The sequence below is a fragment of the Rhinopithecus roxellana genome, chromosome 14 (genome assembly GCF_007565055.1).
Source record: "Rhinopithecus roxellana isolate Shanxi Qingling chromosome 14, ASM756505v1, whole genome shotgun sequence".
NCBI lineage: Eukaryota > Metazoa > Chordata > Mammalia > Primates > Cercopithecidae > Rhinopithecus > Rhinopithecus roxellana.
In genome coordinates this window covers 65,414,057-65,477,133 of record NC_044562.1, presented here as the reverse complement: position 1 = coordinate 65,477,133, position 63,077 = coordinate 65,414,057, and the positions used below count along the sequence as shown (strand labels likewise).

General features: G+C 44.7%; 1 protein-coding gene and 2 non-coding genes across 6 annotated transcripts; all 3 read left to right on the top strand.

The window, feature by feature from the left end:
- Nucleotides 1-7,798: 7,798 nt before the first annotated feature.
- Nucleotides 7,799-52,616, top strand: ATG16L1 (autophagy related 16 like 1). Of its 4 annotated transcripts, XM_010353139.2 has the most exons (19): nucleotides 7,799-8,179; nucleotides 12,311-12,404; nucleotides 19,612-19,717; nucleotides 20,471-20,544; nucleotides 21,368-21,619; nucleotides 26,404-26,469; nucleotides 29,363-29,449; nucleotides 30,281-30,337; nucleotides 30,552-30,602; nucleotides 31,231-31,333; nucleotides 34,095-34,200; nucleotides 38,298-38,368; nucleotides 39,874-39,945; nucleotides 46,806-46,926; nucleotides 47,200-47,305; nucleotides 49,077-49,226; nucleotides 49,335-49,382; nucleotides 50,229-50,330; nucleotides 51,224-52,616. In XM_010353139.2, the coding sequence occupies exons 1-19, from the start codon at nucleotides 8,065-8,067 to the stop codon at nucleotides 51,315-51,317; spliced, it is 1,875 nt and encodes a 624-aa protein (XP_010351441.1). In that variant the 5' UTR covers nucleotides 7,799-8,064; the 3' UTR covers nucleotides 51,318-52,616. The 4 variants fall into 4 exon arrangements, with proteins under 4 accessions (XP_010351441.1, XP_010351442.1, XP_010351443.1 ...); XM_010353140.1 differs by lacking the exon at nucleotides 30,552-30,602; XM_030916409.1 differs by lacking the exon at nucleotides 30,552-30,602 and having other exon boundaries at nucleotides 7,925-7,950.
- LOC115893372 lies at nucleotides 32,276-32,551 on the top strand. Its single transcript, XR_004053384.1, has one exon.
- LOC115893371 lies at nucleotides 45,620-45,884 on the top strand. The gene has a single exon (XR_004053383.1).
- Nucleotides 52,617-63,077: the final 10,461 nt, after the last annotated feature.

Genomic DNA, 63,077 nt, shown 5'->3' with positions numbered 1-63,077 from the left:
CCCTGGGCAATGGAACATCTCAGCGTAAAACTCAATTGTATGTTCTGTTTACTGAGAAAGGAGAAAACCCCCTTAGGGCGATAGGTGGGACTTGCTAGTGTAATGCTGCTCTTTATGCACTAAAAAGGTTTATGGAGATGTTTACATAGGCTTATCAAGGCACAGCACTTTTCCTTAAACTTATGTCACAGAGATCTTTATTCATATGTCTTACTGCTGACCTTCTCCCTACAATGATCCTATTATTCTGCCACTTCCCTTTTTCTAAGATGGTAAAGATAATGACCAATAAATACTGAGGGAACTCAGAGACTGGTGTCGGCATGGGTCCTCTGTATGCTGAGCGCCGGTCCCATGGGCCCACTTTTTCTTTCTCTATACTTTGTCTCTGTGTCTCATTTCTTTTCTCAAGTCTCTCGTTCCATCTAATGAGAAACGCCCACAGGTGTGGAGGGGCAAGCCACCCCTTCACAACCTAAAACAGACAGTCTCAGCCCTCATAGCCTGACACACAGCCAGTAGCATGGTGAAGCAGGTGAGTTCTGGCACCAGGCTTCCTTGCCTGTTTCTCAGTTCTGCTTCTTCTTAGCTTGTGACACCTGACAAGTTACTTCTTTTTTTTTTTTTTTTTTTTAGATGGAGTTTCACTCTTGTCTCCTAAGCTGGAGTGCAATAACACAATCTTGACTCACTGCAAACTTTGCCTCCCAGGTTCAAGCGATTCTCCTGCCTCAGCCTCCCGGGTAGCTGGAATTACAGGCGTCTGCTATCACGCCTAGCTAATTTTTTTGTATTATTAGTAGAGATGGGGTTTCACCATGTTAGTCAGGCTGGTCTTGAACTCCTGACCTCAGGTGATCTGCCCAACTCACCCTCCCAAAATGCTGGCATTACAGGCATGAGCCACCGTACCTGGCCAAGTTACTTAACTTCTGTATGTCTGTTTCTTCATCTCCAAAAAGGAAATATTAATAGTACCTACATTATTGTGTTGTGAGAATTAAATAAGTTGATCCACGTAACACGGTGCCTGACATGTAAAAATCACTCCATAACGTTAACTGTTATTTGTAGCGGGAGAAGGCAGTAGTGTCTAGGAGAAATTTTATCATCTCTTTAAAGATCAAAGAAACAAACCAAGGAAGATAGCCTCCCTACCTCCACCATAGATCACATTCCCATCTTGTTGGAGGTATCATGTTGAATCCTCTGGCCAGCATTCCAGACACTGGCTGCCAATATGCAGAGGAGATAAAGATCTCCAAGAAAGTTGAAATGTTACTAAAATGCTTGTACTGTAGTATAAGGATAATAACACTTCCTTAGACATCATTTTAAAAGTATGAAATCTTGCCAGGCATGGTGGCTCACATCTGTAATCCCAGCACTTTGGGAGGCTGAGGCGGGTGGATCACTTGAGGACAGGAGTTCTAGACCAGCCTGGCCAATGTGGTAAAATCCTGTGGCTACTAAAAATACAAAAATTAGCCAGGCCTGGTGGCGGGCATCTGTAGTCCCAGCTACTCAGGAGGCTGAGGCAGGAGAATCGCTTGAACCTGGGAGGCAGAGGGTTGCAGTGAGCTGAGATCGAGTCACTGTACTCCAGTCTGGGCAACAGACTAAGATTCCATCTCAAAAAAAATAATAATAATAATAAATAAATAAATAAATAATATGAAATCTGCCAGGCAAGGTTACTCCTGCCTGTAATCCTAGCACTTTGGCAAGCTGAGGCAGGAGGATTACTTGAGCCCAGGAGTTTGAGGTCAGCCTGAGCAACTTAGTGAGACCCAGTCTCTACAAAAAACAAACAAACAAAAGTTAGTCCCAGTTATTTGAGAGCCTGAGGTGGGAGGATCGCTTGAGCCTGAGAGTTTGAGGCTGCAGTGAGCTGTGATCGTGCCACTGCACTCCAATCTGGGTGATAGATCAAGACCCTGTCCCAAAAAATGAAATAAAATAATATGAAATCTGAGCATCAACATATATATGGAGTGAAGGACATGATCTGCATGTGGTTTAATCTATGTACACAGAGTTTCTTTATAATGAAAATTTCCTGCCATGTGCATGTATATATATACACAAAAGCAATGACCCCCCCCCCCAAAAAAAAAGAAAAATAAGGGGCAAAAGAGCCAAGTAACATATGCCTACAAGGGAGCATTGCTATTATCATATTAAGAAATGAGGTTTGGCCGGGCGTGGTGGCTCAAGCCTGTAATCCCAGCACTTTGGGAGGCCGAGACAGGTGGATCACGAGGTCAGGAGATCGAGACCATCCTGGCTAACACCGTGAAACCCCGTCTCTACTAAAAAATACAAAAAACTAACCGGGCGAGGTGGCGGGCGCCTATAGTCCCAGCTACTCGGGAGGCTGAGGCAGGAGAATGGCGTAAACCCGGGAGGCGGAGCTTGCAGTGAGCTGAGATCCGGCCACTGCACTCCAGCCTGGGCGATAGAGCGAGACTCCGTCTCAAAAAAAAAAAAAAAAAAAAAGAAATGAGGTTTGGACCCGGCACAGTGGTTCACACCTGTAATCCCAGCAGATGGAGGCCAAGATGGGCAGGTCACTTGAGGTCAGGAGTTCGAGACCAGCTTGGCCAACATAGTGAAACCCTGTCTCTACTGAAAATACAAAAAATTAGCTGGGAGTAGTGGCAGGTGCCCGTAATCCCAGCTACTCGGGAGGCTGAGGCACAAGAATTGCTTGAACCCAGGAAACGAAGGTTGCAGTGAGCCGAGATGATACCACTGCACTCCAGCCTGGGTGACAGAGTGAGACCCTGTCTCAAAAAATAAAAATAAAAATAAATAAATAAATAAGGTTTGGAAGGATCAGCGGTGTGTCTGGAAACCTGTGTAAGTTGGTTTCTTGACTATCCTTTGGTTTACTTTAGCAGCTATTGGGTTTATACAGCAGACAGTTAACACAGTAACACAGTTAACTTCGTTTATTTTCACTTTAAGTAATATAATTTTGGGAAGAGCTGAAAAGGAGTGGAAATAAAGACTAAGATAATTTTTTAAAAGAATAATAGCAAATGAGATTTTAAGAATAGAAGCCAGAGAAAAACCAACAGAAGAGAACTGAACCCCTTTGGTACTGCCATCAGGCTGGTTCTTTGTACTCTATATTCCTTGTATCCATAAATGATACGTGTTCCAATCTCCCTTCCTAGAGTGAGCTCTTTGAAGTTAGGATGCCCATCCCTGTGCCCAACCCACACTGGAATTGCACTGTTTTTTTAACCTGCTGAGTGGAAGGTAAAGGAAATCAGGAAGACCCAAAGGGCAGAGAAAAGAGTAAATAGGACAATAGTTTGCAGGTTGGCCCTTGAATTCCTCTGAATTGGAGCATAACTAGAGGATCTCACAGATGAGGTGTGTAGGCATCAATGATGGAGGTGAGAATCTCTTGGAAGTTTTTAGCAGTGGAAATGCTGCCACAGAAGTGATGTTATGTTAAAGCTGGTGGTACTTTGTTTCAGTGAAACTAGACTTTCCACAAAAAAAGTCCTTTGATAAGTGATGCCTTTTCTACTTCCTGTGAGCAAATTCGTGAGGGTTAACATATTGCTACAAGAATCTTGGGATATTTTACATTTATCTTACATCCGTTATAGGCAGTCAGACTCCATTTCACAGATGCTGCTTCCCGGCAAAGCATGCTGAATCCTTTAGACAATCACTATTTACCAGAACAAATAAAAACTCTCAAGATCTGTTATTTGTCACCAGAGTATTCAGACAACCTATTTCCTCCTCCTTCCTATTACTCATCCCCTGTATTACTCACCCTCCATCCAGTCATTCCCCTCAGGGCCTGTGAACACACCTGAAGCCTCCCCATCACTGACTTTGCTCTACACCAGGTTGCCCCCCCATTGGCTAATTTAGGAGTGAGTTACATATTACTTAAAAATTATTCTGTTTCATGTATTCTAGTCTAGCCAGACTGCAGTGACAGCCAGAACAGAGACTGGATGATGGCGTGCAGTGGTTAAAGGCACAGATGTTAGAATGAAACTGCCTGTATTTGAACCCAGGTCTTGCCACTTTACTAGCCAGGTGTCCTCAGGCAAGTTACTTAACCTCCCTGTGCCTCAGATTCCTCGTCTGTAAATTAGGATGAAGACGCTACTGAGCAGAATTATTGTGAGGAGGAAATGAGTTATAATATGTGGAATACTACTCAGAAGAATGCACAGCCCATAGCACTGTAGAAGTGTTCCTGCTGATTCATGATCTCCCATGCTGTCAAAATAAATGGTTTTATCAATAAATATGTATTCATTTCTAGAAGTTTTTTTTTTTTTTTTTTTTGAGACAGAGTGTCGCTCTGTCACCCAGTCTGGAGTGGAATGGCACAATCTCGGCTCACTGCGACCTCCACCTCCCGGGTTCAAGCCATTCTCCTGCCTCAGCTTCCCAAGCACCTGAGATTACAGGTGCCTGACACCACGTCTAGCTAATTTTTTGTATTTTTAGTAGAGATGGGGTTTTGCCATGTTGAGCAAGCCGGTCTTGAACTCCTGACCTCAGGTGATCCACCTGCCTCAGCCTCCCAAAGTGCTGGGATTACAGGTGTGAGCCACCGCGCCTGGCCCAACTTTTTCATGAATACATAGTATACATATATAATGTCTACCTATTAGAAAATGCATGTAAAATACACATATAAGAAAAAAACACCAGCAATACCACTGCCTACAGATAATGCTACTATTAGTATTTTCACATATTCCATTCATTAATTAAATAACATTTACTGAGCACCTAACACATAAAGGCCTTCGTGCTCTTGCTGGAGATATAATGATGTGCAAAACCAGACACAGCTCTTGTCTCATGGAGTTTACAGTCTACTGGGGGAGACAGACTTTAATTAAGTAATGATACAAATATATGTGAAGCTGTAACTGGGATCAATGCTATAAAGGAGAGGTACACGTGTAACAGGGAGATAAGATTTGGTTATGAAGGTCTCTTATCTGACTGTTGTGAGGAAGTGACTACTGAAATGAGAATGAACACACAGAAATTAATTCGGAGAAATCAGAAGGGAAGATGTGCCCAACACAGTAAATCCAAAGGCCCTGCAATGGGAGGGAGCACGGTAAGCAGAAGGAAGTAAGAGGCTTCAGTGTGGTTGCGGTTGTGTGCTAGATAAAACTGGTGAGTTAGGAGGAGGGCAGGCCTAGGAGAGCTTCACATCCTTTCTTTAGAAATTATTCTTCATGTGATCAACAAATATTTGTGTTTGAGGAGCTAGGGACACACTAATTTTATATAAATTGATTTATGACATATACTGCTGTTACTATCAACAATTTCCAGCAATAAATATACAGTAATTTAACCAATCTCTTATTGTTGGAAATGTAGATTTTTTTCCCCAACTTCTCACCATTATTATAAACCGCAATTACTTTTACACCAACCCAAAAACAATGCTGTGACAAAGATTTTTGTATGTGGACATGTGTCCAAATATTTCTTGGCATAAATTCCTGTAAGTGGAATTGCTGGTTAGGCAACTGCAAATTTGTAAACATATTTTTATATACAGAAAGAGAGAGTCAGGGTCTCACTCTGTTGACCAGGCTGCTGGAACGCAGTGGTGCGATCTCAGCTCACCGCAGTCTTGACCTCCTAGGCTCAAGTGATCCTCCCACCTCAGCCCCATTCCAGTAGCTAGGATTACAGGCACATGCCAACACACTCAACTAATTTTTTGTATTTTTGTAGAGACAGAGTTGCATCACGTTGCCCAGGGTGGTCAGTCTCAAATTCCTGAGCTCAAGTGATCCTCTCACCTTGGCCTCCCAAAGTGTTGGGATTACAGGTGTGAGCCACCATGCCCAGCCTTGGAAACATATTTTAATCATAAATGTGGAAAATTAACGTGCTCAACTGTCAAGATGTAGTGTAATGATCTTTTAAGGGTGGTGCCACTGCTGCATTTGAAGGCATTCTCGGTCACTTTCAGAACTTTTTCATTTTGTTCAGTGCGTGAGGAAGTCACTTCTATTTCTGATCCCCATGGATCCTTCCAAAGACTTCAGGTCCACTCAATACTGATTACCAGTGAAATATCTTTAACTACAGTGCTAGAAGCCTGACTGTCCTCCTCTCCTCGGCCTAAGTTCTTCTTTTTTTAAATTTTTTCTGAGACGGAGTTTTGCTCTGTCGCCCAGGCTGGAGCGCAGTGGCGCGATCTTGGCTCACTGCAAACTCCACTTCCCAAGTTCACCATTCTCCTGCCTCAGCCTCCCGAGTGGCTGGGACTACAGGCGCCCACCACCATGCCCGGCTAATTTTGTTTGTTTGTTTGTTTGTATTTTTAGTAGAGACGGGGTTTCACCGTGTTAGCTAGGATGGTCTCGATCTCCTGACCTCGTGATCTGCCCACTTCGGCCTCCCAAAGTGCTGGGATTACAGGCGTGAGCCATCGCACCCGGCCACCTAAGTTCTTCTTATCTGTCTCTTAAGGACCTTCCTCTGGACTTGAGACACACTGAAAGAGAAGGTAGTTTCTGATATTCCTTTCCCCTCTTTTGGCCACCTACTTTGTCTGGTTCCATTTTTATGCCAGTAAATAGTTAAAGGCAGATAGAGCTCCACCAACTCTATTACAGAACTGGGTTTTCCATTCTACTGAGCTTGTTCACAGACACAACTTTCTCAGGAGGATCTTCATCTCCCCCTTTCAACTTCTACAGCCTTAGATCACCTTCCAAGGCTCCATTTATTGTCAGGCCACAATTTCTAGGATTCTAACAATGAAGACAAACTCTGATACACGATTCACATCTTTCTTAGCTCCTATTTCCAGTCCTCTTCTCCATTGCAAACAAACAAACAAAAAAACCCAAACAAACCACAAAAACTATTTCCAAGTTCATTGGGACACTCTTGCCAAAGCACCCTGACTTCAGGTATGTAAGAGTTAAGAAAGAAACACGAAAAGGACCTTAACAGTCAAAGTCTGGTTTATTTTGGAGAATAAACCTGAGAGGGACTTCTTGTTGATTTTGGTCAGGAGCATTTTCTCTTACACACTAAGGGTGTTTAAGGGTTTACGAAGCGGTGAGCTTATTGCAGGTTCATAATGTTTCTATATGAGGGAAAGTTTATTGCAGGGTTGGAAAGTCTCTGATCAGAGGGGAGGCTATCTCCTGGTTGGCATGTTTCTGGTTGGAAGGGGGTTTATCTTAGGGTTGGAATGTTTCTGGTTATGCGGACATTCGCCATTAGGCTCATGTTTTTGGGTTGGATTTAGGTAGCTTTTTAATCAAGGGGAACTTAAAATGGTGACAGTTATCCAAGATGGCAACGCTTCTGCTGTCAGGGTAGGCCTTGGGAAGACACCGAGTGTCTTTGTAAACTTAGGTTTCCCCTGTGTCAAGCACAGTGCTGACTGCATTACATGGGTTTTTCTTTTTACTATTCGTGACAACCTTCTGAGGTAGGTATCACTACTGTTCCCAGTTTACAGATTACCTGACAACTGAGGCTTAGGGAGGCTGCCATCATCCACAGTCACAGAGCTACTATGAAGGGAGGGAACCCCATTTGTTCCTAAACTGCGATAAAAAAAAAAAAAAAAAAGTTGCGGGAAACAGGCCAAGAAAGAAAACACGAAAAGGGTTGAAAAGTAGCAAAAGAAAGCAGTCAGGAGGAAGTGGCCCCTTTCCTGCCTCCTTCCCGCCCGGAGCTGTGCCTTGCGCGGTGCCCGGACGCCCCCAAGCGGCCACCTCTCTGCCTCTGACGCTTCCGGCGACAGGCTGGCGTCACTAGCTAGCGCCTTGCTAGGCACCGGCCCCTGAGCCTGTGCGGCGTGATACGCCGGGTGAGGGGGAGGGTCTTCCGGCCCTCTGGAAAATCATTTCCGGCAGGAGCCGGAAGACAGTCCCGGATGGCCTCGGGGACGGTCGGTGTGTGGAGGTGAGCTCCGGGATTGCTGGCTTTCCCGCGTCCGCTGGTTGCCTCATGCTGCAAGCCACGGCCGCCAGCCCCCGCTCGCATCGGTGGCGCTGAGGTGCCGGGACAGGAAGCGACATGTCGTCGGGCCTCCGCTCCGCTGACTTCCCCCGTTGGAAGCGGCACATCTCGGAGGAACTGAGGCGCCGGGACCGGCTGCAGAGACAGGCGTTCGAGGAGATCATCCTGCAGTGTGAGCGGCGCCGCTGCGGGCTGGGAGCGGGGCGGGCGAGTCCCGCGGAAGCATGCGGGGCGCCCGCGGAAACCTGAGGCCGAGTCCTCGGCGCCGCCCGCACGCTTGGCGGCCGCCCCGGGTACCCCGCGCTTGGGACGCCCCAAGCCTTTTAAATGTTTTTTCTAACTTGTGTTTTCTCTTTAGAGGATTTTCTCTTCTAAACTGTGCGATCTTTGTGGGGAGGCACAGTTCGTGTTTGTATTTGTAAATCCCAGCAGCTCACACAACGCTTATGCACTTAAATAGGTCCCAGAAACATCCCATTTATGGGGTCAGGTTAATGAAACGGTCGTTGACTTTAAGTCGCTGAATTAACATTGCCTTCTGAATGCACTGGAACGGGTGGCCTTTGATTCCTCAAACTTACTTCCCTTACTCTACCTTGGTGGGTTTTTTGCGGGGAAAGAGGGGTAGGGGATCAGGGTCTTGCTCTGTCGCCGAGACTGGAGTGCAGTGGCGGAGATCACGGCTCACTGCAGCCTGAAACTCCCAGGCTCAAGTGATCCTCGCCATCTAAGCCTCCCGAGTAACTGGGATTACGGACGCGCACCACCACGCTCGGCTAATTTAAAAAAAAAAATTTTTTTTTGGAACGAGGGTTCACTGTGTTTCCCAGGCTGGTCTCCAACTCCAGGGCTCAAGCCATCTTCCCACCTCGGCCTACCAAAGTGTTATCCCCCCACCTTGGTGTTATACATTTTGATTCTTAATCTCTTTTAGGTGGGACAGAACCTTTACTGTTACTGAAATCTTAAGTATGAAAGAGGTGGTTTTCTTTCCCCTTACTGCTTGCAGCTTAAGGGTACAAAAATGTTTGTACCTTTACCTAAATTGTAATGGTCCTAAGGTGGTTCCATCTGTCTCTGAAAGTAAACCTGGCAACTTTCCCAAGTTATGTTGATCATGGGATTCAAAATAATAATTGCTGCCTTTTTTGCATTCTGATTGTGCAAAATCAGTAGTTCTCAAACTTAGCTGCACATTAGCATTACCTGTAGATCTTTAAAAAATTACAAATCCCAAGCCACACCCAGACCAACTAAATCACAATATATGAAGTTAGGACACAGGTATCGTGTGTGTGTGAGATTCAGCCTAGAACTGCATGCCAAGTTATCAGTGTTTTTTGATGCTTCCCATGACTCTACTGTGCAGAGAAATTTGAGTACTGTGGTAATTATTTGCATGTGTTATTTCACTTTATCTTTCCCAAAATTCTATATATGAAGCAGGACCGGTTATTGCCATTTTCACACATGGAACTGAGGCCAAGAGAGAATAGGTAACTTCTGAGGTTGCACTGCAGGTTAATGGTGGGACTGAGTTTTTTTTTTTTTTTTTTTTTTTTTTTTTTGAGACAGAGTCTTGCTCTGTCACCCAGGCTGGAGTGCAGTGGCGCGATGTCAGCTCACTGCAACCTCCACCTCCCAGGTTCAAGAGATCCTCCTGCCTCAGCCTCCCTAGTAGCTGGAACTATAGGCGAGCACCACCACGCCCGACTGATCTTTGTATTTTTAGTAGAGACAGGGTTTCACCATGTTGGTCAGGTTGATCTTGAACCCCTGACCTCAGGTGATGTACCTGCCTCAGCCTCCCAAAGTGCTGGGATTACAGGCATGAGCCACCGTGCCCAGCCGGGACTGGGATATGAACTCAGGCTTGATGACTAACTTTTGCATTTGCTTCTGTCACTGGCTCCCCCAGCAAATGGTTCTTTGCTTTCACTGCACCCATTGTTTTAACAAAACTGAGAAGAAAGGGGATGCTTTGCTGTTCTAGGAGGCCCTGAAGAACAGTGCTGTTTCAGAAGGCCGCAAGCACAAGTCCCTGTTACTCAAAACATGATTCCCTGACAGATGACATAAATCAGTTCATTAGGTGCTTATTGGGTGCTTATGCTTTAAAAGCTAATATCCTTTGAAAGTCAAATTGGATTGGAGGCTTGACTCACCCCTCACTGAACCTTTTCACTTACTTTCTGAGCCTGTTTTGCCTCATCTATAAAATGGGGATGAAGCTTGCCCTGCCTACTTCATAAAAACAGTGCTGTGCATATAAGTGCTTTCAAAGCCATCTGTATAATAGCCTGTAATTGTAAAGCATTATCTCTTGACACAAATGGAATGTTTTCCTGCACTTTGAAAATGGCATCTTGATGGGACAGGAACATGTAGAACAGTCAAAATAAGAGGTCAGTTGTGGAAAGAAGATAGCTTTAAAGGGTACTAGAGTAGCCAGTAATGCTTGCCTGAGGGACCGGGAGAGGAGACTGGGATGAGAAGCTAACAATGAACAGGAGAGTGAGACAGCCTTTGCTTGTTAAGATCTTCTGTTTAGGCGGAGGGATTGGCGTTTAGGGAGATCGTTTCTATCAGTTTGCGAAACACCTTCATTCCGCTCATTCCAGCCTCCCCAGGCCAGTCAAGTTCTGACCCTCCATCAACCTGGAGTCCGTTCCCTGTTCAGTCCGTGCCTTTGAGTCTGAAGAGAACGGTGGAAAGAAGCTGTAGGGGGAGGGGAAAGGCTTCCCTCTGTCTCCAGCCTTCTCTTCAGGGAGCAACCTTTGAGAAGGACTTCTTTTGAATGCCTCTGTTTTTTGAAAGAACCTAAAATTATCACAGGGCACCAAGCTTTGGTTTAACATCTGAAGATCTTACTAGAGCCCTTTGACACTGGTGGATTTTAAACCTTTCTCTTGATCATGATGTCCCAGGTTGAAACCAATGCCCAGTTTGGCTGAGCTAATTCATTTGACTAATACAGATGAGAGTGTTTCTACCCAGGAATTCTCTTTTCGGATATCAGGAAGTGGGACTCAAGACTAAAAGAGAAACAAGCTCTTTTAACAGGAGTAGTCACTAGCATAAACCTTGTCTTGTTCTGCTTGGTACCTGCAGAACCGGTACCCATATCTGATCTTACTGGTGCCTGTATGCCTATTACTCTTGTTTTTTATTTCATTTTATTTATTTAGAGACAGAGTCTTGCTCTGTCGCCCAGGCTGGAGTGCAGTGGCATGATCTCAGCTCACTGCAACCTCTGCCTCCCGGGTTCAAGCAATTCTCGTGCCTCAGCCTCCCTAGTAGCTGGGACTACGGGCAAGTGCCACCGTGCCTGGCTAATTTTTGTATTTTTAGTAGTTTCACCATGTTGGCCAGGCTGTTCTCGAACTCCTGACCTCAGGTAATCCGCCTTCCTCTGCCTTCCAAAGTGCTGGGATTACAGGCGTGAGCCGCTGCGCCTGGCCTGTGTGCCTATTACTCGTAACTCCATGTTCTTTCTAATCCTGTCTTTTGAGTTTCTGTACTCTGTCTCCTGTCAAATTGATTAGGTTTGGAAAGAGAACCCATTTCCTCTCTTAGCTCTCCCCTCCTGTGTTCTCTCACACTTTAGCATCCTCTGCCCAGTTGCCTGAGCAAAGAGTCTCAGAATAATCTTTGACTTTTTACCAATACGGATCTGTTAATGTAACTGCCTGCTTTTATAATTTCTTATTTCATCATTGCCAGTAAGAAGTCTGAATTTCTGATCCTGCTTTTTCCAGTGTTGGCTTCAACCTTTATTTCCAGCCACTTAGCAAAAGACTCTGTTATTCCTTCTGCGTGGCCTATCATCTTCTTTTAAGACTTAACTCATATGTCACCACCTGTGACACCATTCATAAAAATGAGTACAGAGTATATTCTCTGTACCTTTTTATACTTGACTGAATTAAATGTTAACTCCTTCATGTTGGGGACTGTCATTTATTTATATTTCTAGTTCCCTGACCTAAAAAGTAATTTAATGTGTCAATTATGGTAAAGTTCTCCTGTAGTACTTAAAGGTCCATGGCATTTCCCTTTGCCATTTTGTTTAGTGTGGTTCTTTTTCTTTTTTCCTCCCAAGGTAGAAACAAATAACTTCGGGGGTAGGAAGCATTTTCAGCTCCCTTTAATAGAGAAGACATTCTTGCAGGTGATTCTGTAGGTTACTATGGCTGAGGAATGTATGTTCCTGTATTTTTTTCTTCAATACATGACAAGGTAGGTACCTAGCAAGTGTACATATGTTACAATAACTTCATTTCTGACTTTTTTATTTTAATAGATAACAAATTGCTGGAAAAGTCAGATCTTCATTCAGTGTTGGCCCAGAAACTACAGGCTGAAAAACATGACGTACCAAACAGGCATGAGATAAGGTATTTTGAAACTAACCTGTATTATTTGTGTCTCCTCTAATGAGATTTATCTCAGTTCAGTTGTCACTTCTCTAGTTTAAAAGCAAATCAAGTACTATTTTGTGTTCCGGTTTTTGTCAGCTCCTTTCAAATAAGAACTAAAACCGTGTAATTAAAATTGTTTTTTAAAAGGTATGTACATACCTAGAAAGGTTATTATCAGTACAGTGCTCTCAGCTTGAGAAATTTCTTAAGGCGGGTTCATGTGGTAACCCTACATCAGTTTCTCATCTAACCTGCCAGGGTTCATGTTTTTTGGTTCTTTGTTTGTTTTTAAATAATCACAGACAAGTTAAGTATTTCTGAGCAGGTTTTTGTAGATCCTATTAATATAGGATTGATTGGTACATACAAAAAAATTGCTTTTGTGCAGTATGGGTCTATTTGATCCTTTTTAGGTTGGTGTTTTTTTCAACATACAAATGGTCCCCAACTTGCAGTGGTTCAGCTTACAATTTTTCTTTTTCTTTTTCTTTTTCTTTTTTGAGACTGTCTCCCTCTGTCACCCAGGCTGGGGTGCAGTGGCGCAATCTCAGCTCACCGCAACCTGCAACCTCCACCTCCCGGGTTCAAGCAGTTCTCCTGCCTCAGCCTCCCAGATAGCTGGGATCACAGGCGCCCACCACCACACCTGGCTAGTTTTTGTATTTTTAGTAGAGGCAGGGTTTCACCATGTTGGCCAGGGTGGTCTCGACCACTTGACGTCAAATGATCGACCTACCTCAGCTTCTGAAAGTGTTGGGATTACAGGCGTGAGCCACCATGCTGGCCAGCTTACAATTCTTCACCTTTATAATGGTGCAGAAGTGATGCACTTTCAGTAGAACTGTACTTTGAGTATCCATCCAACCGTTCCGTTTTTCCCCTTCAGTTTAGTATTCAATAAATTGCATGAGATATTCAACAACTTACTATAAAATAGGCTTTGTGTTAGATGATTTCGCCCAACTGTAGGCTAATGTAAGTGTAACCTATGATACTCAGTAGGTGAGATGTATTGAATGTATTCTCAACCTACTATATATTTTCAACTTCTGATGGGTTTAAAGGGACTTAGCCTCAGTAAGTAGAGGAGCATCAGTATTAGTAGATTGTGAAATCAAATGAGCAGATTGCAATAAGCTCTTATTTTTCTTTAAGAACTAGATTAGAAATACACCAGTGTGTGCTGAGCACGGTGGCTCACACCTGTAATCCCAGCACTTTGAAAAGCCAAGGCGGGTGGATCACGAGGTCAGGAGTTCAGGACCAGCCTGGCCGAGATGGTGAAACCCCGTCTCTACTAAAAATACAAAAATTAGCCAGGCCTGGTGGCAGGCGCCTGTAATCCCAGCTACCTGGGAGGCTGAGGCAGAGAATTGCTTGAACCTGGGAGGCGGAGGTTGCAGTGAGCCAAGATCACACCACTGCACTCCAGCCTGAGTGACAGAGCAAGACTCAGTCCCAAATATATATGTGTGTGTGTGTGTGTATTAATAGAATATTAGAATATTTCATGAGATACATATTTGTTCATGGTGGCGTATTTGTGTTTACTGGGTCATTTGTGTGCATTTATGTATATTTGAAGTCTTATTGTTCTCTTCCATAATATTCGTTGTGTTTGCATGTTAAATTTGGTATGGGAACAGTAACCATTATTTCTCTGAAATCTCCACACATTTAGCAATTGTAAAAACAAGGTTGGTGATTTATGGTGTCTAGAAATGGTAGCTGTAGCCTGATGTATTTACTCCTAGAGCTGTAGCTGCTCTCACGTCTCCTCATCTGGCAGGATGGTCTCCTGGTAGAGGACGGAGTGGGAAAGATACCAGAGAACAGATGGCTTGGCGGGGCCTCACTTCCGTCCTTGCTTTGTAACAGTTCAGGAGATCCTGCCTGGCTGTGGCCCTGGGAGGCCTTCTGTAGTACTTAAGATATTAGTTTTAGTATTTTGGTTAACTTTAGGTGTAGATAATGCTGTTTCACCATTTTCATCTAAATTCATCCAATTGAAAACTAAAAACATTTCTATCTGATTAAACCCTTGGTGACTGTATTCTTGTATTCTGTATCTGTTAGCCAAACTCATGTGCTTGGAATATGCAGCAGTTCTTTTGGCTGAATTTCACTAGGATAGTCTTTTGAGGCAGGGTATCTCTCTGTCGCCCAGGCTGGAGTGCAGTGGCGTGATCATGGCTTACCGCAGCCTCAACCTCTGGGGCTCAAGCAATCGTCCTGCCTTAGCCTTCTGAGTAGCTTGGAGACTACAGGTGTGCACCACCATGCCAGTCTAATTTTTTAATTTTTTGTAGAGATAGGGGTCTCACTATGTTACCCAGCCTGGTCTTTACTCCTGGGCTTAAGTGATCCTCCCTCCTCAACCTTCCATTAGTGTTGGGTTTACAGGCATGAGCCACCACATCCAGTGGGATGGTCATTTAGTTGGCGGTCTTGTTATAAATCAGGTTCATTCAGCCCACTCACAGCAAATTAATCACTGAGATGATGGGTTTTGTGAGAGTTTATTCATAACATGGCCAAGCAAGGAGGCAGGAGAACAGGTCTCAAATCCACCTCCTTGAAAATAGGGATGGGGGTACTTATGCGATAGAAAGCAGGGTGGTCTAAAGTGCGGAAAGAGGTGACTGGGGGGTAGGAAAGATGAGGTCATTGGGGCTTCCATGCAAGCATAATCTAGCTATGTGGTTCCTCATAGGACACATGCAGAAAATGGTGGCATTAGCACCATCTGAGGGAGGAGTGTTTTGGCCCTCTGATGTCAAAAGATCACCTCTTGGGCATTCACACAGGCCCAGTTGAAGGGTTGGGGGTCTCAGCTGGCTGTAATGAGCAAGAGCTGCCTCCTAGTTCCTGGAGAAAAACTTTAAGCACCAGTTATTGTAGTGAGCCACAGTCAGTTATTATTTATAAGGAAGCTAGTGGGAGTTTAGTTAGGTATTGTTTGGCAACTTGACTTGCTAGTGGGATTTTGGAACTAGAAAAAAGTGATGAAAAGCAGGCAAGGCAGGTTGAATGGTGGGCTTCATCAGGTTACCCCTTGTTCGGTCTTTCCATTTCCACAAATGTTATCCATAATAAGTCTGCTCTCCTGACTTATTTGTTTCCATTCACAGTATCGTTGTTTTCCACGAGTCATCTATGGTTCCTTCTTCCCTCTGTATCTTCCCCTCCCCACATTCCTTTATTCCTCATATTCCCCATATCCACCAAGCCCATTGGTTCTCCACCCCCTAGCCTCTTGCATCCTTTGGTTTACATTTATTTTGCCACCTCCTTTGTTTATTTATCTTCTTATTCCCAGACTGTGGTGAGAGCCTCATTCACTCAATAGACTTCTGTGACTGCAGTGTGGGCTGGGCATTAGGGATGTAGAGATGAGTAAGCCAGAGTCCCTACTCTGAGGAGGAGTAGAATCTAGTGGGGGAGACCAACTCAAAGGGACATTTGCTAGAGCATGTAAGGGTGTTCACAGAAGCTGGGCACTTCATTGGTTTCCTTTCCCCTCCTTCCTGTCTCTCCAAAGACCCTGCCTGTCTCATCCTAATTAACTGTAAAACAGTGCGCACTGTGCTTAAATAGTCATCTGCATCAGTTATCAGACTTTCTCTTAAGTGTTTTCATCACTTTGCCTACAGTTTAAAATCAAACTTTTCAGCCTCAAAATTGTTTATTCTAAGCATGGTTCCTGGACTAGTGGCATCTTCTGGGAAGTTGTTAGAAACAAAGATTCTTGGGCCCCATCTCAGACCTATTCTATTAGAAACTCTAGGGGTGGGACCTGGTAATCTGTGTTTTCAGAAATGCTTTAGGTGATTCTAGTGACCTCTAAAGTTTGAGCACTACCACCTTTACTGCTACTCAGACTTTCTGGAACCAGCAACATTCCCATCACCAGCGCACAGAAAGTGAGAAATGCAGATTGCTGGGCCTTGCTAGGAAGGCAGATCACCTGTTAGTGGGCTCCAGGAATCTGTGCTTGAAACATGCCCTCTGAGTGATTGTTTTTTTCTACTTGACAAGCACCTTCGTGGGCTGATGATATTCATTGTAAGTAAAATAGGAAGTCTTTGGAGGCTTTGGGTCGTGAAAAGAGCTGTATCCTGCTTGCCTTAGTCTCTCCTAGCATTTCTGTTGAGTTCTGTGTCTTGGTAGACTTTGAAGTTTAAGCATCTAATCCTGAGGCCCCTCTGCCTGATGATCTTGCCTCCATTTTGCCCTTCCTAGGAGATTCCTACTTTAGTTCCTCTTGGGAAACCCCTCCCAAAATGAAACCATCCTTGTCTGGGGAAGTCTTTGCCTCTGAACGTGATTAACACTTTCTCTCGTCACTCTGATACACTTTTGTTTTTCTTTATGTTGTTAGTTTTAGTTTTTTTTGTTTTGTTTTGTTTTTGAGACGGAGTCTCACTCTGTCGCCCAGGCTGGAGGGCAGTGGCGCAGTCTCAGCTCACTGCAACCTCCGCCTCCCGGGTTCATGCCATTCTCCTGCCTCAGCCTCCCGAGTAGCTGGTACTACAAACGCCCGCCACCACGCCCAGCTAATTTTTTGTATTTTTAGTAGAGACAGGGTTTCACTGTGTTAGCCAGGATGGTCTCAATCTCCTGACCTCGTGATGCACCCGCCTCGGCCTCCCAAAGTGCTGGAATTACAGGCATGAGCCACCGCGCCTGGCCTGTTGTTAGTTTTTATTTCATGATTCTGTTCTATAGCTAGCCAGCTCCTTGGAAGGCGGGACCACGTCCTACATGCTTGAGTCCAGGAGTTCGAGGCCAGCCTTTGCAACATAGATACCATCTCAATACTTTTTTAAAAGGTGGGGACCGGGCATGGTGGCTCATGCCTGTAATCCCAGCACTTTGGGAGGCTGAAGCGGGTGGATCACCTGAGGTTAGGAGTTCGAGATCAGCCTGACCAACATGGCGAAACCCCGCCTCTACTAAAAATACAAAAAAATTAGCCAGGCATGGTGGCGCGCGCCTGTAGTCCCAGCTACTCTAGAGGCTGGGGCACAAAAATCACTTGAACCCAGGCAGCGGAGCTTACAGTGAGTCGAGATCACACCACTGCACTACAGCCTGGGTGACAGAGCAAGACTCCGTCTCAAAAAAAAAAAAAAAAAAGTGGGGAAGATCTGATAATTATTCTGCCTAATTTAGGGTAGTTTCATGTAAAGTGTGTTCTACTTTCTAATCTCTTGATATTACTTCTTAGGCTAAGATTGGGAAAGTACCAGGTTGCCTCAAGATAAGGTATTAGTTTGTGCTTAGCTATGTAATGACAATACATATAGAGATGGAAAGACTGCTATACTGCCACCTTTGTCCCCCCTCTTTTTATTTTAGTCTAGGTCATATGGAGTGGGCAGTTCTTTCCGCTCTCTTCAGATGTTGATATCCTAGTGTCCAGCCTTATTCCTTTTCTCCATCTACAAGCTTTCCCCAGGCACTGATTTCAGCTACTCACTATAATCTGATAATTCTCACCTGTGACACCAGCCTTCTCTTGAACTATAAATCCACAGTTCTAGTTGTCTTCTGCTGTTTCTGAGATACCATGTAAACACTTGGCAAAGATTCCAAAACTGCATTGATTCTAGAGGTGATCTGAACTCACTCCTGTGGCCTTAGGCACATCTATTTGCTGACAGTGTCTACATGTTAGCCTCTAGCTTGGACTTCTCCCTGAGGTTCGAACTCTTTTTTTTTTTTTGAGATGGAGTCTCACTCTGTCGCCCAGGCTGGAGTGCAGTGGCCAGATCTCAGCTCACTGCAAGCTTTGCCTCCCGGGTTTACGCCGTTCTCCTGCCTCAGCCTCCCGAGTAGCTGGGACTACAGGCGCCCGCCACCTCGCCCGGCTAGTTTTTTGTATTCTTTTTAGTAGAGACGGGGTTTCATCGTGTTAGCCAGGATGGTCTCGATCTCCTGACCTCGTGATCCGCCCGTCTCGGCCTCCCAAAGTGCTGGGATTACAGGCTTGAGCCACCGAGCCCAGCCGAGGTTTAGACTCTTAATACTCAGTTTCCAGTTGGCAATACTCAGTTTTCATTTGACTGGCCACAACTGAACCCTTTAGGCCTCCCCCAAAACCTGCTGCTCCCAGTCTTGCCCATTTCAGTGGCTGACAGCTGCCTTCTACCAGTTGCTCAGGCCAAAAGCCTTGAGTCATCCTTGACTGCTATCTTTCTTCACACCCCATACCCAATTCAAAGTCAAGTCCTGTTAGCACTGTCTTTGGAATGGATTTAGAATCAGACAGTATCTCACCTCACTGCTCCCACCCTGGTCTGGGCTGCACTGTCCCATATTTTTACTTCACAGTACCCTGCTGGCTGGTCTTCCTATTTCGGCCCTTACCCCCATGCAATCTGCTCTCCTTTTAAAACCTAAGTCATTCAGCTGCTCAGAGCCCTCCAGCAGCTTCCCTTCATGCCTAGTATACCTCACAGCCCTCAGAGGGGTCCTCAAGGCTCTGCATCATCTCCCCACCTCCTCCTTGGCCGCACCTCCTCTGTCCCCCTGTGCTGGGGCTTCCGTCACCCTTCCTGCAAATACACCACCCGCTGTATGCCTCTCCAGGCCCTGCTGCTGCTACTCCCTCTATCCAGAGGGCCCTTCCCCCAGGGGTCCACATGGCTTATTCCTCACTTCCTTACAGTCTCTAGCCATGTGTCACATTGGAGAAACCCTCCTCAATTACATTAAAATAGGGCGGCACCCCCCCCTCCCCCCCGTTCTCTTTCTTCTTCTTCTGGAGTTTTCGGCAAGCACGTGTGACTCCTGACCTCACACATGCTCTCAGTTGACTGTCAGCTGTGTGAAAGCAGAGCCCTGCACTCACTGCTGCCATCATCGGCACCCAGGTCCTTGCTGAGCCAGTGGGCCTCGTTGGTGTGCCTGTTACTGGGACTTCATTCAGGAACTTTCCACCTTTTATTCCTGACATGCCTGGTGGTCACAGTTGCTTTGCTTTTTTCCATGTGTTTCGCGTCTCCTCCTTTCCACTCATAGTGCCTGTAACCACAGCTGCTGGAGACACCCAAATGGTTTATTGGCTTTGTGAACATGTTTCTGGAATTGTTGTTTCACTAATTGGAAAGATTTGGAGTCTCATTTTTCCCCTCCTTTTTTTGCACATTCTCTTCATCTGCCTGGTTTGCCAATTTAGTCCCGGACATGATGGCACATGGAATGACAGTCAGCTACAAGAAATGGCCCAGCTGAGGATCAAGCACCAAGAAGAACTGACTGAATTACACAAGAAACGTGGGGAGGTAAAGCTAGCCCTTTTCCTCATCTGTCTTCTGCTCTCTATGAGAGTCCTGTGGGGAGTGGGGGAGCTCAGTCACTTCTCACCAGAATTGGCAGCAGCCTTAGCCATATGTGGCATCAAAAGCCCCCTCTATAGGAATAGAAGGGCAAGGAAAACAGAATGAGAAGACCAGGCAGATGGAGGCCCATCGTCAGAAGGGCAATCCTGTGAGAGCGCTGCCAGTTACCATGCTCCAAAATCAGCATGAGGGGCAAGAGTGGAGAGGCTTTAAAGAACAAAAGCCTGCTCCCTGGCCTGCTGAAGGCCTCACTGATGGTTTCATAAAACTTTTCAGTACGAACTCTGAAATTTCAGAGACGTTCATGAGAAAGAATCAAGTCCAAGGATGTGTTCGCCTGGATGGTGGTCTTACGGCAAAGCTCCAGTTGGGAAAATACAGTTAACCATCAATACAGCTGAATTGATTGTCTTTTCAGCAGAAATGAGTCTCCAAAAAGGTAGCTGAGGTTGAGGAGTAGACAGTTGTCCTCAACAAGCCCCTGGCAGTCACCTGGAACACTTCTCATTCCAGCCAAGCTGTCCTTCAACAGGGAGCGGCAGGGACAGTTCCCCTTTGTGTCCCCATAGGTGCCTTGGCGCCTTGCTATCACCCAGCTCCTTTATTCTTTCTTCAATATAAATCGCCACCCACTGTGTAGTTTCCAAGTGAGGTCCTAAAATTTTATTTATAAAAGTATTCTTCTTTATCTCCCAGTTAGCTCAATTGGTGATTGACCTGAATAACCAAATGCAGCAGAAGGACAGGGAGATGCAGATGAATGAAGCAAAGTGAGTAGAGACCGTGCCTCCTTGGAGCCTGGTCATTGGGTCCCATGTCCTTGTTCTGCTGACCTCTTGTGAGCAGGGCCAGTGGCAGTCAGTGGCCACAGTGCACTTAGCGAGAGTTTGATTTTCAGTGCATGCACGCTCTGGGATCCTTTTCTACCAGCTCTGAGAAGGAAAAGCAAGGACAGTCCCACAAGCTTCTAGCGTCCTCCTAGGGAAGTCGCCTTGGCTCTTGCAAGTTTCCCAGAGACACTCAGCAGCTTTCCTGTGGCCGCTGTGTGTGGGAGCTGGTATGTTCCTGTGGTGGAGGTGGTAGGGCCAGGATAGCTGAGCGCATGGCCCTTGGGAAAAGGGGAATGAGTTTGTGAGCAAAACTGTTGCTGATCAGAGAGAAGCCTGGCAGACAAGATAAATTGGGACTCTGAATCCTGAGACCTTGGAGCTGGGGTGGGGGGTGCTTGGGTTTCCTTAATATGTGAAAAGGGGTCTAGAGGCTTGGAAAGGCAGGGCACTTGCTCAGGCATTCTTGCTTGGGAAATGTCAGAGCTGGTGAAATATATAGGGTTTCCAGCCTCCTTTTAACTCCCCTTTACCAATCTAAGCATCGAACGTTTCTGTTCCTTCACATCGTGTTTTTCCTAGTCATTAATTGGATTAATTTCACCTTAAGTGTTTCCTCTCCTAATGGATTATCCTGTACATCATGGGGATAGGCCTGGCTAAAAGATGTAACAGACACAAAGTGTTGAGCACGCAGCCAGGTCCGTCTGGCTCTGGCACAGGGCTCTGGCGAGGTACTATTCCTCCTCTGATGTCATGCTTCCAGGATTGCAGAATGTTTGCAGACTATCTCTGACCTGGAGACGGAGTGCCTAGAACTGCGCACTAAGCTTTGTGACCTTGAAAGAGCCAACCAGACCCTGAAGGATGAATATGATGCCCTGCAGATCACTTTTACTGCCTTGGAGGAAAAACTGAGGAAAACTACGGAAGAGAACCAGGAGCTGGTCACCAGGTGGATGGCTGAGAAAGCCCAGGAGGCCAATCGGCTCAATGCAGAGAATGAAAAAGACTCCAGGTGGGCTATCAATCCACAGTTAGTGGTTTCCGTCCTTGGTAGAGTAGAACCTAGGCCTTTGCAAAGAAAGACATAAACCTGGCAGTTACTGCAGGAGGTTTGCCAGGGAATTCTTTCAGTGTTTCAAGGAGAAAGGCTAATTCTGAACAATATAAATTAAACCAGAGTTGGAAAAAGAAAGGAAACCACAATTAGAATTCTTCCCTATAATTTTGTGAAGCTTTTTGTGTCCATATAAAAATTCTGATCTTGCTAATGCACAAGAAGGCTATAATCCAACCTCATATGAATATAGATGTGAAATTCCTAAATCAGACTCATTGATAGATTTTTATTTATTTATTTTTTGAGACAGAGTCTTGCTCTGTTGCCCAGGCTGGAGTGCAGTGGCGTGATCTCAGCTCACTGCAACCTCCAGCTCCCAAGTTCAAGTGATTCTCCTGTCTCAGCCTCCTGAGTAGCTGGGATTACAGGCATACGCCACCACGCCTGGCTAATTGTTGTATTTTTAGTAGAGGTGGGGTTTCACCACGTTGGCCAGGCTGGTCTCAAACTCCTGACCTCAGGTGATCCACCCGTCTCAGCCTCCCAAAGTGCTGGGATTACAGATATGAGCCCCTGTGCCTGGCCATTGATAGATTTTTAAAGAATTCACTGCAATCCTACTAAGTCTATTTAAGATAAATCTGAAACCTACTGAGACGTGGGAATTAAAAGGTGGATTATCAAGAAATCAGTTACATTAGGAATTCGAATCTCTGTTGTGGGAAATGTGTGTGTTTAAAAGCTGCCCCAGAGAGTCCAGTCATCCCCTGGTCAAGGCCCACTGATCAACCATCTATATACACTCTTACTAAAACCTCCAAGAGAACAAGGAGAGGTTCACTCTCACAACTCATAGAGAACACCGATCTGAATGTTCTGGCCAACCAACCATTGAAAAGAAGGGGTGATAATCCACCTAGAAACCTAAGAAAATGAGCTGAAAAGCTATTAAAACAAGTTCAACAGATGCCAGGTGCAGTACGTAGCTCATGCCTGTAATCCCAGCACTTTGGGAGGCGGAGGCAGGAGGATAGCTTGAAACCAGGAGTTTCAAGAGCAGCCTGAGCAACATAGTGAGACTCCATCTGTACAAAAAAAAACAAAAACAAAAACTAAAACAAAAGCTGAGCATGGTGGCGTGTGCTTGTGGTCTCAGCTACTGAGGAGGCTGGTGGGAGAGAGTTGCTTGAGCCCAGTAGGTTAAAGCAACACTGAGCCAAAGTTGTGCCACTGCATTCGAGCCTCAGTGGCAGAGCGAGGCCCCATCCAGAAACAAACAGAAAAGCTCTGCAGACTAGAACATGCATGTGTTTAAATCCCTGTATCAGCAGTTTTGAGTTTGAAGAGATTATGCCAGTTAATTTAAAAGTGAATAAATGACAATAAGAAAGAGTCTTTTAAAGGGAATAAATTACGATACGAAAGAGTCTTTTAAAGGGTGATGATGGAAAAACAAGTTAGTATATCAAAGAGATGATCTGCGCTACCGTCATGTTTGTGGCAGCACCATTCACAATAGCCAAGATATGGATTAATCTACATATTCATCATTGGCTTAATGGATAAAGAAAATGTGCTATACATATACACAATGGAATATTATTCGCTATAAAAATGAATTAAATCATGTCATTTGCAACCACCTGGATGGAACTGAAGGACAGTATGTTAAGTGAAATAAGCCAGACACAGGAAGGCAGATATTGCATGCTTCTACATGTGGGGCTAAAAGAAAAATGTTCTCCTAGAGATACAGAGTATAACTGTGGTTACCAGCGCATGAGAAAAGTAGTGGGGAGGGAGGTTAAAGAGAGATTACTTAATGGATACAAAAATGCTGCAAATGGATACAGAAATACTGTTAGAAGGTGTAAGATTGGCCCGGTGTGGTGGCTCACTGTAATACCAGCACTTTGGGAGGCCTAGTAAGGTGAATCACTTGAGGTTAGGAATTCGAGACCAGCCTGGCCAACATGGTGAAATCCCATCTCCACTAAAAATAAAAAAATTAGCCAGGCTTGGTGGCGCATGCCTGTAATCCCAGCTACTCAGGAGGCTGAGGCAGCAGAATCGCTTGAACCTGGGAGGTGGAGGTTATAGTGAGCCAAATATCATGCCACTAGGCTCTAGCCTGGGCAAGAGGAAGACTCTGCCTCAAAAGCAAAACAAAAAGAATACTTAGTGCTGTGGAAAATGCCTAAAATTAATGTAACCAAAAATAGGACACAAAATGGTTTCATGCAGATGATTCCAATTTTGTATACTTTTTTAAAAAAATGACTGGAAGGAATTATATGTACTATTACTGGTGTTGATGTCTGGGGGTGGTGAGATCATGGTTTTTGATTTCTCATTTTATACTTACCTGTATTTTCTAATTTTCTGGTTTCTATTAAGATAAAGTAAGCTGTCCTTTTTGTATTGTTCTGTCTCACATTTACTTGAAGCAGACTTGTTTGGCTTATGCCATGGAACCTGTCAGCAGTGTGAGGGCATTAGGGGCCCCAGGTGAGCTAGATGCTGCTAGGTTGCATGTTCACGTCAGCTGAGAGGCTGCTGGAGGGAGAAGTTGGGGAGATGTGTGGCGATGTCAAGGAAGAGCCCCTGAGCTGTGCAGTGGACGGGGTCCTCATTCCCTAGCCCACCCTTTGAAGCATGTTCCTAGGGATGTGCACTCGGAGGTAGCATGTGATTGCAGATGTGGGGCCTGAGGAGTCTTCATTTGCTTAGGTAGCTGCTTCTCCTAGAAGCCTTCCCGCCTCGTTACCCACTTCCTGCCTCCCCAGCTTAGATGTCCCTCATCTTCCTGCTTCGGGCAGCTGTGGTTTACCTGGGCCATATGTAGCACACTGTTTTGAAATAGCTCTTCACACTCTGCCTCCTTCCCTATGCTGCCACATGTCCCTGCGGTCAGGCACAGTGACTGCTTCATAAGATGCACTCAGGGCTGGGTGCGGTGATTCCCGCCTGTAATCCCAACACTTTGGGAAGCCGAGGTGGGTGGATCACCTGACGTCAAGAGTTCAAGACCAGCCTGGCTAACATGGAAAAACTCCGTCTCTACTAAAAACACAGAAATTAGCTGGATGTAGTGGCGGGTGCCTGTAATCCCAGCTACTCAGGAGGCTGAAACAGGAGAATCACTTGAACAGAGGAAGTGGAGATTGCAGTGAGCCGAGATGATGCCACTGCCCTCCAGCCGGGGTGACAGAGACAGACTCTGAACTATTAAAGACCTTTCCTTTCAGCTATAGTGATGAAACGCTGATGACAGGTGGTGGTTTCCTCTTCCTGTGACCCTGGGTCAAGTTTTTATCCCCACCTTGCATATATTTCTATAACCTGAAGTTATGGAAAGTAGATTTCAGACAGTCAACAAGTGCTTTAAACATAGAGTAGTGGTACTCACACACCTCATACCGAGACTCTTGTTTTTCCTTGAAGAGAGTTCACAGGTTGTCTCTTCCAGCTAAGAAAATTTGGATGAATTGTATTTTTGGTAATTTGCCCTGTAAAAGTTATTTTTCATCTTCGAGGTATAAAATCAAAAGTGTAATGCACTTTTAAAGCTATGCCCACACCCCTTCCCAAGATTCTGCTATACTGCCTAGAGCACTTACCTTCATTTTGAGAATTATCGCTATGGTAGAAGCTTAAGAGAAAGTTCAGCAGAATTCTTGATTGCAGCTCAGTAGCATTGCTGGAGTTCTAAATTAGGAGTCCTCCACCTAACAGGTATAGCCGTAGTTAGAAGTGAAATTTGTCAAAGAAGAGAGTGTGAGGTCAGGGTTAGAAGTTAGGGAGTTTCTGAATTTAGGACTTGAATGAGAGACAAAAATGATTCTGAGAAGGGGAGTTAGTGGATGAAACTTTGACCATGGTAAAATTTGTCACAGCCAAGACTTCTATTAAAGTTTCTAATGTTACATAAATTTTGACAGTTGAAGAATCTCACTATACCTCAGTTTCCTCATTTATAAGTGGCAATAATGGTATTTACCTCAAAAGGTTGTTATAAGGCTTAAATGAGTTAAAGTCTGTAAAGTAATTAACAATGTCAGGTACGGGGAAGTCCTAGGTAAATCGTCACTGTTAGTAATCATGCTGTGGGTGTGTGAATGCAGGTTAAGTGTCCCATATCCCAAACTCCACAATGCTCCAGAATCTGAAACTTCTTGAGTACCAACACGACACTCAAAGGAAGTACTCATTGGAGCATTTCAGATTTCCGATTTACCGTCAATTCAACTGAATTTCATGTTTAGACCTGGATCCTGTCCTCAAGATTTATATCATGTTTATGCAAAACTTCGAAATCTGAGAAAATGAGAAATCTGAAACACGTGTCCCAAACATTTCAAGTAATGGATGCTCAACCCATATAAGACTATTTGCTTCAGAAAACTTAAGCCACAACCATGACTAACCCTCAGTGAGCCTGAGGCACGTATCTATCCTAAGAGACCCTGGGTCCCAGAAGGCAGGCCTCCTCTTTTACCAGTTCACTGCTTTCTCTAATAATGTGACCTATCTCTCTTCTAGGCTTTACTCTGAAACCCTTTAAAAAGGGAGCCTCACTGGTGTTACGAGTTTGGGCTTGTGACTGAGTATTTTGCTTAGGGTAGTTGTTGTTTCACATGCACTGAATGTGTTATTAGAACTGGTAGCTTCTAGAGAGCCCAAACCCCGTGCTTTCTTAAGCAGACATAAATGGTGGGCTTTTTTTTTTTTTTTAACAGGAGGCGGCAAGCCCGGCTACAGAAAGAGCTTGCAGAAGCAGCGAAGGAACCTCTACCAGTCGAACAGTAAGTAAAGATAAATGAATCAAAACTGTGCTCCTGAGAGTTTGGCTCTCTTACAAGTTTTGTTTTGTTTTGTTTTTGTTTTTGTTTGAGACAGGGTCTTGCTCTGTTGCCCAGGCTGGAGTGCAGTGGTGTGATCATAGCTTCTAATGTTTTTATTTCTGTAAAGTCATCTTACAGATTTTAGAAAGAATACTTAAAGGAAGAAAATGAAAGCATACAATTCTTCCACCACTCAGAGCTAACATTCATGTATCATTTTAATTGTATTTTGGTGGCTTCTGATTTCTCACTTACAAATAATGTACTGATATGGCCTTTGACCCTATTTCTGATTACTTACTTGAGATAGATTATTGAAAATAAAATTTGGTGGGTGAAAACTTTTGGAACATATCACCAGACAACCTTCTGAAAAGTTTCTGTTCATCAGCTGTGAATGTGAATTCTAACTTCCTGCACTCGGTACACATTACTGCCTTGCTGTTTCCTGTTCACACTTTGAACGATCAGTTTTCTGCCTCTTCACTGTGCCTGGCATGTGATGCTGCGGTGGGTTTTTGCTGTTGTTTTGCTTGTTTTTTCCCTCCTTGCTCCCTTTGGTTTGTAACTTAAAGTGGAAACATAAGTGAAAACTAAGATCTCTTGGAACAGAAGGAATTGAACTAGTTCCGGAGCTTTTCCTAGTCTGCCTACGAGTTAAGGTGGGGTATCTTCCTGAGATTTGAAGCTTTGATAGTGGCAGAAAACAGTTTCCTTTGCTCTAGGATGTTTCTTTTCTATTGAAATGTGTTTTGGAATATAGTTTCAGAGTTACGATCCACTATTTTTTAAAATGTTGGTTGATTCCTTATAAGTGGAGGGGTTTAAATTCAACTAGGAGTCATTCATCAACTAACGTCTTAATTTATAAAGAAACAAAAGTTCCCATATCATGCCTTTGCTTTAGATGTGTAGGATACGTGTGTGTCTGCACTCTCAGATGTGGAAGATTCATCTCAGTTGTATTTTCCCAAGTCACAAAGTAAATAAATAGTTGACCTGGAAATGAGATTTGGTTTCTTCAAAATAACAGTTTGTAAAAGTGTCATTTGCATAACCAGGTTGACTGTGACAATTTAGACAGGTTGAGCATCCTGCCCAAGATCATACAGGAAGGGGCCGAGGTAGGATGCAAACACAGGGCTGTAAAGGCCTGTTATTTTATTTTATTTTGAGACAGAGTTTCACTCTTGTTGCCTAGGCTGAAGTGCAATAGTGCGATCTTAGCCCACCGCAACCTCCGCCTCCCGGGTGTAAGTGATTCTCCTGCCTCAGCCTTCCAAGTAGCTGGCATTACAGGCATGCGCCACCACGCTCAGCTAATTTTGTATTTTTAGTAGAGACGGGGTTTCTCCGTGTTGGTCAGGCTGGTCTCGAAACCCTGACTTCAGGTGATCCGCCCGCCTCGGCCTCCCTAAGTGCTGAAATTACAGGCACGAGCCACTGCGTCTGGCCTAAGGCCTATTCTTAATCTCTATGCTTCCCTAAGGAGTTTCTGGGTCAGAGGACATACATCTTCGAAAGGTTTGGATAACTTAGCAAATGCTAGTGTTTCCTTATGGTCCCGCTCCTAAGCACAGTTCCAAGTACTTACAACCATAAAATTCTATTTTTAACAGGACATTGTCAAAGGCTCAGCTCATATTTGCAGTTCCTGTCTGTGCAGTTCTCCTCTCGTCCTTGTGTGGGCACAGGTGACTCTCACAAACCTAGCTCTCTGGGAAAGCCAATCAAAAAAATAAAGCACAGCCTTGTCCTCTTTCTTTAGACCTGCCTTGATTCCCTTCTACATCCTGGCCAAAATGTGGTGCAATAATTACACATAGTCCTGGAATAAATAGCTAAGGAAAATAAATTTACTTTGACTTGGTTTAACTTGCTTAGTAACAGGTTCTTAAGTATATATTTACCTAATCCAGATAATTACTCATTGAAAAGGAAAAATCTTTCTGTCAAGTTCTTGTGAATCCAAACAGTAGGTGATGAAATCTTGGGTTATTACATTTAATTATCTTACTTCTCCATGAAGGTTGCATGTCAGTAGGAGGTCATTAAGACCAAAATAATTACTTGCGCTCCTCCAACTAGGAAAGACGTGGTCCATATGAGGAAGGGGGATTCCAGAGGTGCTTTGCATCCTCTGGGACAAACAGCAACAAAGGGAATATGTCCTATGACTTGATTATGTCATTTGAAGTGTGATGGGCTCTCCTAATGTCAGAGACACTATGTATTTAAACATAAAATACGCAGAGTCAAAAATGCATAGTGCTTAAATTTTGCTTTTCTGTTTTTTAATTAAAGTAATATTTGAAACTGGGTCAAGTCAGCTGTTGATTTCATGGCCCATTTAGCCATCCCTTCTTTCCCTGAATTCTTCTCCCTACACTGTTGTTATTATATTCCATAGCTGCTACCCCTAACTATCCTAGGTACCCCTCAGCCCTTGTGTCATGGGAACTGTGCTTGGTGAGTACTGCAGCCCTTCAACTGTGATGCTGACTTGCTGATGGAATGCCCTACTTTGGCACTGGTTATGTGATTATAGACTCAACAGATCATATTTCATTGCTTTCCAAGTAGGAACTATGTTTATACCTAAAAGGATCAAAAGATCACTTTTAAGTTTATTCTCAGTTGAAATTCTGGATTTGATTTGAACAGGTTAAATGTTTATTTTAGGGTTGTTCAGAACATGGCAGCTCTTCCTTTTTCTTCAAAGAACCTTTAACACATTGCTGTCGTAGACAAGTGATTTAGGATCTAACTAGAAAATGATATTAGCATTTGCAGCACAGATTAATCACAGAGCTCCTGTTCAAGAGAATCAAAGAATCTCTTGCCTTTCTTTCAGGGATGATGACATTGAGGTCATTGTGGATGAAACCTCTGATCACACAGAAGAGACGTCTCCTGTGCGAGCCATCAGCAGAGCAGCCACGTAAGTAGGCGGGTTCGGGCCAGGGGAAAGGACAGCTTGAGGAACAGCAATATGAAGGCACATCTGTGGACATGACAAAGAATGCAGTCAGATGCACCCAACTCCTGCCCCTTTGCTGGGACACCCAGCGTTGTACACACCACAGAGGTGTCTAGTCTTTCTCACTGCACCTCTGCTTAATGGGAGGGAAGCAGAACATGGGTGGCTTCAAATGCCTCTAAATACAAAAAAATGTAGTGGCTTACCAAAATATGGACAGTTAAACCTTATTAAGCAGAATGATTGTTTAGGTTTAGATCATCCTGTTTCATTCTTCCTAGGGCTTCCCCTCCCCACCGCCCTTAAAGAGTGGGGATTGGTTAGCCAGCCAGGAATTGTGAGGTTAGTTGTCTAGAAATTGTGAAGTTAGTTAGCCAGGAATTGTGAGGTTAGTTGTCTAGAAATTGTGAAGTTAGTTAGCCAGGAATTGTGAGGTTAGTTGTCTAGAAATTGTGAAGTTAGCCAGCCAGGAATTGTGAGGTTAGTTGTCTAGAAATTGTGAAGTTAGCCAGCCAGGAATTGTGAGGTTAGTTGTCTAATGCTGTATTTCCAGGGAAATTAATTTAATACTAGGGAACCTTGTTTCTTTTGAAACTTCTAGGCTGGGTTTTCCCTTTTCCCTTCCCACTATTTTCTGGCAGTTTGGTACTATGTTGGGTTTCTCTCGTCTGGGGTTTGGGAACTAAACGGGAAACATACTCCCAGGTACCTGTTTTTGTGGGCTGTTTTTATTGATTGATTATTTGGGCAAAATGTTTCTAAGGTTTAAACCTATCCTCCCCTCCTCTTTAGTAAGCGACTCTCGCAGCCTGCTGGAGGCCTTCTGGATTCTATCACTAATATCTTTGGGTAGGTTAGAAGACCTTTCCTTTTTAAAATGTGTATAAGTATACCTAAGTATATGTACGTGACTTATTTTTATTTTTTAAATGTACACCAGGTTTCAGTGGTGCAGAGTATACATGTGCCTTAATATCAGCTTTTCATTTAGCTTCTTCCTTTTTTCCTCAACTTCCTTTCCTCTTAATCTCGCTGCGTGCTGATCTCTGGCCTTTCCCTTTAGTCTGTCCGAGTCTCCCCTTTTGGGACATCATTCTTCTTCTGATGCTGCCAGGTGAAACTATTATCCTCTCTTAGTCCAGCATGTGAGTGTGGGTCCTTAACAATTATGCCGATCACCGCTTCACTGCCCTCAGTCATCAGGTGTTCACGTGCTAACCAGGATGCTTTGCATGTTCCTAGGAGTGCCGGGAGCCCTCAGAACAGGGCTGCCACGTTGAACACTTTTTACAGTACTCATGCTCTTGTTGCTTTCTTTTGGCATGCGTTAGACTCCACATTGATCACAAGTGATGAGGGTGATTCTAACTAGGCATAGAAATAAAATAGGTTTGCGAAAAATAGCAAAGAGCTACCTCCGAGCTAGCTGTTACATTGAGAAAGTTTCCCAGCAGCTTATTGACTGGGAAAGCAATTGTTCAGGATTGCTTTTCATTGTTGGGTTTTGGAGTCCACCGGTTAGTGTGCAGGATAGTAAGGCATGTGCTGGCTCTCTTTCTCATTTGAGTGAGGGTGCTTTTGATTTTTTTGTGAATTGTTCTGTAGTTTGAAGAATCTAGAAGGGACAGGCTAGCAACAGGCAGTCTGCTTAAGCAAGGTCATCTTGGAGTCCTTTCTAACGATTTGATGAGCAGTAAACCTTTGCAATCCTGTCTGATATTTGTCTTTATGTTATTTCTTAGGAGACGCTCTGTCTCTTCCTTCCCAGTCCCCCAGGACAATGTGGATACTCATCCTGGTTCTGGTAAAGAAGTGAGGGTACCAACTACGGCCTTGTGTGTCTTCGTAAGTATGCTTCAGCCCCAAGCCCTACGCGCTTGATACAGTGACAGAGCCTGGCAATTAAAGGGTCCTTTTATGCCTGCAGCTAAGCGTTCCATTGTTTTACTTATATCAAGCTCTTACACCTGTTGGCTCTGTCAGCTGTGAGAATTTGATCTGTTTTGCTTAGTTTCAGAGGAAAAAATTTGTTACAACCATCCTCTGTAATGGCAGAGCTGACTGAGAAAGGATTGCTAGCATGAAGGATAGGGCAAAGGAAAAGTAATTAGGAATGGTGCAAAATGGGAGAGTGATTTATATAATTACTGTCACCAATTGGCTCCAGTTTAGAGTGAGTTGCCAGTCAGTGGTCTATTTTGGAAGTAGGACAGCTGTTGGTTTCATGAATTATACCCCTATCTGTATGACTCCCAACCATTAGGAGTCTGTGATTGGAAGCAGTCCTGGGCAGAAGCCACTGTGATGGATACCAGGGCTGTCACCTAGAATTCAGAGCTGGGTCCTAGTGCTAGCAGATAGTTTGCATCCCAGCAGGGGTGATTGAGCAGAAATGGAGCCAGCCTGGGGAAACATTCAGTTCCTGGCTCAGAACTGCCAAAGTACGAGGAGGGTAGGAAACAGAGCGCAAAGAACAGAACCTGGAGAGCTGGACTGACTCCAGTACTGGCCTAATAACTGGCAGCGGGTGAGTGAAAGGAGCCAGCTTTCAAAGCAGGGAAGATTTTGCTGTAAAAATGGGATGGAATTTATATGGTGGGAGCTTTGGGTTCTGGGTGTAAGGAGGGACTTTGCTAGTTACACAGTGGACTGGCTGAGTGATGAACTGCCTTGACTGTTGTAAAGAGAGTTGCGCTTTGGAGGAGGAGTCGGGGTGGGACATATCAAGGCCCCTTCCCAGTCCCACTCCACTCCTGTGATTCCGTGATGAACCGGGCGCCTTACAGAGGTCGATGATGATTGGTAAAAGGTCTGATTGCACTGAATGTCACAGTCCCTTCGTTGCCCTCAACTCCCAGCAGCCCATTTTTTTCCTCCTGTCACATTTAAGTCATGTGTATGGGATCATGGAGCAGCTGATAATTTGGGATTCTGTCATTGTGTGTTTCTGAGAGTGTTCGATTCACAGCTGACAAGTATCCAACAAAACCAGTTACACAGGAGACTGACGAGTGGCAGTCATGGGTGTGATGGTGCATGATCTCAAGTTTTCAATCTGAGACCTCCTAAGGAGAAAGAAAGCATGAAAAGGAAAAGGAAATTTCATGGGGGTAAAAGGTTTGGTCACCGGTCATACTTTTCAGCAGTGGATCACAAGAGGGAGGGAAAGTGGAAAATGAAATTACCAAAGTGATGCCTGCTGCCCAGCCTGTATCGCTCTCTCCGTGATTCTTCAAGCATCTTATTCTTTTTAGTCCCAAGCGAATGTGAATATCACATATTCTCTTCCGCAAGTGACCTTTTAGACAAGTGATTATCTACTTAACAATCTCATATTGATAGTCTATGTTTTCTAGTCTTTCTTTTCCTTCTCTATTATAGAAATTTTCAAACACTTTTGCTGGAGCAATGTGAAGCCAATCCTAGGCGTTATATTTCATCCAAAAATATTTCACTACCCATAATCTTCTTAAGAGAGTATAGTGAATGTCTTGATTATTCTCTTTTCCCATTCTAGAATGGGATGCTGGCTGGGTCTCTGTTATCCAGGATGGAGTACAGTAGCACAATCTCAGCTTGCTGCAGCCTCAACCTTGTGCTGAAGCAATCCTCCCACCTCAGCCTCCTGAGTAGCTGGAACAACAGGTGTGTGCTACCACACCTGGCTAATTTTTGGTTTTTGTTTTTAAGAGATGGGGTTTCGCCATGTTGCCCAGGCTGGTCTTGAACTCCTGAGCTCATGCTATCCGCCCACATCGGTCTCCCCGAAGTGCTGGGATCACAGATGTGTGCCACCGCACCCACCCAGCCAGGATGCTTTTTTACTTGGTTTTCTTTCTCGTCCTGAACATAAGTACCATCTTTTGCCAGTGTTTATGCCAGTATCAGAAATTTCCCTATTAAAAATATAAATTCTCCTAAAATAACGACTGTCATTTTTATCCGTGGCTTACTCATTAACAGGCACCATTCTGGGTTGCAAAAACCTTTCTGAAGCTGAGCAAACTGAGACTTCAGAAACTTGGCAGAGGTCACACTGCCAGTACACACTAGTCCCATAATGTTTCCACAAAGAACTACATAGAATTCCATTGTAACACAGATTGATGTTTTTGCCATCTGCTTATATTAGGTCTCATTGTGAAAGTTGTATTATGAGAGGCCATGTGCTATACATTGTTTAAATAGGTAGTATTTAATATTATTAGTAAATTAGTAATTACTAGTAGATCAATAAGTAGTATTCAACTCAGTCTAGACCAAAATTAACTAATTCTAGGTTTACTTTTAAACTATTAAGATAAATATAGGCCATTATTGTCAGAACAAATGAAATTAATGCAAGGACCAACTTTAAGCAATCTACACAGATTTTGAGTACTTTTTGAGAAGGTTGCGCTGTACTCTGATGCAGCTGTAACTAGAAGAATACAATGATAATAGAATCTTAGGAGACCTGAGCTAGGAGTCCAGTTTAGTTTGTGATTGGCTCCACCTGTCTTTAAGGACGAACGTTTGCCCATGAATTAGGCATTTGGAGTGTTCGCGCATCTTGAGCTCTTGGAATGAGAATGACTGGGTTTGACGCAGGGTGCTTGTCTTGCAGGATGCACATGATGGGGAAGTCAACGCTGTGCAGTTCAGTCCAGGTTCCCGGTTACTGGCCACCGGAGGCATGGATCGCAGGGTTAAGCTTTGGGAAGTATTTGGAGGTGAGAGCCTGCTGCATGATCTCAGACTGAAAATTTGAGATGATGCACCCTTGCACCACAGAAAGAAGCTGTGTTGCTGGCATCTGGTTGACCTTGCTTTTAGGCACTGTGAATTGTTCATCTTCTCAAAACATACATTTTGTGTAAGGGATCGTTTGAGCAAAGCGTTGTACATCTCAGTTTTTCTTTACATCCGAGTGGATGTTTGCTCTCATTTTCTACGTAGTGACCAGAAAATACTGTTAAGTTATGGATACGTTTCTGTTAGTAAGGTTTTTGTAATTTTTCTCAAGTATATACCAATCAGAATATCTTGCAAAATAGTACCATTTTTACGAGGAAAATAAGTCTTATGATCATGGAGTCTATAGTTAAACTATACAGTAAGCTGTAGTTGGTGCATTTAATGACAATGGCAGTAGCCTAGGGGGAAAAATGACTGGAGTCATGTCTAAGCTTGAGAAAAGAGACGTGTATTACCTAAAAAAGATGTCTTTACCAGTGTATCAGACAAGGGCCCTTAGATCAAGACTCAGTCTCTTTGGACTTTTAGGATGCTCAGAGGTGGATGGCATTAAAACAGAAAATGGAAGTTAATGAAACCATCTCCTAGAAATCTGAAGCTGGGCATTTCCCAGTTTTGACATTTTCAAGATTCAGTTAAATATGCATGTATTTTTACTAAAATAAGGCCAAAGAATAAGGCTTAAGGTTTTTAATAGGAACCACTTCGTCGGGTGTCCATAGTCCATACATTATCCCTGTCCAGCAATAAATATCTCCTAAGTGATTTTGTCTGTTAATTCCTCTGATCTTCACAACAGCCCTGTGTGGTTAGAATGGTAGAGATTGAGCCATTTCACGGATAAAGGGAATAAAACTCAGACACTACGTGATTTACATGGCTGGTGAATGATTTCCATGGTGAGGAAGTGGTGGAACTAGGACTAATGCAGGTCAGAAGACTTGAAATTCCATGTCCTTCTTACTGTAGCCTTCTCCAGTGTTCTCTAGCAACTGAAAAATCATAGGGGTACTGCTTTGAAGGTTTATTAGAGCAGGAACAACTTATTAGAATAGATTATTAGTAAAGCACCCCTCCTGTCTGCCCCGTCCTTTGATTTTCGGGAAAGGGACTCAGCAGTTACAGCCCATCGAAGCATGCTAAAATTTGCTGTTTTGCCCGGAAACATTTTAGCTTATGAATGATAATGGCTGAAGCTATTAGAAAACAATAATAAAAACAAATCATAAGAAATTTTCACTTTGTGAGGCTGAGACAAGAGGATTGCTTGAGGCCAGGAGTTCAAGACCAGCCTGGGCAACAAAGTGAGACCCTGTCTCTACAAAAAAAATATTAAAAAGTACCTGGGTGCAGTGGCATGCACTTGCAGTCCTAGCTTCCTGGGAAGCTGAAGTGGGAAGATCAGTTGAGCCCTGGAGTGAGAGGCTGCTGTGAGCTATGATCACATCACTGCACTCCAGCCTGGGCAGCACAGCAAGACCCTGTGTCTTTAAAAAAAAAAAAAGGAAATTTTAGGGAATTTGATTTGTAAAATCGAAGTAAACAGTCTGTTTTGATTATGCCATTGAGATTTAAATAAAAATAACACTAGAAATATTTTTGTTTGGCCGGGCGCGGTGGCTCAAGCCTGTAATCCCAGCACTTTGGGAGGCCGAGACGGGCGGATCACGAGGTCAGGAGATCGAGACCATCCTGGCTAATACGGTGAAACCCCGTCTCTACTAAAAAAATACAAAAAACTAGCCGGGCGACGAGGCGGGCGCCTGTAGTCCCAGCTACTCGGGAGGCTGAGGCAGGAGAATGGCGTGAACCCGGGAGGCGGAGCTTGCAGTGAGCTGAGAGCTGGCCACTGCACTCCAGCCTGGGCGGGCGGCAGAGCAAGACTCCGTCTCAAAAAAAAAAAAAAAAAAAAGAAATATTTTTGTTTTACTCCTTGGTCAGTAAAACACCTATAGGAAAAGTAGAGGTACCAACCTTTAATTCTAGTAACCTTGTTGCTGCTGAGAAGGAAGTGAGCATCAATTGGAGTTAATACTGACATAATTTGTGCCAGCGCATAGTTTGTGTTAGTCAAGTTAAGTTTCTACCTAATCTACAGAAGTAGAAGAATGTATAGCAGCATTTCTTACCGTTTTATGTAGGGCCTTTCTTCTACAAACAGCTTTTTCAGTCTACTAGATTTTTCCTCTTGGCTAATTTTTTTTTTTTTTTTTTTGAGATGGAGTCTCGCTCTGCCGCCCAGGCTGGAGTGCAGTGGCCGGATCTCAGCTCACTGCAAGCTCCGCCTCCTGGGTTTAGGCCATTCTCCTGCCTCAGCCTCCCGAGTAGCTGGGACTACAGGCGCCCGCCACCTCGCCTGGCTAGCTTTTTGTATTTTTTAGTTGAGACGGGGTTTCACCGTGTTAGCCAGGATGGTCTCAAACTCCTGACCTCATGATCCGCCCGTCTCGGCCTCCCAAAGTGCTGGGATTACAGGCTTGAGCCACCGCGCCCGGTCCTTGCTAATATTTATTTACTGAATCTTGGAAGAGGCCAAGTTCAAGAGACCTTTTCTGAAATAGTTTGGAGGTCCTATTTTTTCATCCTTTTAGAATATCAGAAGAATGGCACTTTCTACCCACTGGGAACATCTGGTTTTGCTTATTCTCTCTAAAGCAGAAGTTCCACTGGAGTTATACAAATGCTGTTGACATAGCACCCCCCACCCCCACCCCATACCTTGTAGATAATTAGTTTTAATACAGTCTTTGTTCTTTTTGAGATCAGTCTCTCATATTGAATAGCATTAAATTTTTGGTCACTTTTCTTACATTTCAGCACTGTATTACGTGCCAAGCAAATAGACCAGTATTTTAAGCATAAGCCAAAGAGATATTTCTTAGAATTTGCAGTAATATTTTTATCTGTGAAGACTTCATCTAAAGGAAGATCTAAGCGAATATTAGCCTTTTTCAACCCTTTTGAAAATCTTAAGAAAGCTAGGATCCAGGAAAAGCCATTAAATATGCTGTATTTTGCAAGTGGATTCAGAGGAGAGGTTCATCAACCAGGTTAACAGTCTGTGGCCTGAACGTACATGACAGCTTCAAATCAGTATTCGTGTCACTTTGATATCTGGCTCCAATCATTATTTTTACTACTCAGAAGTACTGAATAAGATACAAATGTGTTGAAATGTTTTCTGTTCTGTGTTCCTCTTTTACAAATAAGATTACATTGCTTCCTTAATTCCTGGCTTATCTGTGTGGATCATCCTTAAGTTACCCTTTTAAAAAGAACTTAATCAAATCATTGAGGTTTTTGCTCTTCTTAGTTTAGGATTGCCCGTTACTGAAATTTCCATGTGGGTGGCCAGGCTGTCTGGAAGCAGAGCAGATAAAGTGGACACTGCAGAGTAGATAAGGTGGACAGTGGCTCTGTTGGTGGGGGAGAGCTGTGTAGAGGGACGGGAGGTGCTGGCACTTAGTTCGCTTGCCAGGATCTTAGGTTCATGGAGATAAAGTATGAGGGCAAATTCCAGAAACTCCAAACTAGCTTGACTGGTATTCTAATGACTAGTCATTTAAATGTAACTAACCCAATTTCTTTTCACACCTTAATGAAAATTACCACACCATGGATCTGGAAATTGACTGCCAGTTTATACAAAAGTGATAGTTAAGTTAGCACAAATACTGATCAATTCAAAGATTTATGTATGTAAGTTTTTAAAATTTACTGAGAAATAATGGAACCGAATAAACCCGGTCTCTAGTTTGATTGACATGGTTTATATATTCCTACACTTTATTTTTCTGAAGAGAATGAATAACTACGTTTCTTAAAGAATAGAACACACGTGCAAGATACTGGGGTCAGTGTCCACTTAGACATGCATTCCTCTTAGAAACTAGCAGTATCTTCAATCTCTCATATTCTGTTTGTCCTGCTATTTTGTTTGATTCTGTAAAGGTACAGGATAGCTGTTGTTTCAGCAGTATAATTGGCTTCCATTGTATTTCAGTGCCCAGTTTTAATGTATTTATTGACTTTATTTAACTTCCCATCATCCTAATTTTTTCTTTTTATACAGAAAAATGTGAGTTCAAGGGTTCCCTATCTGGCAGTAATGCAGGAATTACAAGCATTGAATTTGATAGTGCTGTAAGTATCGAATAGCTGTGATTTTAGGTTTTTAGAAATAATTTAAGACATTCGGTTTTTGAAATTATAAAATAACTTACCCGATTTCTCTGCCATTCTCTGTATCTTAAGTCAAATCCATGTTAAAGAAAGATGGAAGTAGATTATAGGGTTAATTGCTGTATCAACTCTGATAAACTCTTGGGTTCTGCTTCATGCATTAGGCTTGTGATGTTACTCAGTACTCTGTATGATTTCAGTTAATAGTTGTATTTTGAGTTTATAGATGCTGTACTCCAGGGGGCCAGTGTGGTCTCTACCCTCAGAGATTCACCATCTAAATGAGAGTGATGGGAAAGCATTAAACTACAAAGCGTTGTGTTGAGGTTATGGTTGAGATGTGTGTGGAGTAGAAAGGAAATACTGATGAGAGAGTAGCTCATTCTGGGGCAAGGGTTAGGGGCCCCACAGTAAGGCCTTTAAAGCGGGTCTAAAGATAATCAAAGGTCGGAGGCAAAAAGCCAGGAACGGACACCACAGGCAGAGGGAGCAGAGGAGGTTGGGCTGGGCAGGTGCAGGAGTTTGGGTGGAGGTGATGACTGGGTGAGGCTAAGGCAGCATCCTCATCTACCAAGAGTCCTTATCTTGGTTGTCATCTCTGGGGAGCCTTTTTCACATTCCTGAGTGGGCTGAGTGTCTTTCTGTATTCCCAGCATCTTGTGCAAACCTATTCTATGGCACAGTGGTTGTGTATATCTGCTTCTTTTACTAAGCTGAGAGCTGACTACCTGGGGATAGGTGTCTGGGTGTTAATCATCTTTGTACCCCCAGCACCTGGCACAGTGCCTATTAGGTTCTAAATAACTGCTCCTTGAATTTAATTGGGGAATGATAAGGGAATAAGGTTGGAAAATGAGGGTATGTTGTATTGAAAGGTTTAGACTTCTGTAAAGCCATGTGGAGACTTGAGAGATTTTTAGAAATGGGTGTGGTGTTACATTGTGGTATAACTGTGACAGTGTTGAAGACTGCATTGGAGGAAGCAGGTCTGCAGCAGCCCGTGCGTTCAGTGCTTCTGCAGAGATGCAGAAGGCCCAGGTGGGGGCCGAGGCAATAGGGGAGAGAGGAGAGGACCAGGCTTGACACATTGAAGACGAACAGTTCTCAGAGTGAGTGGGAGATTAGGCCAGGACAAGTCAAGGGTGCCTCTGAGGTTTCTGACTTGTTGATATTTGCTGCTAGTGAAGGTTGCCAAGGGAAAAGTGAGCAGGGAAGGCTGAGTTCCATTTTGAGCTTGAGGTGTCTGCAATATTCAGGTGAAATTGAGCAGGCTCAAAAAAAAGGTCTGAGCTCGAAGGAGATTGGTGAGTTGAAGCACACTCATGGCAGTAGCTGGTATTCAGGATGGGTGTACAGTTTGAGGCATCTAAACCTTCTTGGACTTGATTATTGGGGAATTTATATTGTGTGAACTTAACTCCTCTGATTTGGCTAAAAATTGGTTTTCCTCTTCTTTATTCCCATAGGGTTCTTACCTCTTAGCAGCTTCAAATGATTTTGCAAGCCGAATCTGGACTGTGGATGATTATCGGTTACGGGTAAGACCCAGTTAAGAAAGTTAGTGCAATCTCCAAACTTCATGTGGTGTTATCAAGGCACAAACTGGCAGGTGCTTAATTAGGGGACTTTGTTTTCCCAAAAATCATGCTTGATTCACCTGCCCTTCCTTTCCTCCTTGGGGAAATCTGTGTTTCCACTTTATACTCTCTGTCCAAGACTCAGTTTCAAAATATTTGCAATAGGACCCTCACATTTGCATGAAAACCTTGGAATTCTCTTCATAAGGACTAGATACTTTTGGTAGGTAGCAATTTTAGCTTAATGGCATAGAATTTAGCAACAGCATGGGAATTGTGATTCCTGTGGGCTCTAAAACCTAATTACCTCACAGAGTAAAGTGGAATATAGAAGTACAAATGGATGTATCATAGGGATAAGACAATTCTGAAACAAAAACTCCGAGCTGAGAAAGAGGGGACAGGTGTCAGAGCAGGAAGAACTGATTGGATGTTGAGGAAAGCTGCATTTGAACCGAAACTTGCCGAGAATTCTCTTGGTACCCAAGATAGAGACCAAAACTTGATTGTATCATTTTTATTCTGGGGGGAGCGGGGGGCGTAGGGGGAAGCATGTAACTTAATTTGCAGACTGTTTTTCCCCATAAGCCTGAAGGAATCATCACATAAGCTTATTAAACACAAACTATTGAAAGATATAATGGAGGATGAATTTGGCATTAGTAGGCATTTTACTAAAAAAAAAAAAAAAAAAAAAGTTCAACACAAGCCATTTGTGTGTGTCAACCCACACCAGAAACAGGAAGTAACGTTAAGATGAATTTTTTTTCTTTTTTCTTTTCTTTTTCTTTTCTTTTTTTTTTTTTTTTTTTTTGTTTTTTCTTTTTTGAGATGGAGTTTTGCTGTTATGTAGAGTACAGTGGTATGATCTCGGCTCACTTCAACCTCCGCCTCCTAGGTTCAAGCAATTCTGCCTCAGCCTCTTAAGTAGCTAGGATTACAGGCGTGGGTAATTTTTATATTTTTAGTAGAGATGGGGTTTCACCATGTTGGCCAGGCTGGTCTCGAACTTCTGACCTCAAGGGATCTGCCCACCTCGGCCTCCCAAAGTGCTGGGATTACAGGCGTGAGCCACTGCCCAGCCAAACAAATTTCTTTTTTTTTTTTTTTTTTTTTTTTTTTTTTTTTTTTTTTCTGAGGCAGAGTCTTGCTCTGTCACCCAGGCTAGAGTGCAGTGGCGCCATCTCAGCTCAGTGCAAATTCCGCCTCCCAGGTTCAAGCAGTTCTCTTGCCTCAGCCTCCTGAGTAGCTGGGATTACAGGCGCCCTCCACTACGCCCAGCTAATTTTTGTATTTTTTAGTAGAGACAGGGTTTCACCATCTTGGCCAGGCTGGTCTTGAACTCCTGACCTTATGATTCACCCGCCTCGGCCTGCCAAAGTGCTGGGATTACAGGCATGAGCTGCCGTGCCTGTCCTAAATTTCTTTTTTCTTTTTTTTTTCTGAGATGGAACCTGTCACCCAGGCTGGAATGCAATGATGTGATCTCGGCTCACTTCAGCCTCTGCCTCCCAGGTTCAAGTGATTCTCCTTCCTCAGCCTCCCAAGTAGCTGGGATTACATGCATCTGCCACCACGCATCTGCCACCATGCCCGGCTAATTTTTTTTTTTTTTTTTTTTTTTTTTTGAGATGGAGTCTCGCTCTGTCGCCCAGGCTGGAGTGCAGTGGCACGATCTCGGTTCACTGCAAGCTCCACCTCCCACGCCATTCTCCTGCCTCAGCCTCCAGAATAGCTGGGACTGCAGGCACCCACCACCATGCCCAGCTAATTTTTTGTATTTTTAGTGGAGACGGGGTTTTACCGTCTTAGCTAGGATGGTCTTGATCTCCTGACCTCATGATCCACCCACCTCGGCCTCCCAAATTGCAGGGATTACAGGCATGAGCCACTGTACCTGGCCTAATTTTTGTATTTTTTTAGTAGAGACAGGGTTTCCCCATGTTGGCCAGGCTGGTCTGGAACTCCTGACCTTAAGTAATCCACCCGCCTCGGCCTCCCAAAGTGCTGGGATTACAGGCGTGCACCACGACACATGGCCGAGATGAATTTCTTAAATCTACAAGGGAGGTGGAGGAGCTGTAGTAGAATGGTATATTAGGTGGGTTTCTGGTGATTTTCTTGAGAGGGTTGTATAGAAGATTATTAGTATTAGATGCTAGCCAATACCTCAGGGGTAGTCATTCTTAATTCGCAATTGAAAGACGATCGAGGTCCGAATGTGCAAAATAACGAGCCCTGACGATGACAAGGACGTGTTGTGAGAGCTGAGGAGCCTATGTTCTTGTCTTAACGACGGACTCGGGAAGTGCGCTGCTAGAGAGCCTGCCACGGGGCACATCGATTCAGATGCTTGAACACGTTCAGTTGAAGCCCTGTTGTTCTGTACTGTACACATGGAAAAGATGGCCTAGCCAGTACTCATGGCTACGTTCTAATCCATCCTGTGGAATATTGTGATTTATCTAATCATTGATCTTTTATTCTAGACTGAGATACAGTAAAACTGCCCAATTATTGAAGAGGGGCCTACGGCCTTTTTTATGATAGTTCCCTAGAGGAGAAGAAGAAGTTGAGTCAACCAGTAGTGCAGGATGATATTTTTTAATTGGTCAAAGAGGAGTCCTATACAGGTGGGCATCAGCCTTTGGGTTAGAAATAACAAGAAGGGGACCTAGAGCAGGGAGCTAAACTGAGAGGCAAAGGTCCTAACATTGAGCCGGCACACAGAGGTCTCACTGGGGAAATGTTCTCGATGCAGGAGCACGGCGCAGGCTGCTGGGCTACTGCTTCTGACGATGCCATGCTGGGCCAGGAGCCTCCTGTGCTGGACTAGTTGGCTTTTGAGTTTCTGGCCTGCTCATAACCTTGTCCTGTTCCTTGGTAAATGTGTGAAGATGGGAGGCCTTTTTCAGCAGTTTCCTTGTACCCAGAGAACTCTCCTGAAAACTTTACCAGGTTGCAGAAAGTAAAATAGGCTCCTTATTTTAGGGAGTGCTGGCTTTTTTTTAGACCCCAGTTAACAGATGATATTGGAGAATAGGAATCCATTCATCTGTGTTGTGAAACTCACAGACATCCATGCCCTGTTGGTATCTCCTTTGCTCTTGTGACAAGGGAATGGTGTTGGGAGAGACTGGCAAACAAGAAGCAGCTGGTTGAGTGCTTGCTTTAACAAACTTTTTGTAAATGCACCCTAGAAACAGCCTGGCATTGAAAGGAGTCCCCTGTGATGCCTCCGTTAAAAATCTAAAGTCAGTACAAAACTGCCCGGCTGCTTGGTAAGATTTGACTTGAAGAGCTTGCTTGGTGAACCCCCCTGCCCACTTCTGTCGTGGTGTGGTGAAGTGGCCACAGTGAGGATTGGCTGTGGCTGCTAGGTGATGGTTTCTGTTTGGAATGTTCCTCTTTGAGTTCTGCATTCTTCTGGAATCAGTTGTCTTTGGTTGGTGTTATGTTAGCTGCATGATTAAGTTGTTGCCTGAATGAGCAATTTTGTGTTTAGAAATAGGGGTCGTCACTCGTTATCTGCCATGAGGCACAGAGAGAGTCTGTGCAGAGCCCAGTGGAGCAGAGGAATCTTGAAGCTTCCCCGCTTTGAGGCCCCGGCCTTGATGACATCTAAATCCACTGCCCTTCTCTTGTTAATCCCTGTTTAAAAGTAGAAGATGAAACCTAAAAGTGGTGTTAATCATAAAAATAGATTTCAGAAACACCTAATGGATATAAGAATTTTAAATCTGATCCATTTCAAAGGACTCTTTATAAATGATAGAGGTGATTGAATGCCTGTAGGAGGCCCAGCTCTATACCATTAGAAGCACCGAGACAGTGGGCGAGTCAGCTTCAGGCAGCTCCAGCTTATTCTCACTGAGAATAAGGTGAGCAGAAGCCCAAACATTGTAAAAAGCAAGCTGACAGTACATACAAGGAGCCAAGAAACAAAACATCCCTTTCCCTTATTCCATTAGTTCAGCAGTTTCATTCCTGGAAATAAATCAAGAGAAGAAAGCTCTATGCCCATAGATGTTCACTGCAGCAACCTTTGTGACAGACTCTTAAAGAAAGGGGGGTGCAACAAGGAAGAGATTTGATCCCATTCGTCTTGTTGAGTCCATACTAAGATAGCACAAGGATGTTTCCCGTTCACAGATGTTACAGAGACCCAGGGTGTTTAAATCAGTGGAACCCCAAAGCCTATGAATTTTCAGCTATCATATGAGAAAATGCTTATGCTATAAGGTGAAGAGAGCAATGGATACATTTTTAGGAAGAGTATAATTGTGTAAAGATTAACATGTTCCTGTAAAGTATGTAAAAATGAATATACAGATGGTCCCCAACGTAGGGTATTTTCATCTTACAATGTGTTTGTCAGGACTGGCCCCATCATAAGTTGAGGATCATCTGTACTTGCCATATCCCACTTAGGAACAATGTCTTTTTCTTCCCTGTGTTTGTGAAATGTGATTTTACTCTTAACGTTAAGAAACAGATAGTGAATATAAATACAAATTTGAATTTTTGATAAAATAGTTATTAAGAATTGAATGAAAGCCTGGGCACAGTGGCTCATGCCTGTAATCCTAGCACTTTGGGAGGCCGAGGCAGGGAGATCACTTGAGGTCAGGAGTTCAAGACCAGCCTGGCCAACATGGTAAAACCCGTCTCTACTAAAAATACAAAAATTAGCTGGACATGGTGGCGCATGCCTATAGTCCCAGCTACTCAGGAGGCTGAGGCAGGAGAACCACTTGAACCTGGGAGGCGGAGGTTGCAGTGAGCTGAGATCACGCCACTGCACTCCAGCTTGGGTGACAAGAGCGAGACTCTGTCTCAAAAAAGAAAAAAGAATTTAAGAAGTAGCCTACCCAAGTTTTTTTGTCTCTCCCCGTGATTTGTGCAGAGTGGATGTTTTATATTGAATGGAATCATTATTCATGGACTGTATGTAGTGGAGGCTTTGTTAGTGGAGCTTTCTTGATCTTACAGAAGGATCAGTGGGAGGTTTTCACACAACTGTAGCACAGCCGGCACCCGACTGGCAGCAGTTGTAAGATGCTGTCCCAGTTTCAGAGGTTTGAATGTGGAATAAGGCAGTGTGAGAACTCATGCAAGCTTCCCTCATTGAAGAAGAGAGGGTAGTATATGTGGTAGTATAAGTTTTTTGTTTCTGTGTTGAAGTGGAGTTAACTCCACTGAAAACAGAGGAAAGATTGGTTTCAAAAATGTTAACACAAAAAATCTAACCCCGAACCATGAGGTCTCATCTTTGGGAGCTGAGGTTTGGAGTGCAGTCGCATGATCTGGGCTCCCTGCAGCTTCGACCTTCTGGGCTCAAACAGTCCTCTCACCTCAGCCTCCCCTGTAGCTGAGACTATAAGTACATACCACCACACCCAGCTAATTTGAATTTTTTTGTAGAGATGAGGATCTCACTATTTTGCCCAAGCTGGTCTCAAACTCCTGGGCTCAAGTAGTCCTCCCACCTTGGTCTCCCAAAGTGGTAGGATTACCAGTGTGAGCCACTTTGCCCACCCTTGCATTTTCTAATTAGAAAGAAAACAGCAGTGAATACCTTCTGAACCTCTGGTGTTTTAACACATAGAAAAAGGTTGATCGTGCACTGCATAGAGGTCAATGATGAATGGTAAAAGGTCTGAGTCCTCAGATCCCCTCCTAGCATCCCAGTTACCCTCAGCTGCCTCTCCTCCATCGCGCTTCAGAAGTGCTGTGATGGGCAGAAGGGCAGCCGACACTCCGTGATGTCCCTCATCCTGTGTTCCTCCGTGAGCTCAGGGAAGACACTGGTTGGCATCCAACAGCTTAGTCACAAAGGGATTTGATTGTTGGGAGTGCTGATATCTGTGGCTATGATCTGACTTGTTCAAGCTGAGACCTCTGATTGAAAATCCCCCAGGGGTTTTAATTGTTTACATAGAGTCCTGATGTTGCCTTTTGTAAATTATGCCTGTGGTGACCTTGTCTAGTCTGACTTTAAATATGGAACTGACTTTCAGCAGCATGGGGCAAAATCGAGGCTTTAAACTTTTTAGAATTTTATATAATCCAGACATACAAAAAATTACAAAAACAGTACAGCAGATGTCTGTGGTAGAGCTGATTTCAAATTCAACATTGAGGATGGGGAGCACGTGAAGCTTGGTCCTAGTGATGTTCAATTTTTGTTTTTAATGTTATTTTTAGTGGGAGTTTTATCCTTTTGGTCTTGATACCTCACATTTGGCCAACACTCAAAGATAGGCTTCCTATGAAATATGTGGCCTCTGGATAAGACGCAGGAATGAGATTGTTGCTTCGTATCCTGTTTGGGATGTGTGTGTGTGTGTGTGTGTGTGTGTGTGTGTGTGTGTGTGTGTGAGTGACAGGATCTTGCTGTCACTCAGGTGGAGTACAATGGCACTATCATAGTTCACTGCAACCTCGACCTCCCAGGCTCAAGCAGTCCTCTTGCCTCAGCTTCCCAAGTAACTGGGACCCCAGGTACATACCACCACTCCCTGCAAATTTTTGAAAAAGTTTTTGTAGAGATGGGGGTTTCACTGTGTTGCCCAGGCTGGTCTTGAACTCCTGGGCTCAAGCAGTCCTCACACCTTGGCCTCGCAGTGTGTTGGGATTGCAGGCATGAGTCTGTGCCTGACCTGTGTCTTTTTCCTCTGCTGTCTTATCGCTTTGAGTGTTCCTGGCCAGATCTCAGGGTGGTCTGACACTCCGACTGGAGGTAAGGATGCTGTGGATACTTTGCCGGCATAGGCAGGGCCTGGCGCCCTGAGGCTCACCCTGGCTGTGTTCTCTCCTAGCACACACTCACGGGACATAGTGGGAAAGTGCTGTCTGCTAAGTTCCTGCTGGACAATGCGCGGATCGTCTCAGGAAGTCACGACCGGACTCTCAAACTCTGGGATCTACGCAGCAAAGTCTGTGAGGAAATTCAGTCTCTCTGTCTGTGTGTATGCTTAGCTGTTAGCGTGGAGGTGTGTGTTTGCACGTCAGAGCCTGCATTTATGTGACATAGTTTGAATTTCAGGTCTGGCTTCACGTTTAGAGGGGCGCTGAGGGTAGTGATAGTTGGTCTTGTTTGAGGCTTCATTTAAGTGAGTAACTCTGACAAGGCAGTGGTTCGAGGGTAGCAGCATTATGTAAACAGCCACGTTGGTGCCTCTGCTTGATTAATGATGTTTGCGTTTCTTTCAGGCATAAAGACAGTGTTTGCAGGATCCAGTTGCAATGATATTGTCTGCACAGAGCAATGTGTAATGAGTGGACATTTTGACAAGAAAATTCGTTTCTGGGACATTCGGTATGATACCCAAGCGCCTGACAGGAGGCACATGAGAGTCTCCACAGTGATGGTTCTGTACATGGGTTGTGCTTTTAAAATCTCAGGACATGGCAGAAATGTGCTTCAGTACGTGCATGTTTAGTGTTAGCTTATTAACACTCGGCTGTTCTTTCCCGTGAAGTAGCCTGTGGAGCTTAGCAGTCATGTATTGAGCATGCAGTGAGTGCTGGGCCCTACACCAGCTGGCAGGTGAGAAGAGGCACACAGGATACTCTTTCTCCCTTTAGGTAGTTTAAACTGTAGTAGGGAAGGCAGACACGAAAGTCAGTGACTAGTGTGTTGAAGTAGAGGCAGGTACCTTTGCCCGAGTGTGCTAAAGAATGCCTCTGCACATTTCTCCAGAGACTTGAGTAGGATTCACACAGCAGGAAAGCCACTCAGACTTTTGAGTGTGTGTCTGGTGGCTGATACGTGGCAAGTGAGCAGAAGCCAGTGAGGTGGCTGTGGTGCGTTGAAATCAGGTTGCCACGGGCTTGATAAGCCATTTTCAAATGGCTCGATCCCGTAAGTTGTTGGGTGTTTAGCAAGGAAATGGTTGCTTTGCAGGAGTCTAGTAGATGACTTTGGTGACATTTTGAGAGGGCATATTGGGGAACAGGAAATCAATAAGAGTTGATAAGGACCTAAGTTCAAGTCAGTAGAGGAACATGTGGCGGAGGGAATCTATTTGAAGGAGAATGTGGACAGGGCTTGTTGACAGGTTGGAGGCAGAGGATGAGGAGACAGGATGGAGAGTAAATGAGGACAGCCTCCCAGCAGGGTTGTAGAGAGGGCGGGGGCACAGGGCCCGTGGTGATAGACGATGCTTTGAAACACAGCATGGCACCAGAAAGTCCTCACAGTGCTCATGGTTCCTGGACACCACTTCACATTTTATTCATAATCTTTAGTTTGCTTTTAAAACCTGAAATTGGAACTTGAAACATGGAATTTGAGAGTTAAGCTGGATGTTCAAAGTCTCTTAGTCCATCCCATAATTTGACAGCTGAAGACCCCGAGTCCCAAGGAAGTGGAGTAGCTTGCTTCAAGCTGCATATTTAGCAACAGTAAGATAAATTCTTGCTTAGTTACGGTGTGAGATAGAAAATGATTTCATTGAAGGCTTACAACAAAATCCTCACAGAACAGGTCAGCACCCCCTTTGGCTGTAAATGTCACCAACAGTGCCCTGCCCAGGGTGGCCGTTAGCCAACCTGGACATGGGCCGGAGCACAGAGAAGAGGGAGGTGCATAGAACCGTGGCTCTGCCCTGGCTCTCCTGGCCCCATGTCTACAGGTGGAGGGCCACAGAGCCGCACTGAACAGGGCAGAAAACCTGCAGGAGCCTACAGAGTTACACTTACGGGGCAGCCCAGGCCCACTAATGCAGGTTTCTTTGCCAACTTTATCCAAAAGTTGAAATCACATCACTGAACTAGTACTAATTGGGTAGTAGCCCTAGTTAGCTCATGCTGAGCAGAAACTCTGATTGGCGACTGTTGTCATCCCAAAAATGGATGAGGAAATTCTTACCAACTTCAGAGTTCTAGTCTGGAAGTGACTGTCTTAGGGTCTGTTGATGAGAAAGTAAGAAAAGCGGTCACAGGTTATTAGAAGGCTGGGAACACATTGACTGCGCTGGCAGAGCGTTGCATGCTAGTTGAATTGCAGTGCCTCTTTTTTCCTCCATGGCATGAGGTCTAGTAATTTTGGCCTGTGTTACATTTCTCAAATCTGTTGTCCCTCTTAGATCAGAGAGTATAGTTCGAGAGATGGAGCTGTTGGGAAAGATTACTGCCCTGGACTTAAACCCAGAAAGGACTGAGCTCCTGAGCTGCTCCCGGGATGACTTGCTAAAAGTTATTGATCTCCGAACAAATGCTGTCAAGCAGACATTCAGGTAACTGAAGATGTGCTGGTTGCATGAAGACCAGAGTCCCAACCCTGCTCTCTTATGTGCTGCATGGCCTGAGCTCCCTGAGTGACAGTGCCCTGTTGTTTGTTTCAGTGCACCTGGGTTCAAGTGCGGCTCTGACTGGACCAGAGTTGTCTTCAGGTTAGTAGTGACCCACCCCCTGTCAATTTGGTTCATCACAAAGAGTTCTGCGTGGGCATTTTCCCACTGGGGATATAGAGCTAAATTTTGTTCAGTGCCCAACCTATGTTTCCAGGAATGTGCTTGTAAGTTCATTATTGCAGGCCACCATTATTGTCTCTTTCCAGTGTTCCTTTTGTGATTACATGAACCTAATGTGTTGTACTAGAAAATAACAGTTGACTGGTTGCTTTCTTCTGGGTGAGCCCATTAGGTACACTTCTCATCACTCATTCACGCAAGAACTGTTGCCTCACACCTTAAGTTTGGAATGTGTGAAAGCTTTGGAAAAGGGCAGGAATGGCTGTGGGCCTGGGGTGGGACTGAAAAGCCTTTTTGAAGAAGGGTGTGCAGGTGGTCTGCAGTTTTCCGCTGCTTGTTCCCTTCTTCCATGTATCGTGCGTCTTCCAAATACATTTCCAGGCTCAGTTGCTAAGATGCTTCTTTTCTTTCCTCCTCCTCTTTGAAGCATGTAACAAGGCAGTCCACGGGCTTAAACCCTTAGCTATGTCCAGGAGGTTGGCTTTGATCTCCCTATATGTTGTTTTGTTCAAGTCTGTAGATGGTTAAGGACTTGGAGCCCCAAGAAGTAATGTGATGCCACTCTTCATTAGCCGGATGGTGCTGAAATAGTAGAGAAAAGCAGATTGGGCTGGAAGGGCCATGAATAGCACACCTTCTGAGGTCTAGGTGCACAGGAGTGGCCATCAGTGAAGAACAAACATTCCTTCTTGGGAAAGAGGCCACAGAGATGCTGAATGGGGGATGGGGAATTGACAGCCTTTCTTTTCTTCCTGTCTTCTCTAGTCCTGACGGCAGTTACGTGGCGGCAGGCTCTGCTGAGGGCTCTCTCTATATCTGGAGTGTGCTCACGGGGAAAGTGGAAAAGGTTCTTTCAAAGCAGCACAGGTAAGATGAGCCCTGTCTCAGCGCCCCCTTGCGTTGTGAGCAAGGCCTTTGACTTGATCTCAGGGTCATCCGGTTTAGACCTCAGTCAACACCATGAGGGCACTGCCCGCCCGCCCACCTGCTCGGCTGACTGAGCTAGGTCAGTGGAGAGAAGCTGGGGCCATTCACAGCACAGCAGGCCACAGTCTACAGAGTACTCCAGGTAGAGCAGTTAGAGTGGCGGCCGCTGGAGAAAGGGTTATAGAAACACATCCCTGTCTCTTTGGTTATGTCCCATGTCCTCTGTGTCTCCTTCCCCTTCTCTCCTCTCCTTCCTTTCTGCCTCCCTCTCTCCTTTGGAAGTGCCCGTTGTCAGTGCATTGACATGTCCTCAACACTGATTTCCACACACCTTATTTTATCTTCCACCTGATAGGCAGGCCCCAGACCCCCTTTTTTCCTAACTTTGTTCTGCCCACACAAGCCCACCTGCTAGTTGGAAGCCAGATACCATTTTCCTTCAGAACCTTCTCTCCCTGCTCTTGGGCAGCAGCAACTGCTCCCAGACCTAACCAGTGCTGACCACCACTGCCTGGCTCTTCAGAGGCGTGTGTACTGTCTCTTTCCAGCTCACTCAGAGCTCCTTTCTCAGGGAGAGTGTGATAAGCGCTGACTGCCAAAGGGGCCAAACTGCCTTCATCCCAGCATGACTTAATTAAGTACACCACTGGATTTTTCAGAGGTCTTTTGCATTTTAGTGAGCTCCTGCATTGCTGTGGGCACAGTGCCAGAGAGTGAAATGGAAGTTGGAAAAATTGTGACTCCCTGAGTGCACAAGCTTCTGGTGTTTAGTTCACTAAGATCTCATCCCAAATGTTCTGAAACTTGGTACTTTTCTGATCTCTCCTTTGAAGCTCATCCATCAATGCAGTGGCGTGGTCGCCCTCTGGCTCGCACGTTGTCAGCGTGGACAAAGGATGCAAAGCTGTGCTGTGGGCACAGTATTAACGGGGCTCTCAGGGCTAGGAGGACCCCAGCGCCCTCCTCAGAAGAAGCATGTGGGCTCCTGCAGCCCTGTCCTGGCAGGTGATGTGCTGGGTATAGCATGGACCTCCCAGAGAAGCTCAAGCTGCGTGGCACTGTAGCTTTGCCATGAACGGGATTTCTGAAGATTTGACTGAGGTCTCTCTTGGCCTGGAAGAATAACACTGAAAACCTGACGCTGCGGTCACTTAGCAGAGCTCAGGTTCTTGCCTTGGGAAACACTACTAGCTCCGACCTTCCATACCTCACTCGGGGGAGCACAGGGCCCTGCTGGGCCTCCTCACCAAGGGCGGTGCCAAAAACAGCCCCCACACCAAGGTGGTGTTCTCTGTGCTTTCTCTCATCCTTCCAAAGTTGGTTCTGGCCTGACGCATGTCCCATCACCTTGGGGTCATTTGCCCGGTGAGCTCACTTTAAGCATTGGATTCACGGAAACTCCAAGACTACAGACCCCTCCCTGGTGGGCTGCATGAATGTGTCTCATTCCTGCTGAAATTTCCTCAGATCTCTTCCACTGTTCTTCAGAGCTTTCTGGCTCTCTTTCCCGCACAAGATTCGACATATTTAAAAATCTCTGTGTGGTTTAAAACAAAATGTTTTTTAATTTTTTTGAAGTGGGAGAGGATGTGAGAAAATCTTTTCCAGGGAAATGGGTTTGCTGCAGAGGTAAGGATGTGTTCCTGTATCGATCTGCAGATAGCCAGAAGGTGGGTGCACACTGCATGCTTGGGGTGCCAAGGGATTTGAGACCTCCAACATATTTGTCTGAAGCTGGTGATTCTGGCCATGGCCCTTCTGCCAAGCCTGTGTGCCATGCCCTTGGTGCTTTAGTGCAAGAAGCCCAGGCTCAGAAGCACAGCAGTGCCATCTTTCCGTTTCAGGGGTTGTGATGAAGGCCAAGGAAAAACATTTATCTTTACCATTTTACCTGTGTATAAAGTTTTAGTTCACTGAGTGTGCAAAACACCCTTATCACTTTTAAATTTGCACTTTATTTTTTTTCTTCCATGCTTGTTCTTTGGACATTTGGGGATGTGAGTGCTAGAGCCAGTGAGAGGTGTCAGGCCGCCTTCCCACTGATGGTCCTGGCCTCTACCTGCCCTCTCTTCCCTGCCTGGTCGCCACTTTCCAATTTGCCCTTCAGAGAACTTAAGGAGAGTTGAAATTTACAGGCCAGGGCACATCTTTTATTTATTTCGTTATGTTGCCCAGCAGAACTTGATTGTAAATAATTAAAAAGAAATCTGTTATATACTTTTCAAACTCCATGCCTCTTGGTGATTATTTTATTCTCCCTTATCCTTAGAAAGGGGAAAGAAAGTACCTGGTAGTTATTTGTAAACAATGGCTAGTACTTTTTTCCCCCATTTACCAACTGTTTATTGTGGTTTTTTTGTTTGTTTTTTTTTAACTGCATGATTCCATTTATATAAAATTCTAGAAAATATAAACAAATCTATAGTGGCAGAAAGCAGATTATTGGTTGTCTGCAGATGGAGGGAGGGGGAGGAATGAATTACAAAAGGCCACAAAGAAACAATTTGGGGCGATGGAAATGTCTGTTACCTTGATTGTGATGATGGGTTTATACCTATATACATATGTCAAAGCTCATCAAATTATATACTTCAAATATGGGCAGTTTATTGTATGTCTGTCCCTTAATAAAGTTGGGGGGGGGGGGAAGAGAGAGAAAGACAAACACATAGAAGGAGGAAGGAAGACAGGAAGGAGGTAAAGTGGGAGGGAAGAAGGAAGACAGGAAGGAGGTAAAGAGGGAGGGAAGAAGGAAGACAGGAAGGAGGTAAAGAGGGAGGGAGGAAGGAGCGAAAGAGAGCATTGAACAGCTCCGCCTTGGATGTGCCTCTCCATTGCCATTGACCAGCTTAACTGATGCACTTTCCCATTTACTGGGAGCAGTTTGGGAACCAGGTTGAATTGTGTGGAGTGTCCTACTTGTTTGTTTGTTGTTGTTGTTTTTGTTTGTTTTAGGGTACATGTGCACAACGTGCAGGTTTGTTACATACGTATACATGTGCCATGTTGCTGTGCTGCACCCATTAACTCATCATTTATGTTAGGTATGTCTCCTAATGCTATCCCTCCCCCCTCCCCGCTCCCCACAATAGGCCCCAGTGTGTGATGTTCCCCTTCCTGTGTCCACGTGATCTCATTGTTCAGTTCCCACCTATAAGTGAGACCATGTGGTGTTTGTTTTTCTGTTCTTGAGATAGTTTGCTGAGAATGATGGTTTCCAGCTGCATCCACGTCCCTACAGAGGACACGAACTCATTCTTTTTTATGGCTGCATAGTATTCCATGGTGTATATGTGCCACATTTTCTTAATCCAGTCTGTCACTGATGGCCATTTGGGTTGATTCTAAGTCTTTGCTATTGTGAATAGTGACAATGGCTAGTACTTTTTAACTGTCTTTTCTCGTTCATCATGTAAGCTCCATTCCACAAAGTATCACTCCGTGTAAACACCGGTATTCCAGGTTCATGTCACGCAAATCTTAACGGACACTGGAAAGGTATTTCTCCAGAACGTTACCAGCTGCAGTAAAAGAGCCCCACACACGGAGCCTTTCTCCAGTGAAACGCCACGCTGGAGAGGCATTCACTTGTGGTGGCTCAGATACCTGACACACAGCCTGAGCTGTAACAAGTGATGACCACCCTGCTCAGGAAACTCAGCCAGTCTCCACTTAGCCTAGCACCTGCAGTCAAGGTGCCATCAGGGTCTGAAGTCTGAGGCAGCCAGCACTTGCACAAAGCTGGATGAAAGCGAGATGTGTTGGCTCACACCTGTAATCCCAACACTTTGGGAGGCTGAGGCAGAAGGATCACTTGAGGCCAGGAGTTGGAGGCTACAGTGAGCTATGATTGCACTCCAGCCTGGGTGATAAGGTAAGACCCTGTCTCTTAAAAAAAAAAAAAAAAAAGTTGGACGAGCCCTTTGCAATCACCTTCAAGAAGGTGATTCTCCAAATAGTCCCCAAATAAGTGTTCGAATAGTCTCAGATCATCGTGTTTTTGCATTTGGAGGGAAGCATGGCTGTTCTCTGTGCTCACCCTGAGCTCCATTCCACTCCCTTAACTGCCTGCCAGTGCTGAGGTCAAGGTGAGGGTCTCACAGCACCGGGGAGTGTGACTGCCCTTTAACTCCCTGCCTAGGGCATGGACAAGGGCCTTTCCAGTGGCTAGTTTTGTTGTGTTTTTATTTATTTTTTTTTTTTTGAGAGGGTTTTGCTTTGCTGCCCAGGCTGGAGAGCAGTGATGTGATCACTGCTCACTGTAGCCTCGACCTCCCAGGCCCAGGCGATCTACTACCTAAACCTGAGCATACCACCACGCCTGGCTAATTTTATTTTTAGTAGAGATGGGGTCTCAGTATGTTGCAGGATGGTCTCCAATGGCAGTGCCAAAAGCAGTCCTCCTGCCTCAGCCTCTCAAAGTGCCAGGAGTACGGGAGTGGAGCCACTTTTGTTTGGCCCTATTTTTTTTTTATTTTTTTATTTTTATTTTTTGAGACAAGGTCTCTGTCACCCAGGCTGGAGTAGAGTGGCGCAATCTTGGCTCACTGCAGCCTCTGCCTCCCAGGCACAAGTGATCCCCCCACCTCTGTCTTCTGAGTAGCTGAGACGATAGGTTGGTGCCACCACAGCCAGCTAATTTTTCATATTTTGTAGAGACGGTTTCACCATGTTACCCAAAGCCTTATTGTTAAAGCGCATACTGTTCATATGCTGCCTCCTACCATAGATGTCCCCAAACCCCTCCTGCTTTCACAGCATGGCACAGGACGTTTCGTGTGGACACTAGTGAATGAATGAAGAGGCCGCTCTTAGGCTCCAGGAGCAAGTTGGCTGGGAAGTCCCAGGTTGCTGAGTGTACCAAATCCTGCACAACTACCTGAGTGTCTGTACCACAACAGCAATTGTAATTGATTAGACCTTTTTCTTTTCTTTTTTTTTCTTTTTAGGTAGGGTCTCATTCCAATTGCCCAAGTGGAGTGCAGTGGTGCAATCTCAGTTCACTGCCACTTTGACCTCATGGGCTCAGATGATCCTCCCACCTCAGCCTCCTGAGTAGCTGGGACTGCAGCCACCTGCCACCATGCGTGGCACCTTTTTTTTGTATTTTTAGTAGAGATGGGATTTTGCCGTGTTGGCCAGAGTTGTCTCGAACTCTGGACTTAAACAGTCCACCCGCCTGCCTTCTCAAAGTGCTGGAATCATAGGCGTGAGCCACTGCACCCGCCTGGATTAGACATTTTGAAATGTGGACTTTAGCACCTATTTCCAGAACCAGGAGACAAGAATGACAGTGGTAACATTGGCTTGTACCAAGCCTGGCAACTTGGATACAGAAACCACAAGCATTTTTGTTTTTGTAAGATGGTTTGGGTAGTAATAAAATGAGTCTGTGGCTCTCAAATTCTGTAATCTGGATTGTACCCCATTTCGCAAATGGGGAAAAGTTTAACAGCTAAGCAGGTTAACAGCTAAGCAAGTTAACAGCTAAGCAAGAAGTTGTCCTCGTCCTACAGTCCTGGGCCCATCTGCTTCAGCACTGCCTGCCACACCACGCCCACAGGGACAGGCGTGACGCTAAGTTGTGCTTTCAAAAGTGAATGCACTGTGCTCCTCCACATGGCCTTTTCTGGTATCCTGCTTTAATAAGTCCGGCTTATGTTAGAAATTCCTATTTTCCATCCAGAAAACTATGGAAATCCCAGCACTTTGGGAGGCCAAGGCGGGCGGATCACGAGGTCAGGAGATTGAGACCATCCTGGCTAACACAGTGAAACCCCATCTCTACTAAAAATACAAAAAATTAGCCGGGCGTGGTGGTCCACACCTGTAGTCCCAGCTAGTCAGGAGACTGAGGCAGGAGAATTGCTTGAACCCGGGAGGTGGAGGTTGCAGTGAGCTGAGATCGCACCATTGAACTCCATTCTGGGTGACAGAGCAAGACTCTCTCAAAAAAAAAAAAAAACCTTTGGAAATCTTGAGCAAAATGAGGTATGCCTGTATCTGCGTAGAGTCTGTAAAAGTGCATGAGGTATGTGGTACCTGCCAGTAAAAGACGGGACTAATCACAAAATGATTCTTAGCTGCCTCACTTAAGCAAAATTTGACGTCTCTGGCCTCCTGGAACTCTGACTTTCCTAACAGGTCTCAACCCTTCCTGGCCTGTTTGTTCCAGATCCTCCCTCTCTGTGCATGCTCCAACTGTTCCTGTCCTATCAAGCTTCCCCGCTCCTTAGTGAATCTTCCCCGGCACCGTGTTGCCTTCATATTCTAACCTGCAATTGGTGAGCACAGTGAGAACATCCAAATCAGGGCGAACACAGAACCCAAGGGAGTAGACAGTATTGTCTCTAATGAGTCCAGCGTACTCACCACTCAACAGCCGTGTCAGTCTCAGTCAGCCCTCTTTGATGCTTTCCCCCCAGAGTATTTTAACGCAAATTTCAAGCATGTGGTTTTACCCATGCATTACCATGCATCCCAACCCAAACCGGCCAGGAGACCCGGCTGTGATTCACCTACTGGAATTAACAGTGATGGTATCACCGGCTGTGATTCACCTACTGGAATTAACAGTAACGGTATCACCCACCCTTCAGTCCAGTGTTCCTGATTGTTGCAGCGGTGTTTCTTATGATTGGTTTGAAACAAAATCCAGTTAGCTTTTGCTGTATAACAGACTACCTCAAACTTCATGGCTTAAGACAATGATTATTGACTAAGATTCTGTGAGGCGGCTGGCCTGGTCTAGTGGGAATGGATGGTGGAGGTGGCTTTGTTCACACGTCTGCTGGGGGGATTGCTGGCACAGCAAGCAAGCAAGCATCTGTGTATAAGCAAGCCCTTGTCACTATCCTTGGGTCACTTTTTTTTTTTTTTTAAGTCTCACTCTCGCCCAGGCTGAAGTGCAGTGGCACGATCTCGGCTCACTGCAAGCTCTGCCTCCTGGGTTCACACCATTCTCCTGCCTCAGCCTCCCAAGTAGCAGGGACTACAGGTGCCCACTACCATGCCCGGCTAATTTTTTTGTATTTTTATTAGAGACGGGGTTTCACCATGTTAGCCAGGATGGTCTCCATCTCCTGACCTCGTGATCTGCCCGCCTCAGCCTCCCAAAGTGCTGGGATTACAGGCGCTGAGTATGTATTCTAGAACAGTAATTCTTGCTGACCTTTTTTTGAATGCCCCACACTGGATGTGGTTGGCTTCTCCATAAGCATACACTTATATCTCAAGTGGGGACATTAGACCTGCACATGACTGTGGGCCCAGCCCCCACTGTGGATTGCTCTGACCCCAGGCACAGGAAGATGATGGCAGGCGAATTCTGGCTTTGGGCTTCATTTTTGTCAGAGAACTACAGTGAGGATAGGATAGGTAGGCATGCTTGTGAGCCAGGCGGTAAGAGGATAAACTGTAAACAGCCTGGCTTCTAGTTAGGAAGCCATAAGTCCTCTTGCCCCCAGGAGTACACCCGGATGGTCCTAAGCGACTAAGGCAATCTCAGGGCCGTCATATGCTTTACACCCGATAGAGTGCTTGGCACATGGTGGGTTTATAGTAGTGGAATTAGTGGAAAACAAACCAGCCCCAAGATTGTCCCAAAGTATGACTAGCTGAAAGGAAGAGAGAATCGTTTAAAAATGTAGTAGTAGGCCAGGCATGGTGGCTCACACCTGTAATCCCAACACTGAGGTGAGGTGGGCGGATCACTCGAGGCCAGGAGTTTGAGACCTGCCTGGGCAGCATGATGAAACCCTGTTGCTACTAGAAATGCAAAAATTAGCCGGGTGTGGTGGCACATCCCTGTAATCCCAGCTACTCAGGATGCTGAAGCAGGAGGATCACCTGAGCCCCAAAGGTCAAGGCTGCAGTGAGCCATGATGGTGCCACTGCACTCCAGTCTGGGTGACAGAGCAAGACCGTGTCTCAAAAGAAAAAAAAATTTGAGATTCACATACCATAAACCATTTTAAAGTAAACAATTCAGCGACATTTAATATATTCACAATGTTGTGCAACCACCCCCTCTAATTCCAGCAAGAAAGAGGATCCGTGCTTTTCAGACGTTTGTGATCAGTAGCAGTGGATCTATCTGAAGGAAACTTGTGAGCCCTCTCCCCAGAAAAAGGCATAGCTACATAACTTTGCATGCAGCTTAGGTTCACAGATCCTGAGGCCCATCCAGGGGTCCCAGGGTAAGCCCTCGGTTCATGGTTGGCTCTCCACTCTTCTGTAGAAGCAACCTCACCATCGTCAGAACCCCCTTGAGTGTTGTAGGCCCAGGTGGCGTGACCAGAGGCTGAAGAAGCACACAAGATAGACGTGAGCCTTACCACTGGAGAGGACAAGAGAAAATCTTGATCAGGATCGTCCTGCACAAGATTTGACCTTCTTAAGGCCATCTGCACATTCCACGAATCTTTCCACCTTGCACGACAAAGCAAGCTGGGGGGTCCCCTCAGACCGATAAAGGAAATAGGCCAGGCTACTCCCTCAAGGTCATCATGGATTCAGCAGTAGGCCAAGAACCCAGGACTCCATCTGGGGCTGTTTGTACAGCATGCTCCTGTTACATGGGAACCCGCAACATTAAGTACCATTTTCAGCACAGTGCCTCCAGACAGACATTGGAAATCTGTCTAGGGGTGGGGCCCCCAGGGTGGTGAGAGGGTTTCAGTGCCTACAAGGCTAATCGTGGAAGGATTCACGTGCCGGAAAGATAAAGTTCGAGCGATGGAGAGAAGCAGAAGGGAAGCCAGTTCCATCCTAACAGAATTTTTCACTCTTTATACTAATAATTTAGTATTAGTAAATCATAATTTAATTTTAATTAGTAAATAATACTAGTAAATACTAATAATAGAAAATGCTATTAGTAACTAATAGTTTTTTCACTCTTTATGCTATTTGGAAAAAAAAATGGATATCCAACAAATCCAACGAGGTAGTGATTTCCCCATCCTTGGAAGCATTCAGTAATTTATTGGAGATGTTAACAGAGGAGATCAAAGTAAGGGATGGAATGGGAACAAAGTGATTCTTTTTTGAAGGTCTCTCATTACCTTGCAGACCCACAGGATTGCGTTTATGATTTCAGATATTATTAGCCAGCCCAACCCCAAACAGCCCTCTATTCTTTAAACTCATTGACTGAGTCTAGGAGATACATGTTGGAATTAAGGTGACTTTTAAAAGCTCCGATTCCCTGGCACTCTTTATCCATACTTCACACTGCCCAGGTGTTCTCTGCTTCAGTAAAATCAAGGCAATGAGGACATGAGATTTTCATTTTGCAGCTGATGTTTAGCAGAGTTACCCATTTTCCTCGTGCATGAGCCCCAGTAAACCCCTAAGATGACAACCCCACCGCAAAGCCTATAAACCTCTTAGCTGGACGCCTCCACCCCGCCCCCACCTCCCCTGCCCGGCAAGCCGGCTGCTGTGTTTAGTGTTTGGAGATGAAACACAGGGTTCAAAGCATTGTCTCACTGGAAGCCAACCCCATAGAAACAAGCACGCTGTAGCCACTGGTGCCCAGACTCTGAGAATTCATAGACCAGTAATTCTCAAAAGTAAATCTAGGGGAAGATTGCCAGCTTTTAATTTTTGCCAAGTAAGGACGTTTTTCTAAACTACCACATACTCTTGATTGTTATTTCATAAAAAAAAACGGACATTTTTGTCCTTGTGCTTAGGAGCTGCATTCTGAGATACGGGTAAAATGTCATGATGTCTGCATGTACGTTCAAATGGTTAAAAAGGGAAAAAACAGATACAGAGGAATGCAGGCAGCAAAATGTTAATTGTCAAATCTTGAAGTTGACTGTGTGGATGTCTATTGTATTGTTCTAACTTTCTGTGCTTTAAAATTTCATAGTAAAATTGTAGAATATGCCGAGCTAATGACAGAAGGCAGATCTGTGATTGCCTGGGGCAGGAGGGTGGATGGAGTTGTTGATGGAAATGGGTACAGGGAACTTTGGGGAATGGTGGAATTGATCACAGCAATGGTTACACAATGTATGTGATGACCAAAACTCATCAAGCTGTACACTCAAAATGGATGAATTTTATTGGTTATTAAATAGATACATTTTACCTCTATATGTATTTGCCTGCACTCATCTATGTCTATCTCTATTTCAAAATTCACCCATTTCATATATATATATCAATGAAGATAGGAAGAAGAAGAATGACTTGTTTTGTTTTTTTTGTTTGTTTTTGTTTGTTTGTTTGTTTTTTGAGATAGAGTCTCACTCTGTTACCCAGGCTGGAATGCAGTCTCGGCTCAGTGCAACCTCCACCTCCCAGGTTCAAGTGATTCTTTGCCTCAGCCTCCCAGGTAGCTAGGATTACAGGCGCCTACTCCCACACCCAGCTAATTTTTGTATTTTTCGTAGAGAAGAGGTTTCACCATGTTGGCCAGGCTGGTCTCGAACTCCTTACCTCAAGTGATCCGCCCGCCTATGATTCCCAAAGTGCTGGGATTACAGGTGTGAGCCATTGTGCCCGGCACAGCATTTTTTTTTTTTTGAGACAGGGTCTCCTTCTGTTGCCCAGGCTGGAATACAGTGACATGGTCACGGCTCACTACAACCTCAACATCCCAGGCCCAAACAGTCCTCTGACATAAACCTCCCAAGTAGCTGGGACCACTGGCACACACACCACCAGGCCTGGCTAATTTTGTTTACTTTTTATAGAGATGGGGTCTCACTATGTTGTCCAGGCTGTACTCAAACTCCTGTGCTCAAGCGATCCACCTGCCTCGGCCTCTCAAAGTGCTCAGATTACAGGAGTGTGCCACTCTGCCTGGTTCTGTTTATTGTCTTTTTTTTTTTTTTTTGAGACAAGGTCTCGTTCTGTTGCCCAGGCTGGAATACAGTGGTGTGTGATCATGGCTCACTACAGCCTCAACCTCCCAGGCCCAAGCCGTCCTCCAGCCTTCGCCTTCCAGAGTGCTGGGATTACAGGCATGAGCCACCACACCTCACTTATAATATATAATATAGTTTTGTATTTTAACCTTTCTATTATAGGAGCAGTAAATGATAATAGGAGAAAATGTGAAAAATTACAGACAAGAAAATTTAAACAAAACCTACCATTTCCACCACACAGAGACTACCAATGTTAACTTAAGGTGTATTCTTGCAGAGTATGCATAGGTATAGCATGCATACGAACATGCATGTATATGTGTAAATATGCTCATGTGTATATGCATGTGTGTTTGCATATGCAATGTATATGCTTTTTTTTTTTTTTTTTTTTTTTGAGACAGAGTCTCCTTCTGTTGCCCAGGCTGGAATACAGTGACATGGTCATGGCTCACTACAACCTCAACATCCAGGCCCAAACAGTCCTCTGACATAAGCCTCCCAAGTAGCTGGGACCACTGGCACATACACCACCAGGTCTGGCTAATTTTGTTTACTTTTTATAGAGATGGGGTCTCACTATGTTGTCCAGGCTGTTCTCAAACGCCTGTGCTCAAGCGATCCACCTGCCTCGGCCTCTCAAAGTGCTCAATAAATGTACATATATATATATACACACAAATACATAATCCACCTGCCTCGGCCTCTCAAAGTGCTCAATAAATGTACATATATATATATACACACAAATACATAATCCACCTGCCTCGGCCTCTCAAAGTGCTCTGTAAATGTACATATATGAATATATACACAAATACATAGCCTCTGTGTGTTTTCAAAATGTGGGCGTGCGACACACATCATTCTACAACCTTGTTGGTGCTGTCACAATCTCTCACCTTTCTACTCCGGGCATTTTACCACAGTCAGATTTTCCCAATGAACCCAAAATGTTCTACACATCCTTTTTGGCCAGTTGTGTATTCAGTCTGGAGCTGCACATGACATCTGGGTGTTGAGTGCCTCAGCATCTTTTAATATAGTAAACCCCATTTTTTTTTTTTTTTTTTTTGAGACAGAGCAGAGTCGCGCCCTGTCACCCAAGCTGGAGTGCAGTGGCATGATCTTGGCTCACTGCAACCTCTGCCTCCTGGGTTCAAGCGATTCTTCTGCCTCAGCCTCCTGAGTAGCTGGAACTACAGGCGCCCACCATCACACCTGGCTAATTTTTGTATTTTTAGTAGAGACGAGTTTCACTATGTTGGCCAGGATGGTCTTGAACTCCTGACCTCGTGATCCACCTGCCTCGGCCTTCCAAAGTGCTGGGATTACAGGCGTGAGCCACCGCGCCCGGCCTAGTAAACCCCATTTCTATGGCACTGTTTGTTGGATTTGTCTGGCAGTTCACTTGTGTCACGTAGCTCATTCCTTGTATTTCCAATAAATTCGAAATGATGTCTGAAGGCTCATGGATTCAAGTTAACCCCAAGGGACACATCCCACGTGGCGAACACCACCGACAATATGAAGATTGACCCTGGTATCTGCCATGCACCTTGGGATGACAGCATGATCCATGTGGCATCGTTTCAGTCCTACAGTCATTTTCCCATCAACTCTTTACCTGATGGTTTTAACACCAGTGAATAATCTTTGTGTTTTAAAATAGGGGTTTTGCAGTTCAGGTATGGTGAGGCCAACAAAAGAATATGCTAAGAATAGGGTGACATTGAAGTGAAGACTCAAAGCAATTGAAGGAGTGAGCCATGTCGCCGGCTGTGGGAAGAGTGTTCCAGGA

Coding starts and splice junctions, on each gene's coding strand:
- ATG16L1 (XM_010353139.2), top strand. CDS start 8,065: ATGTCGTCGGGCCTCCGCTCCGCTGACTTCCCCCGTTGGAAGCGGCAC. Junction 21,620..26,403: donor GAGAATGAAAAAGACTCCAG/GTGGGCTATCAA, acceptor TTTTTTTAACAG/GAGGCGGCAAGCCCGGCTAC. Junction 30,338..30,551: donor TCTATCACTAATATCTTTGG/GTAGGTTAGAAG, acceptor CTTTCCCTTTAG/TCTGTCCGAGTCTCCCCTTT.